Raw genomic sequence first — 71686 nt, 5'->3', positions numbered from 1 at the left:
TCCATGTTTCTAAAAATTATGTTAGTTACAAATAACATCAACAGGCTAATTGATAATATTTTGAAAACTGTAAAATCACCATTTCCCAAGTAATTGCAAAGGTGACCTCCTGTACATAATAATGTATATTTTCATAAACAATCAATTTTGTCCCACTTTACATATCACATATTTATAAAATTCAAAATATAGATACTGATAAAATTAATGGTTGTGGAAAACTCTAGATAGATGACCTAAAATTCTCTCATTCATGACTATTTAAATGGAATTTCTTTCTCTTGGAAAGAGTCCTTCTATTTTTGTACCGAGTGGCCAGGATTCAGAAAGATTATTTTAATTCTTCTGTAGATTTTCTTCTGGGATCTTTCATTACATGCCTCTTGTGTTCTTGAATTCTGAACCAGAAATTTATGGAAATCAGGAATTTTTTTAATTCAATTCTTCCATCTTAACTCTTGGATTTAATCAATCAATGTATCTCTTTCAGTTGAATCATTTTCTGAAGAACATCCAATTTCACAATCCTGCTGAAGATTAAGTGGTTTTGTATGATGAAAGGAAATTGGAGCCAGAGTTTGATCTTGTGAATAATTTCAATTTTCCAGAAGGTCTTGAACATAGTAGGAAAGTAGGAAAGTTTTCTACATATACCAGACAAGGCCATAAACTATCTTTATCTGAAGATATGGTAGAGAGGGCCATGGGAAGTACGGAGGTGTGTTGGATATATTTGCAATGATTTTCAGAGTATATAATTAAGCAAAATTCATCCTTAAATACTGTACCTGGTTGCATGCTAGCGACTTACTCCTATAATATCAGCTACTTAGCTGGCTGAAGAATGAATATCATGTTTCCAAATCAGTCTTAACAGGAAAGCCGGTGAGATGTATCAACAATTACCCATGACTTAAGTGCACAGTGGAGCTATGGGTCAATCATTAGGGTAAGTCATAAAGAACAAATATCAGATACACAGCCTAGGCTCTCAGTTCAAGTCATTATCTGCCCCCCCACCCACGTATGTACTATGTAATCTATGTACTTACTAACAACCAAGTATTGTACCTTAAAATATTTCCAATTTAAGAAATTGTAGGGCTGGGAATATGGCCTAGTGGCAAGAGTGCTTGCCTCATATACATGAGGCCCTGGGTTCGATTCCTCAGCACCACATATACAGAAAATGGCCAGAAGTGGCGCTGTGGCTCAAGTGGCAGAGTGCTAGCCTTGAGCAAAAAGAAGCCAGGGACAGTGCTCAGGCCCTGAGTTAACGGCCTGGGACTGGCCAAAGGAAAAAATAAAAAAGAAAGAAATTGTAGAGATGGACTATTTCATGGGAACAGAAACATTTAATTGGGCTGGGAACTTATGGCACATTATTGTAATTCTATCTTCTCTGTCCTCTGTCAGCCGTCTATTTAGATTACAGGTCTGATTAACAGGGTAGAAAAGCTTGTGAGACCCTTATCTCAACTAATATGGCTCAAGTGGAGATTTGCCTCAAGTGGTAGAATACTAAGCTTGAGCAAAAAACAAATTCTCAAAGGCAGGTAACAGTCAGAGTTTACACCACCCTACCTACGACATTGTAACTACTCTGGCATATCACCTTGACAACAAATTTACATTAAAAACGGTACCACTGTGTTTCTGGATGTATATTGAGAATATTATCATAAAATATACATCATTTTTTTTGTCTGTCATGGGGCTTGAACTCTGGACCTGGGTGCTTTCCTTGAGCTCTTCAGCTCAAGGGGAGAGCTCTACAACTTGAACCATAGCTCCACTTCTGATTTTTCTATTGGTTAATTGGAAATATGTGTCTCAATGCCTTTCCTGCCTGAGCTGGCTTTGAACTGCAATCCTCAGATCTCAGCTTCCTGAGTAACTTGTCTTACAGCCGAAAGTTATTGGTACCTACGTAAATTGTATTTTAGTTAACAAGTTCTATGCTTTGACAAAGTATCAGCAATTGTTTTATGAGTTTTAAAAGTTTATTTTGATCCATCTTGTGGAAGTATTATTCAATTGTTAATTGCCTGCTATTTAGGCAACTATGGTGAGAGGAATCAGTGAAGGAGCATGAGCTTTAAAAACAAGATTCTCAGCACATGGCCACTGGATGAATAAGAAGAAGATATGATAATTTTTGAGTTCAAATAACCCTGAAAAAGGGACACTTGTGCATTATATTGCAGCATACTTTGAATGCTTCAAAGATGACTTTCCACCTTAATCCTCATCACTCACAAATGATTAGGCAATAACAAATGATAACATGAATTCAAGACAACCCATAGGGCTGGCCAGTATGAGTTACTTCCATACCATTGTTTTTCACAATTTTCAATATTTCAACAGGATAGATAGAACTCAAAGTTATAGAACATATGCCTTTTGTGGTATGAGGTGGAATCTATAACAACATTCCATTAAATGACCAGATTTATGTGAATAAAATACTATGCTGAATAAACTTGTTCTTTACAATAGTGAAATTTTTAGTGTGTCAGGTAAAATCAGAAGGGTTTCTGAGACATCTGATTTTCCTCAGCCACCTCATTCTGTCTGCAGTGAGAACTGTCATCCTGGATTCAGGAAATCCCCTAGGGAAGGAAAGGCTACCTGTTGTTTTGGTTGCACTCCTTGTTCAGAAAATGACATGGCTAATGAGACAGGTAAGTGCATGACTTAGGGAGAAAATTCATACTCTCTCTTACTGTCAGCCAATCCAGTTAATGCAAAGGTCGCGTATTAGGATTGCAGCTTCAAAGTTTTCTTCATTCACTTAGTAATCTAATTGTGACCAGGATAATACTGCTCCTTGAAAAATAAATCATAGGGTGTGAATTGCATGTATCTTTCATTTTTTCCACATTGTTCTATGCTTGTTGATTCAAGTAATCATTAATGTAAGTTTAATATTTGTGATATTAAGAAGAAAGCTGTTGGGGCTGGGGATATAGCCTAGTGGCAAGAGTGCCTGCCTCGGATACACGAGCCCCTAGGTTCGATTCCCCAGCACCACATATACAGAAAACAGCCAGAAGCGGCGCTGTGGCTCAAGTGGCAGAGGGCTAGCCTTGAGCAAAAAAGAAGCCAGGGACAGTGCTCAGGCCCTGAGTCCAAGGCCCAGGACTGGCAAAAAAAAAAAAAAAAAAAAAAAGAAGGAAAGCTGTTTAAAGATGTCATCTCCATTTTGCAAAATTAATTTAAAAAAAAAACAGAGATCTTGCATAACTTTATTTCTTATTTTCCAAAAATGTTCTTGCAACAGAGCAAGTACTGTGGGTTGAGTTCTGTGTAAGAAGCAGGAACAAGTTTTGTCCATAGCATAAGTTCAGGTTTTCAAAAAGTGATTTTATTTTTCAATTGGCAAACCATTTACAAGTAAATAGGAATGACAAATGTAACAACTGCAAGGAAAGGCTACATGGATCTCATTTCTTGCACTCAAAAATTTAGAGCGTTGCAAGCTTACTAAGCACAATTTTGCTTGAGTGGTTTGACTAGTGCACACAAGTCAAGAATGACTATGGCAGCATGAAATGGTATAGAATATTTTTATTGGGATATTAGAAAGGGCAGTAAATAACATGTCTGACTGTCACTGGCTAAAAAGAGAACATTAGAATGTCAGGATATGATGACAACATAAACTAATACTGAAAAAGTCTTGTGATAGTTATGTTTTTGAAAATAAGCATTGATAGGGTGGAATTATCTCCATGTATGGTTTTCCTAATTTCATTTTCAGTACTGAAAAGTGTCTAAGGTTATTTGACTTCCTTACCATACATGGAGCAGTGTGCGCAGTGCCCAGATAATCAGTATGTGAACATGCAGGGAAACCAATGCCTCCAAAGAGATGCAAGGTTCCTAGCTTATGAAGAGCCCTTGGGGATGGTCTTGGCCTCTATGGTCCTTTTTTATTTGTACTCACAGCAGTTGTTCTTGGAGTCTTTGTGAAACATCTTTGTGAGCACCCATATTGTCAAGCCAATAGCCAGGCTCTCAGCTACATCCTGCTCATTTCCCTCATCGTCTGTTTTCCCTGTCCTTTGCTTGACGTCCCATAACAGTCACCTGCATTCTGAAAGGAACCACATTTGGAGTTGCATTCACTGTAGCTGTTTCTTCTATCTTGGCCAAAACAGTAACTGTGGTTCTGGCCTTCAAGGTCAATTTCCAAGGGAGAAGGATGAAGTGACTGCTGGTGTCAGGGGCTCCTAACTTCATCATTCCCATCTGGACTTGGATCCAGAGGACACTCTGTGTACTCTGACTAGGGACTTTACTTCCCTTCACTGACAAAGATTTACACTCAGAATATGGAAACATCCTCATCCTGTGAACAAGGGCTCCCTCATTGCTTTCTACTGTGTCTTGGGGTACCAGGTCTTCCTAGCCCTTCCCAGCTTCACTGTGTCTTTCCTAGCCAGGAACCTGCCTAACACCTTCAATGAAGCCAAGTTCCTGACATTCAGCATGCTGGTGTTCTGTAGTGTGTGGCTCACCTTCCTACCTGCCTATCACAGTACCAAGGAGAAGGTCATAGTGGCTGTTGAGATCTTCTCCACCTTAGCTTGCAGTGCAGGGTTCTTGGGATGCATCTTTGCCCCCAAGTGCTATATCATTTTGTTGAGACCAGATAGAAATGTTCTGCACAGAATTAGGGACAAAATACACACTGAGAGAAATAGTTCTTCTTAACATAAAACTTACATATACAATCAAATCTATACAAGGTTGAGACAATCTGCATTCCTTTCTCCCATAAGATATTACTTTATTTTGTTGGAATCAATTCAATGAACAAGTGACACTTATTTCTCTAGTAATGGTACAATCACAAGTTGTATCAGAGCCATTTAATTTTAAATTTCATTCTATGTATTTTTGGTTCAGTCCATGTAGTCTCTGTGTATGCATTCATTTCTACCAGTATTTTCACTGATACTCATTTTCAAATTGTGCTTACGAATCACTTCCTTAAAATTTCTTTTTTATTGCCAGTCTTGTGTCCTTAACCTAAAACCAAGTACTGTCCCTGTGGGTTATTTTTTTCTCAAGAATAGACCTTTATCCCTTGAGGCACAGCTCTACTTTTGCCTCTCTGGTGGTTAAATGGAAGTAAGGTTCTCTTTACATTCCTTCCCAGATTGGCTTTAAACCAAAATCACCAGACCTTGGCTTCCTGTATGGCTGGATTTGCGGGTATTCTTCTAAATTTTAAAGTATATTATCATCCTTCCTGTACATTTCCTTACTTCTCAATTACAATTTATTTATATTTTCCTCTTTAAAATGTTCCATGTTTTCATATTCCCAATTGAGTGTATTTTGCTTAATAGTTGTATTTCTATACACATATCAGCGACTTTCTACATTCTTTAATCTGTTCCGTTGGATCAGCCTCCCTCATCATCTCTGATTCCATTCCCACCCCACTCTTTCCTTTCAGTCCTTTTCTTCTTCCTCCTCCCTCTTTGCTTCCCTTATATCAATTTGGAATTTCAAGAATAAATATTATATGCCACAAAAAATATCCAATTATATATCACAAGCTATTGGCTTTATGAAGCAGTAGATGAGGAAAGTAAAGATTCATGTTAGGTGGCTTGCCTCTGGTGGATATACCTTTCAACTTATTCCTGCTCAATCTCTTTAAAAATATTATATATAAAAATTATTTACATTTTATCTGTCTATGAATTTTTTCCTTGTGTGTTATCAATTGATGTTACATCTGTTGATAACAAGTAAATACTGTATTTCTAATATTTTAATTGTACAAGAGGTGCATTATTTCGAAGTGTAGCTGTGGCTCAAGTGGTAGAGCACTAGCCTGAAGCTGAAATTCTCAGGGACTGCACCCTGGCACAAAGTTTAAGTCCCACGACTGACAAAAAACAACCAAAAGAGATGCATTGTTCATGATTTAACAGCCTGGATTATGTTAAATACAGTGCTTAAGAAATACATGACTACAACCATAAAGAAGAAATCTTAAGAGAATATCAGAACTTCAAAAAAGAAGTACAGGGGCTGGGGATATAGCCTAGTGGCAAGAGTGCCTGCCTCGGATACACGAGGCCCTAGGTTCGATTCCCCAGCACCACATATACAGAAAATGGCCAGAAGCGGCGCTGTGGCTCAAGTGGCAGAGTGCTAGCCTTGAGCGGGAAGAAGCCAGGGACAGTGCTCAGGCCCTGAGTCCAAGGCCCAGGACTGGCCAAAAAAAAAAAAAAAAAAGTACAGACAAAAATAGACACGACAATTACCTTGTTACAAGGTAAAACTAATGGTTTGTAAACCAAAACAGATAACATGGACAGTTCCATTTGATCAATGCAGACCACAGTGGAAGCCATGGGTAACAGAATGATGAGATGGAACATAGAACATCAGGAGATAAAGATAAAATAGAGAAGATGGGGGCTGGGGATATAGCCTAGTGGCAAGAGTGCCTGCCTCGGATACACGAGGCCCTAGGTTCGATTCCCCAGCACCACATATACAGAAAACGGCCAGAAGCGGTGCTGTGGCTCAAGTGGCAGAGTGCTAGCCTTGAGCGGGAAGAAGCCAGGGACAGTGCTCAGGCCCTGAGTCCAAGGCCCAGGACTGGCCAAAAAAAAAAAAAATAGAGAAGATGGAAAAGAAAGTAATAGAAAAGGAAAAATCACTCCACATGTGCCAAAGAAAAGTCCAAGAAGCTACAGACAAACCCAAGAAATATAACCTACATATAATTAGAATTGATGAGGGGTAGGAATTCCAGAATAGAAGAATGCATCACTTACTTAATAAAATTGTAGCAGAAAACTTACCCAATCTGAAAAGAGAAATTATCACCAACATAACAGAAGCATTCAGAACACCTGGTGGACAAGGTCCTAGAAGAAAAACCTCCAGACACAGCAAAATAAAAACATTAAACCAGAGTAGTAAAGAGCTACTTTTAAATGCAACAAAGTGAAAGAATGAGCTATACTACAATGGAAAGAAGATCATAATCACTGTGTACCTTTCCACACAAATCATCAATGCAAGAAAAGCCTGGAAAGAACTATCCAAGTCCTGAAAAAGAATAACAGCCAAGTCAGACCAATATACTCAGCGAAGCTAGAATTTACATTTGTTGGAGAACCCAAAACTTTCCATAGCAAAGAAAAATTAAGAGAATAAATGAAAAAGAAGCCAGCCCTGCAATAATATTAAGAGGAGGACCACCACTAGAGGAAAACAATCAACAAGGGATCACACCAGATAAAAGTCACTAAGGGATCAATTTAGTAAGCAGACATAAAAGAAAGAAGGGAAGAAAAAAGAGGAGAAGAAGAAAGGGAAAAGAATTAGAGGTAATATAGTGTACCTCTTTATAATAGCTATAAACATTAATGGGCTCAATTCTCTGATCAAAATTAAAAGAACCTGAGTGGATCAGAAAATAGGACCCATCAATCTGCTGTCTTCAAGAGACTCCTTTTATAGCCAAAGAGAGACAAATTTTGAGCAAAGGGATGAAAAAAAGTCTTCCAAGTAAATGCACCCAGCAAAAAAGCAGTGAAAGCCATTTTGATCTCAGAGAAGCATGATTTCTCAATAAAATCAATTCAAAAAGACAAAAAAAGGCACATCATATAAATGCATGGAAAAATACAAGAAGTAATTATCACAATCATCCATTTATACTCATCAAATAATGAAGGACCTAAATACTTAATACAAATACTATCAGGACTATAAAGCAAGATAGACACAAATATAAAAGTAATGGTAGAATTCAATATGCCACTATCACCAAATGACAGGTCAACCAAACAGAGGGTAAGCAAAGAAGTCCAGTTTCTACATGATTCCATAACCCAAATGGAACTAACAGAAATACAGAGTATTTCACCCAACAACAACCCAATACAAATTCTTCCCAGATACCCACGGAACATTCTCCAAAATAGATCATATCATAGTTCACACCAAGAACTAAAGCAAATACAACATAATTGACATAATTCCTTGTGAATATTGTATCTGATCACAGTGGAATCAAACTGGTTCTTAACTACAAAACATACAGCAGACATTATTCAAATACCTGGCGGCTGAACAGCACACTACTGAACAAGACCTGGGTCACAGAACAAATTAAAGAAGAAATTAGAGAGTTCCTACAATTCAACAAAATGAAAATATATCACAAAGGAACCTCTGGGACACAGCAAAAGCAGTACTGAGGGGCAAGTTCATAGCCCTAAATGCACACATCAAGGAAACAGAAGCAGCTCAAGACAATAACTTCATAATGCACCTAAAACTGTTAGAAAAACAGGAAAAAAATTAAACCTAAAGCTATGAAAGAGAGAGAGAGAGAGAGAGAGATAACAAAGTTTAGGGCAGAAATAAATAACATAGAAATTAAAAGGCCTGTACATAAAATTAATGAAATAAAAAGCTGGTTTTTGAAGAGTAAAATTCACAGACCTCTAGCAAGATTAATGAAAAGAAAAAGAGAAGAAACTCAAATCAATAAGATTAGAGATGCCACAGGTTAAATCACAACAAACAACTAGGACATCAAAAGGATCATAAGGAAGTATTTTCCAAACCTATACTCACTGAAGAAGGAAAACTTAGCAGAAATGGATGCATTTCTTGAGAAATACAAATTACCCAAACTTAACCAAGAAGATATAAATAAACTAAATAACCAATAACATACAAAGAGATAGAGGAAGCAATCAAAGGCTTCCAATAAGGAAAATCCCAGGCTCTGATGGGTTCACCACGAAATTCTGCAAGACATTTAAGAAGAATTACTACTCATGCTCCTCAAGATCTTTTGTGAAATTTAAGCAGAGGTAGTTGTACCAAACTCAGTCTATGAAACCAATATCATACTCATCCCTAAACCAGGCAACGATCCAACAAAGAAAAAAAATACAGACCAATCTCTAATGAGATACAAATATACAAAGATACACAGATACAAAACTCTTCAATAAAAAATTAGCCAACAAAATCTAGAAAAAAAAATAAAAAATCATACACGATAACCAAATAGGCTTCGTTCCACAGACGCAAGGATGGTTTAACATACAGAAAATCTATAAATATAATAATCACATCAATAGAGCCAAGGTCAAGAACCACATGATTATCTCAGTTAATGCTGAAAAAACGTTTGGCAGAATACATTACCCATTCCTTTTAAAGCTCTGGAGAAAATAGAAATAAAAGAAACATTCTTTCAAACAATAAAGGCCATGTATGACAGACCAACAGCTAAAATTATACTAAATGGGCAAAGATAAAACCATTTCCCTAAGATCAGGAACAAGACAATGATACCCAGTTTCTCCATTGCTCTTCATCATAGTTCTGGAATCCTTAGCCAGAGCAGTAAGGCAAGAAAAAGGCATTAAAGTATCCACATAGGGAAAGAAGAAATGAAGCTATATCTATTTGCAGATGACATGATCTTATACTTGAATGGCCCCCAAAAGTCAACTCCAAAACTCCTAGAACTAAAAAACAATGCAGAAAATTAGCAGGATACAAAATTAAGCCCCCCCACACACAAAAAAATTAACCCACTAGCCTTTCTGTATGCTAACAGCATACAAGGGAAATCAGGAGGACAACTCTATTTGCAGTAACCTCAAGAAGAATAAAATATCTAAGAATTAATCTAACCAAAGATGTAAAGGACCTATTCAATGAAAACAAACGAAATTTAAAGGGAGAAATCAATAAATACGCCAGGAAATGTAAAGACATTCCCTGCTCACGGATAGGCAGAATCAATATTGTAAAAATGGCCATATTGCCAAAAATTATATACAAATTCAGCGCAATCCCCACCAAAATCCCAATGACATCCTTCACTGATTTATAGAAAGCAATCCAAAATTCATATGGAGCAACAGAAGACCCAGAATAGCCAAAGCAGTTCTAAGCAAAAGGAGCAATGCAGATGATATAACAATCCCAGATTCTAAGTGCAACTACAGAGCCATAATAACAGAAACGGCTTGGTATTGACAAAAATAGACCTGAAGACCAATGGAATAGATTGGAAGACAGAAATAAAACCACAGTCAACTGATTTTTGACAAAGAAGCCAAAAACCTACAATGGAAAAAACATAGCCTCTTTAACTGTTGGTGCTGGAAGAATGGGGCAGCCATATGCAGAAAACTGAAAGTGGACCCAACCTTGTCACCGAGCACTAAGATCAACTCAAAATGGATTAAAGACCTCAAAGTTATACCTGAAACTCTGAAAATACTACAAGACAGAGTAGAAGAAAAGCTAGAACTTATAGGCACGGACAGGAACTTCCTGAACAGAGTCCAGGGGCACAACAGATTGGAGAGGGACTCAACAAATAGGACTATAGTAAAATAAAATTTTCTGCACATATAAATACATTGCTACTAAACTAGAAAGAGAGCCAAACAACTGGGAAAGGATATTTACCAGCAAGGCAACAGACAAAGGCCTAATAGCCATCATCTACAGAAAGCGAAAGAAACTAACCTCTCCAAAACCTTACAATCCAATCAGTAAATGGGCAAAGGAACTAAATAGACACTTCACAGAAGAAGAAATAAGAATGGCAAAGAAACACATGATGAAATGCTCAACATCCCTGGAATAAAGAAATGCAAATAAAACAACCCTGTGATATCACCTTACCCCAGTAAGAATGGCCTATATTCTGAATTCAGACAACAGCCAACGCTGTTGGATATGTGGGAAAAGAGGAACCCTAGTACACTGATGATGGGAATGCAAACTAGTACAACCACTATGAAAAGCAGTCTGGAGGTTCCTCAACAAAACAAACCTAGACATACCCTAAGACCAAGCCATACCACTCCTAGGTATCTATCCTGAACAACAGGATATGACAAGGACACCTGCACCTTCCTGTTCCTTGCTGCACTATTCACAATAGCCAGGATATGGAAACAACCCAGATGTCCCACTACACATGAATGGTTTAAAAAAATGTGGTACCTATGTACAATGGAATTTTACCCTGCCATTAGAATAGACAAAATAATATCATTTTCTGGAGAGTGGATGGAACTACAACAAATCATGCTGAGTGAGACAAGCCAAGTACAGAGAGCAAATGGCATATTGGTTTCCCTGATGTGCGGATGTTATAATGAAACTTCAAAGATATAGAACAAAGTAAACAGGTCTCAAGATATCAAAACACAGTAAAAAGCAAAGAGGACACAGAAGGAGTGGAAAGTGTATGAGAATAGTAACAATAATTACAACAATAATAACATAGCATAGGTGAGCATCATTACATTGGATGTTGGGGTCCTTCGCCCTCAGCACTCTCCTGGCCAGTGGGAGAGGCAGGGAAGCGCACCCAGACTGATGCGAGCCAAGAAAAGGTGAAGAGTCGACAGACTGCCCACACCCAGCCACCCTTTCACCGGAGGACAATCAGACAGAGTATCAAGCATGGTCTCACTTTATTGGGCGGAGTCACACTCTTAAAAGGGTCAGAGAGCGGCAGGAAGGGGAGGGGTGTAACACACCTAGTTAGGGACTATGAGGGGCGGCCTGAACTCTCCGTCAAGGGTGGAGGGCCGAGGGACCAATACTAAGAGGCGGCCTAATTCTACATCACAGCCCACAGGACCGCCTCTGGGTTCACCTCCAGGTGCCATCTTGGCCACATGTGGTCCCAAGCCTGGGAGGCGGGACCAGCTTAGAACCGCCTTTCTGGTTCTTCATAATCACCCCACGTGACCCTGAGGCGGGGACACGCAGGCGCGGGCGTGCCCCACAATTGGACACATAAGAAAAGGAACTAAGCAACTGAGGAGTAGCATTAAGAAGGAAGGAATGAGTGAAGGAGGGAAGGGATAGTGCTAAACAAAAGAAACATACTATACATATCATCTGAAATGGAGAAAGTTATTGTATTGTTAAAGATCATAGACTCCATAAGCTATGTAGAGTAGAATGACAATTTTCATCATTTTGAATGTTAAAATGTATACTGTGAAATGTATGTAATAACTTAAACCCAATAAAAATTGAAAAAAAAGGAATACATGACTATATAAGACAATTGATCACATAATGGCATACCATAATACTCTTTCCTATGGTTCAATGCACACTTTTTTCTTCTGAAATATGCATTCCTTACTAAATGTTCATTATTATCTTTACATACTTTTATACTGGTTTCCAATTGAACATGTCAATTTATGAGTACAATTACATTTCCTTTCTCCTTCATGAGGGATTATATGCTAACAATGCATGTGTATTGCTTTACTTTTAAATTAGAATTATTGGCCCAAGTAATATCCCATATCATGTTCATGTTCCTTTCCAAAGGCATACTGCTTAGCCACTATTTCTAAATTGTTAGTATTTTTTTTTCATAGGATGGCCTAAATATTTGTTTCTATTAAAGTTCATAGTTTATCTTTCTTCTTAATTTTAGTAACTTCATCAATAAAAATGGATTACTGTTGATAAGTAAAACACTATGTACCCATTTAGAAGCAAGCAATTAACACTAGTCACAACATAAATTCCCAACTATCCATTGTGTAGAAGTGAAAGTGCATTTTGTCCATTTGGAAGGAGAGCAAGTTATCAAGTCTGAGTAAGAAAATTGAGATAAGTGAGGATTCTTAAGACATCTTGTCAATGTTGTGCAAATATTATAGTCAATTGTAGAGGTGACATTCTGGAGTTGAAATTGTTTACAATAAGACAAAGAAAAGCTGACATACAAAGGATTAGTACCCACTTCAATGAGTCATAAGGTAAGCAAGGCACTCAAACTTGTAGCAAGTAACCCAGAGTAGTACATATCCCCAAACTCTAGATTTGACTACAGTTTTGAACAACTTGCATAAATAAAACTAAAATTACCTTGGCTTTCTGTATGGAATAGTTTTCCTTTTTTATCTTTTAATTTCCTACTGGTGGTTTATGCTCAAGTTTGTGTCAATCTAGCAGTCAAACTGTAGTCGGACAAAGGTGACGGTAAATGAAGTTTTTCTTTAAAACTGGGGACACTTCATTTATTGTAAGGTAACTCTATCATAAGAAACAGAGAAGCCACATTTGAGAGGTCGAATTGGGAGTCAATATTGGAAAGGTGGCAACTTCAGATAAGCTTTTGTCACAATGAACTGCAGCCCCTTGACTACATTTAACACAGCAAGAAAATGGAGTAAAGAAAGGAGTAAAACTTAGAAAGAGCAGAAAAACAATTCCAACAAACCAAGTCAGTTCCAACAGAGACCTAAAATTGAATTCCATGGTTACTAGGGAGTTCCTGGAGTCAGGAGACACAGGGCATGAGGCATGGCATAAGGTCACCTGAGGTACTCTGAGTATAAATGGGGTCAAGTCATTGGGCAATGTCACAGGGAACTTGAGAGTTTCTGTCCACCAGTCCTTGAATGAAGCCTGGAAGAAATCTCATGAGGCAGAGCTGTAACTTACTAAGAATAGACCACAAATACTTGTAAGAGTTATTCCTCTAAAACTGCACACTTTTTCCTTCTGTTTTTGGACTAGATCAAACCCAGAATGGCTATCCTTTGAGAGGGAACCTAGAGTGTGTGTGCAGGGGCGGGAGGGGGTCCCCTGGAACCCAGCCTTCACCTTTGCAGTCTTGCTGGCACATGACAAAATGTTGTGTCATGAAACTAAGACTGATTTTGACTCACGAGGAGTAGCCTGGTGCATACATAAGAGTCCAAAAAGGACATAGAGTATGGTCTAAATGTATGTAGGCAGGGGTCCAGAAGGACATAGACAGAGAGACCAAAAGGAAGTAGAGGGGGGCTACAAGGACATAGATTCAAATTCTTGATTCATACATCCCTGGAATGAGAACAGACTGGCCAAAAAGACATAAGGGGTCCCTCTGGCATTGTCAGACAAACAGAGGACCAGTAGCTGGGAGTCACTCACCAGACATAGAGACATGGCGTGGCAGATGTGTAGCCAGCAATAGTAAAAGCAAGATGTCTGAAATGAGGTCCTTCAGCTTTTGGCAGTTTGTTCCAAGGAGGAGCAGTCACGGAGGTGAATTAATCCTCAGAACAGAAGAGAGAGTAGAGTGACTCCTGGCTCTGCCCCCTCCTAGGTTTTGGTGCCAGATGTAAGGTTTGCCAGAAAGGAAACCCACCACGTGTTTCAGGAAGAAAGGAGTTTATTGGAGGAGAGCAAGCTGTCAGCCAGCACATGATGTAGGTGTAGGGAGAAAGATGGGAAGAACGAAAAGGAGAGAAAAAGAGCAAGAGAGAGTAAGATAGAAAAGGAAAAAGAGAAAATGGAAAGGGAGGTGACTCATGTTGAGCAGGATTACGTAAGGAAATGCAGAAGGGTTGGCCAGGTGGATTGAATGTGACCCAAGAGAAGGGGGATGTAACTGTTTCCTGATGTGTCAGCTAGGAAATGTAGGTACTGGGCAAAGACTTGAAGAGGTGGGGGCATCTGCATGGAGCCCCCCTGCTGGTGGATCTTACACCCTTTAACACACCCTTTCTGATACTTTTCTTAATTTTTAAACATATTCAAGGAATTCTTGACTGCATTCTCCTCCCTTATCCCTTCATTCTTCTACCCCTTTCTCCTCAGTCATACCTCATACCCATTGGAAGTACCCATTTCCTGGTGCTTACTTTGTTGGGCTTTGTCTTATAAACAAATTATACTGTTTCAGCTCTCTATAGAGTCAATTATACTTCAGTTAATTTATTTGTAACCACTTGCATACCACCCAACATATTTACTTATAGATTTGTAGGGTATAGTTAACAAGCTAAATAGAAAACCAATAATGGCCGAATATGCTTACCAGCTATATGTTAGACAAGGGGTTAATACTCAGAATGTTAGTTCTTTCTGGGAGAACAGCCTCTTCCCCTTCCTCGTTTTAATTTTGAAAGTCATACTTTATAGTTTGAAATGTGGCACAAGATATCATAGCAAAGTGTTATAAATACCAAATAATATCCTCAGATCATATCATAATTGTGGGAGTAAAAGTTGCTTAGCTATTTAATATACTATGATCTCCCGTTGTTTCCCCCTTATCTGGACTTTCATTGAATACCAAATCAGTTTCACCTTTTTAACATTGCTAAATACATCCTCTTCTCTTTATCTTCAGTGTCCTCAGTTTAGGCACTTGCCATTCTCTCCTGGGTGGTAGAAATTCTCTTATAGCCTATGTCAAGCTTCTTGAATTCTAGTTACTCAGACTAGAAACAAACAAACAAACAAAAAGCAACAACTCACAAGATGGTGGCCCATCACCTACATGAAAAGGTTTAAGTTCTGAAAATATAGCATGCAGATTCTGTAACTCCAGAGGATTTTCAGAGCTACCTAAAAGCTTTTGGAAATGAAGACTCTCTGAGAGCCTAGCTCAAGCCCATTTAATCCTAACTTGCAGTTTCACAAGGTCCCAAGATGATTTGTGTGTATGGTCGAGTTTGAGAAGCACTTGTGTGTCAAAGGACTCTTAGGAACTGGCTTCAGCCATTTCGTTTTCTCTTCTGGGTATTGTGGGTTTCTGAAATATCAAACATACTTTAGAGGTAGCGTCTGTCTTTCTGTCCCTTCTTCTAGCAAATGTCATCTTGTTCTTTAAAGACCTCTCTCGGGAGCAATTTATTTTTATGAAGTTTTCCTTGTCAATTCCTAGGGAGTAAATCCTGCCATTCTATGATGACTTTCATTGTATGTGGAGAGCTCCAGTGCTGAAATTGCTTGTTTACCTGTTGCTCAAATCCCCCCATCAGACTCCAAGTGCTTGAAAGGGTGGGTGTATTTTTCTCATTCAAGTTTTAACTAGCTGCTTAGCTTCAGAGATCATGTTCAGGGCTGGATAGCTGTAGACAGTGGGTGTATTTCTCATCTCAGTATTTCTGGTTTTGTTTAACATGGTTGGTCACTGGACCCTCAATTACTACTCAGCATTTGACTCCTCTCCTCTAAGGTGCATGTAAATTCTGCTTCCACTTCTGAGATGGTCATGCCGAATGGAGATTTTAAACTATGCTAGTTAATTTTTTCATTAAAAACTAGCGAGTATTCATAGTTTTCCTATATAATAGCTGAAGTGCTACAAATCAAAGAAAGGATGGACAAATGAGACTGCATCAAACTGCAGAGCTTCTGCAGGGCAAAGGACATAGCTCACAAGATAAACAGAAAGCCCACAGATTGAAAAAAGATCTTCCCCTTCCTCTTCACCTGTCTAAAACCAGTAATCACCTGACTGTGAGTCCAGCAAAGGATTCTAGGCTCTGAGGTTTCTTTGAAATGTGCTGAGGTCATTTACTGATCCACCCTGGTCACACCTTCCTTGAAAAAGTGATAGGTTTCCCAGGCTTGAGATCACATCCCTGTGGTCCTGCTGCCTGCCTTTCCCTATATAATACAGCTCAACAAGAGTCCCCTCCTTAGTTTTCTCATTATCCTTCCTTGTGTTGCTTCACACTTCCATCTTCTGCTGGTTGATAGTTTGCTTCCCTCCCGCCCCCCCCCCCCCAATAAGCTCTTTTCTGCCTGAAGCATGTGGTTTCTTCCTTTTGCAAAACTTTGTGCAGAATATACTTAAGCCAAAGAAAAGTTTACTGTCAAAACTAAAACCCTCAAAGACATGACAACCCAATTAATAAATGGGATAATGACATAGAGACTTCTCAATAGAATAAGTAAAAATGAACAACAGACACATGAAGAAATGCTTACTATCTCTAAGCATAAAGGAAATGTAAATCAAAACAACACTGAGGTTCCACCTCTTCCCAGTTACAATGGATATTATCAACAAGACTAACAATAATAAATGTTTGTAAGGGTTCAGTCAAAAGGGACTGGAATACACTGCTAGTGGGGAATGTAAACTTTTTCAGCCACTCTGGAAAGCAGTATGGAGATTCCTCAAAGACTAAGCAGAGATTCTTCCCTATGACTCAACGTCCCACTCCTGGAAATTTACCCAATAGAACATAAACCGAGATATATTAAGGCCATAAGCACAACAATGTTCATCATAGCACTATTCACCACACCAACATATGGGAACAGAAACCCCTCAGTGGATGAATTGATTAAAAATTGAGGAATATATACACAATGAAATTTAATCATCCATCAGAAAGAATGAAATTGCACCATGGGTAAGGAAATGGAAAGACTTTAGAAAATTGCACGAAGTAAAGTAAGCCAGGACCAGAGAAACACAGATCGTATGCTTTCCCTCATTTGTGATAGGTAGAAAGTGAATATAAATCTGTAGGTCAACACAGCCTTTTGCAACAGACATGGTTCAATCTACTTTGAAGAAATGGATTCATTCCTCACACAAAAAAAATTATTATCAAAATTCCCTTGACTAATGTTGACAGCTAAAATATTTCATTGAATTGAATTCATAATTTAGCTCTCTTCTCTCTAGATTTGGGACAAGATCAGACAATTATCTAGCCCAGTAAAAATAAATGTTGGGTAATGTACCAACCATTTTTTAAAAGACCTCACCCCCTCAAAAATTTACACATCTTCAGAAGAGATTCCAGAAGACTGAGAAAAGCTTTTTAGTAGCTCAAAAGTTGCTGTCATCATTTTAGTCACTTTTTTAGGGAAATGGAGGAGAAAGGAAAAAGAATATGCCAGGCTTGATGATCAACAGGCAAAAACTGTTTATTGAAGACCAACTAGGGGCACAGACCTTCCCACAGGATTTTAGGTTGTGCAAGGGGGTGAATTTGGGACCAGGCTTATATGGGGACTGATCAATAGCAGAGGTTATTGAAAGCCCACTAGGTTTAGGTGGCTTTTCCTTGGGCCAACATTGGATTGTTTACAGCTGACCTTGGGTGATCTGCCCTGCCTGCATACCAAAGCAAGTTCACATATACCTGAAGTTTTGCCTGGTGTCTGTATGTTCCTGTGAAAATAGGGTGGGCATCAATCCTTCAATTTGTTTCAAATTGCATTATCTGTTGCAAATGAATTTTGGCTTGGTTCCCAAAATCATGACACATCAAAGAATGTTCCTCCAGCATTTCTGCCTGAACCATGGCTTGGTAATTACCAAATAATCAAGTAATCGGATTGATGTTTTAAACAAACACTTGGTTTCTTACATAAGTTTGGAGTCTGCACCCTAGATTTAAATGAATTCTCTCGGGTAAGTTACCACTTGCTTTTGAAAAGCATAAATGTTAGCACATTCCCAGCACTTGAGGATTAATGAAGCAATCGAGGTTCTATTATTAAATACATCTGTGTTTTGGACCCTACCGTCACAAATCAAATAATTGTATCTCTAAGTCCTTCTAAAATCTGCAATCATGTCTACTCAGGATGCTGAGATATGAAAGTTATCGTTCTATACCAGCTCAGGCAGGAAAATCTGTAAGAATCTTACTTCCAGTTAAGCAGCAAGACGCCAGAAGTGGAGCTATGGCTCAATTAGAAGAGTGTCAAACATAAGCGAAACAAACTGACATTTCCCCAGTCCCTGATTTCAAGCACCAGAACTAGTACGTCCACACAAAAATTTATAAATAAGCGCTTAACATTACTATGTCTCACAAAGCCTCACAAAGTTGATTTTAAGTATCAAAATACATAATCCATTGTATGAAAGTAAGTTTCCTTCCTTCCTCTGTGTGTGTGTGTGTGTGTGTGTGTGTGTGTGTGTGTGTAAGGATTGTTAATAGCACATTAACAATTAAGAGCCAGTGAATAGCCCCATACTGGTGGCTTGTGATATAACTGTAGTTACTTAGAAGGTAAAGATTGGGAGGATTAAATTTCAAGAACTCTGAGGAAAACATTCATGAGAACCCATCATGACCAATAACTGGAGATGCCTGACATCTCAGCTATGTGGGAGGCTGAAATGGGTAGTATCATTGTTCCAGACAAGCCAAAAAAAAGTTCCATGATACCTTCCTCTCAACAGAAAAAGCCAGGTGCCAGGTACAAGCATACTATGATGTCAATTATATTGGAACTCTAAATAGGTGGATAACAGTCCAGCATGCCTAGGCAAAAATTAAGATACTATCTTTAAAATAACCAGAACAAAGCAAGGCTCCTTCCTCTAGTATAAAGATAAGATGCCAGAACTTTAATGGACATACTCCAGATCTTGAATGGACATACTCAGGTACCAGAAGAATTTTTCCATCTAATGAAAGTAGGCTTCAGCCTTCCATATAGGATATACATAGAGGCCACTTGGAGTTGATTGCATGTGTACAGGTAACATTTATCAATAAATCCTCTGATAGTTCCTATGTGCTACTAAGAACTTAAAAACTAAGTGATAAAATCTTATATAATGTAATGGATATACAAGTATAATAGATGAGCAGTGACCTCATTAGAATGTTTTTTCTTGCTCTCCTATATTAAAGTACATATGCTCTTCAGTCCTTCATTTATAATGGGAAGAATATTCTACTACCCATTGTATGATCATTGGTAAGTATATTGTAATGTGCATCCACCACTGCAACCTTCTACATAGTATGTGCACTGCCCTGAAGTAGCTCTGTCCTTCAGGACCATTGAGGTCTCTGCATAGAATTTGAGTCTAATATATTTTGACAAGTAGAAAACAAAGACTAGGTTTTAATATTTATTTACTGTTATGATAGAAAAGAAATTCACCTATTAACAAATTTTCTCAAACCAGTATCATAAAAATATCTTGATCTATGGTAGCATGTTTAGTAAAAATTACTTCTGTGAGTGTGAGAGAGTTCAGAATGCAAATGTGCCATGCCTAAATCAATATCTAAAACAACTCTATGTTTTCTACTTGTAAAAATTTATTAGACCCAAATGCTATTCAGAAACTTCAATAAGCAGCATCATTACTTATAAGGCAATAGTAAATGAGAATATGTGTTGAGAGCTGTTCCCATGGGATTCTTATTTCCTGGACCAACCAGCAATGTTCTGTGGCTGTTGTGGACACTGAGTTTGTTAATAGACAGGTGGGGTGTGTGGATGATGCCTTCCTTAATAACTTTGTTAGTCATCTCACTTAAAAAGATTTTTTTTTCTGTCCATTTCACTGTGCACCTCACATGGCATCCTCTGATGTAATCCAGTTGCATCATCCCAAATGGCTTTCATGCAAATAATTTCTTAACACAGAAGTTGGACCAAATATAATCAAAGATAACTTCTTCCCTAGGCTCTTATTATTTGTGGTCTTGGAAAATATCACAGCACCTGAGATGCAGAAAGAAAATCTGTAAACATGTTTTCCAACTGGTCTTTTTCTCCTGAATTCAGTCTCAGATTCAGAGCCCCACATTTCCTTGGACATCACAAGAAGTTTTGATGAAATGTGAGCTACAGTGTACCTCTATACTAATAAAACGTCACATACACATATCCCAAGATATATGACTATATACATATGTATATGAATATATGTATGTATATATGTATATGTATATATGTATGTACATATATATATGAAACTTTGGGCCAATTTCAGCCAGGATTTCAGTTGGAAGATGCTTCAGGGATGTGTCCTTTGACTTTCACATTCTTTCTTCTCCAACTTTCCCTCCCTGTCAGGTCTTTGGATAGCTCTAGCTGCTTTTCTGCAATGAAGCAGAGAGCACACAAGGATGGAGATGTGATGATTACTGGGTTTTTTCCTCTCTATAATTGGGGAATAGATCATAGTAACAGCAATACTTATGGGCATAAATTGAACAAACTGTAAGTATATTGTCAATTTATTTCCATTTACTGTTTTGGTCTCAGGATAGGCAATGGATGATGGAACTCTGTGAATACACATGTATGTTCTCTGGAGCTCTACCCTAACCACCCATTCCTATAGGACCAGAAATAACTCACTTTTATTTTATTTTACATCTTTTCTTGAGTAATTTTCTACCTGTTAGTGGGAACGGACTTCGGTTTCCTCCTATGTAGCTTTCTTCCCAGTGCTGTAAGATCTTCATTTTACTCCAGCATTCCTGTATCTTCTTCCCAGCTGTCACTGCAGAGGATGAAGTGATCTTATTTCAACCTGAGTGAATGGCATCAGTTCCATCCTAAAAGAATACATTTCATTACCCACAGGCCAGTGGACTGAAAACTTTTCTTTGGAAACACATATATTAGAGCACACCTAAAAAAATTCTTTGGCTCATAACTGTAATCCTAACTACTCAGGACACTTATATATGATGATCTAGGTTTGCAGCCATCCTGAGCCCTTACAGCCAAAGGTGGAATTAGAGCTCTGTCTTAAGTGCCAGAGTGCTGTCCTTGAGCAAAATACCTCAAGAAGAGTGTGCAGGCTGTGATTTCGAGCCCTAGGACACACACACATTCTCTCTCTCTCTCTCTCTCTCTCTCTCTCTCTCTCTCTCTCTCTCTCTTTCTCTCGGTATATCTGTCCTTCTGTCTGTCTGTCTCTCTTACTGTAAGCCATTAATTACTGTTTAAAACTAAAGGGACTGGGAGTGTGGCTTAGTGGCAGAGTACTTACCTTGCATGCATGAAGTCTTGGGTTCGATTCTCCAGCACGACATAAATAGAAAAAGCCAGAAGTGGTGCTGAGGCTGAAGAGGTAGAGTGCTAGCCATGAGCAGAAAGAAGCCAGGGATAGTGCTCAGGACCTGAGTCTAAGCCCCAGGACTGGCAACAAAAACAACACCAAAACCCACAATAAACATTGTGTCAATATTTCATGTCAGATATACTTTACCATAAAAAATGGGACTGGAGCAGTTGGAGCTTGACTCACTTGGTCTAAATGGCTCTCTGGCTTTGCCTAATGAAGCTTTGGGGAATCTCAAGTTCTTTGCTCTTTTATTTTTTTTTTAATTTTATTGGAAGGATGGACGATGGGAGAGAACAATTGCTAGAGTGTGAAAGACAGCCGTGAGCAATAATGCGTCCTTTAGGTCCTTGTCTGTAGGAATTTAGTTATGTAAGGGTCTACCTATCAAAGAGGAGAAGGAGGGAATCTCACAATCATTCATTCATTTTCTTATTTATTTACCTACTGCTTATCCGTTTTCTACTTATTTTTAAAATATTTTTATTGTCTTTAGGTGTGTAAAGAGGGTACACTTCAACATGTGAGTTGAGGAATGTTATAGTATCTATCTGTGTCACCTCTCCCAACCCCACCCATCATCTCAGTTTTCCTAGTTTCATGAGATAGATATTGAATATTACGAATGCATTCCTTCCTTGCTCTCTTCATTGGTATTCCCCCTTCCTTTAACCTCCCCTCCACACACCTATCAAGTTCCACCTTCTTCCTTCCTTTCTTTTCTTCCTTCTCTCTCTCCTTCCTTGCTCTTTTTTCCATTTCTTTATTTAATTTCTTCCTTCCTTCTTTCCTTCCTTCCTTCCTTCCTTCCTTCCTTCCTTCCTTCCTTCCTTCCTTCCTTCCTTCCTTCCTTTCTTGTGCCAGTACTGCAACTTGGATTTAGGGCCCCAAACTCTCTCTCTTTTCACTATAGTCTACGCTCTACCACTTGAGCCACAGCTCCATTTCCAACTTTTTTCTCATTAATGGGAGAATCTCACAGATTTCCTGCCTGGGCTGGCTTTGCACTTTCATTCTCAGATTTCCACCTCCTGAGTAGGATTACAGGAGTGAGCCATTAGCACTTGGCTCAATGTCATGTTTGTTGAGTGCCTACTATAATGGTGAAAAAATTTCCTGTGTCTCTTCTCTGGGTTTCCTAGATATCACATGTAATGTTTAGACATAGAATTTCCCAGATTTGTGCTCTCGACACACCATGAATAATTTGAAAAGAGGCTACAGATTTTCCTCCGTGTAAACACTCACTATTCAATTGGATAATCAACTTATTACAGGTTTACCCCACTCCCCCAAGTCCTATGATCCTTCAGTAGTGGCACAAAGGGGCTTCAATTTGATACAGCCATTCATGAGTACAATGCATCTCCATCAATGCAGCCCCTTCCATTATTCTTCCTTTTTCCTCCCAAACACACCCACCCCCTGGAGTTACCTGGTTTCATGGTTATGCTCGCGCATTGAATCTTCTGACTGGATTTGCCCACCCTTCCTCTCTCCACATACCTGTGAGAAGACACTCTGGGATTTGCCTGCCAGGCTGGCTTTGATCTGTGATCCTCAGATCTCAGCTGCCTGTGTAGCTAGGATTACAAGTGTGAGTCACTGGTGCCTGACTGTATCTTTCAAACTTTTATTGAGAGCTCAAGGGATGAAAAAAGAAGAATGAAACATGTTGGCATTCAGAAACCTTTCTACCTCATTCTGTCCCACTGAGTTACCTTAAAAGCAAAAGGGAGCCGGGCGCTGGTGCTCATGTCTGTAATCCTAACTACTCAAGAGGTGGGGGAGGGGGACAAATATAACATCACTTATGACTATCAGCAATGCTATGAAGGCAGTACACAATAGGCACGTGAGCGGAAGTGCATCTCTATTCATCACCAACAGGAAATCTCTTTCTAATTTACAAACGGCTTACAGGTGACTTACACTTATTCCCAGTCTTGATAGTGACGTGCTGATAATGTCCTTCACTGTATCTGAGTTTCTTGCTATTACTGTTATTGGCTAGAAAGACATGTGAGAAAAAAATGTTAAGAATGCAAATAGTATCATTATATAGTCATTTCCAAATTAGTTTCCTTATCTCCAAAGCACAATTTGTTTCTTAGTATTTAAAGGCAACTCCTGTGAATAGCACAAACCTTGAGTAGAACTGTGTCTTCATTTCTTTGTATAACATGAAGCCAGGAGAATGCATTTCAGACACATGAAAAAAGCCCACAGAAGTCAAAGCTGAATAAAAATCAGAGAATATGGAGGACAAAAGGCACAGGAATACAATGAAAATAATGAGAGAAAAAAATGTTCACAAAGCTGAAAATTCAGTGACAATGTCTTCCAAGAGGCAAGGTCAAATAAGGACATTTTCAGGGAAGACCTGCTTGTGGCCCATGAGCATTGATGTGGAGACTTTCCATGGGCTGAACATCAATCCATAGGTAGACACTTGGCTCTTCAGTAGTAATCACGCTCCTCTTCAGCCTTCATGTAAGGAAATTTGGACTTCACTGAAGGCCATTTAAAAATGCAGAGCTGGGGACTGGGGATACGGCCTAGTGGCAAGAGTGCTTGCCTTGTATACATGAGGCCCTGGGTTCAATTCCCCAGCACCACTTATACAGAAAACGGCCAGAAGTGGCGCTGTGGCTCAAGTGGCAGAGTGCTAGCCTTGAGCAAAAAGAAGCCAGGGACAGTGCTCAGGCCCTGAGTCCAAGCCCCAGGCCAAAAAAAAATGCATAGCTGACCAAACAGATGTATCTCTCAGCCCTGTCAGTACTGGAGGGAGTCATGCAGAGAGAAGTCTGCACTTTTCACACCAGACCTGTCCACTCTCTTCTCCCTGCAGCCATGAGTCAGGCTCATGAAATGGCTCAGATCATTTGCAAGACACTCACTACCAGCCATAGGGAACGAACAATACTATTTTGTGTTATGTAGAGCACCCCTGAAGACCAAAGTACCATTTTATGATGTGTTTTGTTCATCACTGTGAACTCCTTATTACTCTACTACAATGTACGTAACTCATTGTGGCAAGTATCAGTTGATATTCTTGAAGGCATTACAAGCAATGGGGTGAACGTATCCTGACTCATGGAATTCAGGTGAACTGAGGCCTGATGTTAACAGGAGTGGGACGTGATAATTTAGCATAATTTCTAAAGCAATATTTGAACATGAAGCTTTCTGTTCTGACTCAAGAACACTTTGGGGGACAATTGAGAAAATCTAAGTGTTTGGAAAATATGAAACGGCATGGAGTTTGGCTGATTCAGGCAATACTGGACTAGCGTGTATGAGTCCCGGGTTCAATTCCTACCATCATGCGCACACTCTCTCTCTCTCTCTCTCTCTCTCACACACACACACACACACACCACAGAGAATACATATATGTATATATATATATAATGATTATGTGTATATTCATGGATACCTTAAATGTATATTATGTGTATATAAACATTTGTATATTTTATGTGTACATACATAGAAATATGTATGTAAACATGCATGTTATGTTTTCTGTATATATGAATAGCCACCCATATTTCTGTATAATTATATAGGCTTATGCACATTCTATTAATGTAACATGTATATGAATATATGTACACATATATGTTACACATAGATACATACATACACAGAGTAAAATTAAGTTTAGTAGGAAAGAGTTAGTATAGGTATAAAAGAATACCATTTTTTTCAGAAGTATATAAATTTCAGCATGAAGGACTATGATATTTGGTAAAGACTCTCAAAAATATGTATGCTGTCATGCATGCTGACACTTCTAGAAAAAGTAAAAAAAAAAACAATTATATGAAAAATTCTAAGTAAGAATCTTTGGGGGAAAGATTCTGATTTTCTGTTTAATATTTGGTACCTTTCCTTTCCTTTTTAATTTCACAAAAAATGTATGAAATTAATGATAACCACTCCACATATAAATAACAAGAACTTGAAAAAGTAGTTTAATTCCAGGAAGAGTACCTCCCTGAATGATAGAAATGACCTTCTGTATGGCAAAACTGTGACAAATTGTATATATTTAATATTAAAATTTGCTTGTTTATATTTGTTAGCTAAAATCAGTGGATAAAGTTTCATATTGTCTAGTACACAGTTTTATAAATGAAAGACATAAATGTATGAATGATAATACATTATTTAAATTGTCTTTCTTTCATTTTTGATGTAGTTCTTATTGGGGGCTTGAACTCAATGTCCTAGACTCCATCCTTGAGTTCTTTTTGCTCAAGGCTAGAGGTCTAACTTTGAGACATAGCTCCACTTCTGGATTTGGGGATCTTCATTGTCTATAAGAATCTCAAAGGGACTTTTCTGCCCTGCCCAGTTGGTCTTCCTTTCTTATGTTAAAAACATATGCAAACACAACTCACTTAGTTAAGTTGTGTACCTTATGGAGCTTGAACCCAAAGCCAGGGTCTGTATCTGAGGATTTTCATTCAAGTCTAGCACTCTACAACGTGAGCCACAGCTCCAATTTCAGCTTTTTTTGCTGGTCATTTAGAGGTAAGCATTTCAAGGTCTTTCCTCCCTGGCTGGCTTTCAACTACAGTGATCAGATCTCAACTCTAGTGTAGCCATGATTCCAGGCCTGAGCCAGCTGGGAGCAACAGGTCTTGCATTTTCAAGAAAGTTTCTCAATTTACACTAAAGTGATTTAAAAATACAAAATACCCTTGGGAGATTCAGCATGAAGGCTGGAAAGGGATTTTGAAATAAAGGGAGCTATTCTACAAAGAGAAGGACACAGAATTGTTCCAAAATAGATAACTGTTAATAGCATATAGTAATTGCACTAAGTCACATTGCTATCACATTTACCTTCATAAATAACACCTAAGTGGAATTGAGCTCATCCCTCAATTTCTTTCTTTCCTCCTATCATTGTTCTTAAAATGTTTCCTTCCATTTGATAATTTTTAAACTCTCTCCCCCTTCCAGCCTGAGCAAGTAACTAGAAATGTCCTCTCTGCTGTAAAAACCACTTACAAGTCAACTGTTCTTGTCCTCCTTGGTGAAAATCTGGAGTGGAATGCGATCGTCCAGGTCTTCCTCTTTTGCCAGGCTGGTATACCTGAGCCATTCAATAAGAGCTAGTAACTGAGTTTTCACATCAGTCTTTATAGTTAATATGTTTTCGATCTATATTTTGTTGTTGACAACACTCATGGATCAGTCATGCATTTGAATAGATGAAATAACATTGGAGGAAAGTAGGATAGGATTGAGAAGCGAGCAGAGAGTCCAGCACAGTGACATTTAGGAAGGAATCAGAGCCAGTGTTTCAAGAGTGACTATCTAGAGGGGAGGGCCAACACTTTCATAGACAACCGAAAGCAAGATGTGCTGGGAGCATGCAGCATGAGAACATAGATTGCGCCAAACCTGGGACTTTCCCCAGAGTCTGTGCACGGTTTCTAAACTTATGTGCGTCGGACTATGGCTGTACTACAGGAGCCCCAGCTCCACTTCTGAATCTTCTGGGGGTTTATTGGACATCAGTGTCTCTTGGACTATCCTGCTCAGACTGCCTTCAAACTGCAATCCTCAGCTTCCTGAAAAAGATGGATTGCAGGATGGAGCCTCTAGTGCCTGTTGACCTAGATATATAATTTCAGAGAATGTTAATTTATCATTTAAAGTGAAGGAAAATTTAGAGATTATAATCAAAGTATCACAAAATACAGAATGAATGTTAATTAGAATTGCAGCCAGGATAAATAACAACCATAATAACTAAGTGAGCATATTTTAAGGATATTTATTGGCTTTCAAATCTCCATTCACAAAGTGAAATATTAATACCTGAGCAAGAAAGAACACCATTTTTCCTTTTGTTGGGTAGAATGCAAATTAAAATGATTGACAATATTTAGTGACATTTCATAGACATGATGTTAAGAAATCATGAAAGGTGAAAATACTGTCAATCCATTGGTATCCATGTGAACACAGACAAAATCAACCCTAGTGTTAACTGGGGCGTTGATGGACTGTAGCCTGTATGGTGATTTACTGTGATGTTAAGTAGACTACTGTAGAAGAGGAGTGGATTTGATTAGAATCACTGCCACTTGTGATGGAAGCCCCCTCAGCATGGGCCAGTCTCACACTCGCCCTACATTCAGTTCCCCGTGATAATACCAACAAAGCTGGATGTGCTATTCAAACATTTAAAGAAATATAGTCATCCAGATTAAAGCACACAGAAGAAACACGTTCTTTAAATAGAATATCCCCCCCCCTTTTTTTTTGCAAGTCCTGGGCCTTGGACTCAGGGCCTGAGCACTGTCCCTGGCTTCTTTTTTCTCAAGGCTAGCACTCTGCCACTTGAGCCACAACACCACTTCTGGCCATTTTCTATATATGTGGTGCTGGGGAATCAAACCCAGAGCTTCATATATACAAGGCAAGCACTCTTTCCACTAGGCCATATTCCCAGCCCTAAATAGCATATTCTTTATCCAGAAATACATAGGAAAATTTGCAATTAAACAACAGGAAACATGAGAAAAACTAGAATGTTTCACTTTTTTAAAGCATTTTCTGAAGTGTACGATGGTGTCTCATATCCTAGAAAATTTGTTTTACATTAGCATGAACAATGATCAAGATTACTGTACGTCATGGTAGTGTGAGCTGGAATAGCTAAGTGATGAATTCAGAATCACTCCTTTGCTATTTCACTGCAGGTTCAGAGGCCAGCCATAAGACTTACCTGAAGGTGGCCTTGACATTCTCCATGGGCAGCCCAAAAGAAGGGACTTTATGGAATAATCACCACCCTTCTTATTGTCCCCACATTCAGCCATCCATAGGGCATGCAGTGGGATAGCATTCTTAATCTTAAAGCACTTCTTGTACCTAAAAAGAGCAACAAACACCATACCTCTTAATTTACATCCACAATGTGTTAAGAACTAGTCTCCCAAACTACTCCCTTGCTTTTTTTTTGGTGGGGGACTGGGGTTTTTGTTTGTTGTTTTTTGTTGTCAGTCATGGGACATGAACTATGGGCCTAGTCTGTTTCTGAGCTTCTTTGGTCATAGATAGCCACTTGAGCCACTGACCCACTTCCAACATTTTCTGTGTATGTGGTACTGAGGAATTGACCCCAGGGCTTCATTCATGCTAGGTGAGCACTCGCCCCCTAAGTGACATTCTCAGCTCCAACTAGTCTCTTAGTTTTTTTCTTTTTCTTTTTTTTTTTTATCATTTTGAACTTTGGACAGGAGTGCATTGATCTGTCACATTCTCAGTCGTGTTGTTCTATCTGTGTTGGAGTCAGGGCCTCTCTGTGTAATGCAGCCTGATCCGAACTCTGGTTCCTATATCAAAGTCTGCACGCTGTGGCTACAGGAAGGACAGCATGCCTGGTGGTGTTCTTCATTCTTGACCATATTCTCAACAGTAACACCACTTCAGGGACATGTGGGAAACAAACAAAGATCCAATCCTTTGCAAACAAAATTGAAAAAGAACCTGTGGCCTTAAAGCCAGGGCTATGTAAATGCTATTTGCTAGTGAAATGCATTTTGTGCTGAACAGGAGTGTGCAGTGCACACCTACTTGGTATTAGACACAAGCAGTAAATCAATGAACAGGAAGAGGTACTTCTTCTTCTTCTTGCATCCTTCCTGTATCTGAACTGGGCCATAGATGAGCAGGATTCTGCCAGGGTCCCCTGGGGACAGGGATCTGTCCCAATGATCGTCCTTCTTAGGAAGATGGCTTTCCTGCTGCACAGAAAACACCACACATGGTCAGTGTTCAAACATAGGAGAGAGCTTCATGCCAGACTTTAATGGTGCACAATGCTACCATTTTCAACCTTGACTTCATAAATAACATCCAATGGACTTTGTAGTATGGGTGGAAAAGCAAGTAGAAAGCTAGGTCAGTTTGAATATGGATGCAGGACAGATATGCAAACAGAGCCCTGGACCTTTTCCACTTTGGGAGATGGGCAAAAGGAGGCCAGAAGCTGAATCTACTGTTAGAGGAGAGGAGGAGATGGGCTGGTGAGAGAGTGGTGAGCCAGGGGAAATCAAAGAGCAAGGAGAAGCAATGATTATGGAAACTGACCACTCTTTTGTTTGGTATTGAACATAGAAGTTATTGGTAAAGTTGAAAAAAATCTTTGTTATGGTATGAATTTCTGTGAAAAGATCATTCCAATTTGATTTTCTTAAATCATTATAAGTGACAAATGTCCATTCTACAAATGTCCTTCACATCTAATTTACATCAATATTCAAATTTGTAGAGAAAGAGAAGAGAAAAACATCAAATAATACTTAAAACACCAACAAAGTCCTGAAATACCAAGTTTTACAGTTATTTACTGTGATGTGTAAGGTGCACTATGATTCTACAGGTAATAATAAATTTATGGGAATCTTTTAAAAATCTTGTTGGCTCAGGTATTTCCGGAGACAACACAAATTATCATCCATGAAGACAAGCTCATGTCTCTAAAGAATTCTTTCTTTAGCTGAACTGTACTACACTGTAAAAATCACTGAAGCTAATTTTTAATGCAAAGATAACCTTACAAATTGTTTGTTTACTGGGGCTTGACTGCTGGGCATGGGAGATTGTCCCTGAGCTTCCTTTTCTTAAGCACTCTCATGGTTGAGCCACAGCACCACTTCTGGCGTTTTGTGAGTTGTTTATTGGAGATAAGAGTATCATGGACTCATGGTTCTCAGATTTAGCCTCCTGTGTAGCTAGGATTACAGGTGTGAGTCATTGGTGCCCGGTTCTCCTACTACATTCTATCTCTAAACACTGTCGCCATTGAAATTAATCAGGCAGAGACAAGTCTGTGAATTCCTATGTAAAGACTATCCAGACTCCTCTCCTAAGTAAGTAAGGATCTTGATAATCCCTGCTTATTCTTAAAACCACTTACAGAATCATCCTTCTGGAAATCATTGGCAGAGGGCCGCAATGGAATATTCTTCTGAAGTTCTCTTTTTGAGTGTTGATATAGCTGAAAATTTCAACAATAATGAAAAAGAGCACAAAGAATGAGGCAGTAGTTTGAAAATATAGACTATCGTTTGAAAACAAAATATGAGATTCAGAACACAAGAGATAGCTTGAGGAAATTAGATTTGGGAAGCATGCCTATTGTAAAAAACATTGCTTTGAGCAACACACACACACACACACACACACACACACACACACACACACACACACACAGAGCCAGCCTTGGATCTTGATCCTTGGACCTGAACATTTACCCTGAGCTCTTTAGCTCAGGGCTAACACGCTCTTACTTGATCCAGATTCCCACTTTCAACTTATTGGAAAATCATTTCATGACTGGGCTTGTTTGGAACCACAATCCTCAGTTCTCAACCTCCTGAACAGCCAGGATGACAGTGACTGTAATCCTACATATTTACTTAGAAAATATTCCCTTAAATCCACTCTGCTTAGGTTAAGAAGAACTTAGGGTTTATAACCAAAATGTCTTACAAAATAAAAAATGCATTTTATTTCTAAAAGAAGCCACGATAAATAATTTCTATTACAAATAAGAAGAGTAGATTGGGAACATTGCTTTTCAGGGACTTTTATTTACTCACTAGCAAATTAAAATATTAAGTATGAACAGCTGGGAATTACCTTTGAAGTAAAGAGCACCATTTTTCCTTTAGCTGTGAAGAACTGCAATTGAAAATGAGAGACAATATTATAGTATATTTCACATTCATGCTATGATTTTTAAGTCTGTCCTTAGAGATAAAAAGATTGTTGGTCCATTAGTGTCAATGTGAGTATGGGTGGAATTAGAACCTGCTCATAACTGGGGTTTGATAGACTCTGGCTCTGACCAGTGATCTTACTGTGATGTGAATTAGCCTTTAGTGTGGAAGACACATTGGATTGACGTGGAAAAACTCATTTTCTACTGTGTGCTGCAAGCCACCTCAGCATAGGCAAGCTCACACCTGCACTGCCTTCAGTGTCCACAGTGATCGCACCAGACAGAGCAAGGTGTGCTGTTCAAATACAAAAATAGCATTATATACACTCAATCGTATGAAGAAACATCGATGGGATATTTTCAATTCAGTAAGCAAGGATAAAAATTGGCAATAAAAATGAAAACATGGGAAAATTGCTGTGTTTCATTTCCTTATAAAAATTTCAGAACTGTAATATGCTGTGTTATTTCCTGGGAAACATCCTGTTCATTGTTATGATCAATAATCAACACCATACCAAGTCTTTAATGATGAGTGGTAAGACAGCTAAGTTACTCCCAATCAGTATCTCTTTTGCTATTTCACTGTATGATTAATTTCTCCAATGTTTACATTTCATATCTAAGATTTTCTACCTTGCACGTTTTAAAAATCTGGTAATTGATACATACGTAAAATCACCATGAATAAGAGTGTAATATTTGAATGTTTGTGATATTTGTGTTTGTCATCATCACCTAGTATTGTTATATTCTCCTTCTTTAAAAAGATTAGAAAGAAACATGGTGGTTGGCTGGGGCCGCACCACAAGCATGACTATATGAAGGAAGAGGATGGTTTTCCTGAAGATGAGGCGACTGAATTGGAAAAAAAATCTTAAGTTTTGTGAAAGAACTGGATACCTTTCCAAAGGTTCCCGAAAGCTATGTAGAGACCTCAGCCAGTGGGGGCACAGGTTTACTGCATCTATTAAACACTTGGATGCAAATGTTTAGAGTGGTGCCTGGTACAGATATATTTGTTAAAGTATTCTTCAAAGACAATTGGTGACATTTCATAGTATTTCTTCTCATGTGATGAATGAGTGCAGAGTTCCAGAGAGAATTGACATTTTGTTGGATACAATGTGCAATGTTTCTCTGATAGCATTTACTACTATGGATTTACTAACAATAATGGAATTCTCAGTATATCAAGATACATGGATGAAGTATGAATATGAAGTAGACAAACATTTTTCTAGTAAATTGAGAATCAATATAGATATTACTGTTGCCATGAAGTGCCATTATGTTGGAGCAGATGTATTGGATTTAACAGAAACAATGGTTGCTTCTGCAGATGGTCTTATTCATGAACTAGTAATATTTGAACTTTCACCACAGCAAAAAGAGTGGCAGAGGATGCTACAGCTGATTCAGAGCAGGCTACAAGAACATTCTCTTCAGGTTGTGATATTCAAAAGTGCTTCCAAAAGCTCATCCACTGCACTTCCACCCAGGGAAGACGACTTGTCGCAGTCTTCAATACGAGGCCATCTCAACGTTAATAAAGTAGCAGGGACTTTTCACATAACTGTGGGCAAGGCAATTCCACATCCTCGAGGGTACGCGCACTTGGCAGCACTGGTCAACCTACAACTTTTCTCACAGAATAGATCACCTGTCTTTTGGAGAGGTTGTTCCAGTAATCATTAATCCTCTGGATGGAACTGAAAAAATTGCTGTAGATCACAACCAGATGTTCCAATATTTTATTACAGTTGTGCCAACAAAATGCCACATACAAAATTTCAGCAGAAACACATCAGTTTTCTGTCACAGACAGGGAGTGTATCATCAACCATGCTGCGGGCAGCCATGGAGTTTCTGGAATCTTCATAACATACGATCTCAGCTCTCTCATGTTGACTGTCACTGAGGAGCATATGCCACTCTGGCAGTTTTTTGTAAGACTGCGGTATTGTTGGAGGAATCTTCTCAACAACAGGCATGTTACATGGAATTGGAAAATTTATAGTGGAGATCGTTTGCTGTCGTTTCAGACTTGGATCCTGTAAAGCTGTCTATATTGTTCCCTTTGAGGATGGCCACACAGACAACCACATACCTCTTTTAGAAAATAATACTCATTAGCACCTCCTGAGGGGAAGGAGAAAAAACATTTTTTTGCCTGAGACCTAAATACCTTTTTTTAATAATCAAATATTGTGCAATATATTCAAAGAAAAGTATGAATGAGAAACTGGGAACATACTTTTTTTTTTAAAGGAACCAAAAAACCCCAATGTAAATCCTGTTGATATTGTGTCTGTCACAAGTGTCCTAGAAGAGACAATGCCACGAATCGGTGACGGCACTGGCCGGATGCTGGCGCCAAGATGAGCTTCTACTTCTCTCACACCTGGGGACTCTCCATCAAGAAAACCGCAGCTGAGGAAAAGGCTTTTTTAAGTGAAAATGTCACCTGCTTCTGTTTTTACAAACTTGATGTAAGAATAAAAGGTGTAAAACAAAAAAAAAATGATTGGAAATCAAGGTATGTACATATTATTCCTCACAATCTGGCATATATTTTCTTTAGTCATGCATTAAGCTTTTACAACTATTACCTGGGCATTGTAAACCAAATCACTTTAAACATTAATATTTGAATTTTTGTGTGGAGGCAGTGTGTGTGTGTGTGTGTGTGTGTGTGTGTGTGTGTGTGTGTGTGTATGAGAACACCATGAGTGGAATCAGTGGGCACTTAGCCATCCTATATTTATCATCTTATTAAACAACAGACTTTATTCTATGTCTGCTTGTTTTTCTTTTTTATTTCCATAAATAACAGCTCTTCTCCTTTCCAATGCTGTGCTGTCCTGAAAAGTGTTTCGCCAGGATAGTGAAGCCCACCTTAGACTTCCCCTAACTTGCCTATATATACACACACAATACCTGTTTACTGAGGCCATGTTGCAGAAATGTAATAAAAACCATCTACCACACAACAAGGAGGCTGGACAGTGCAATAGCTTTAAAACTAATGGAGCTTAAAATGATCTAATAGCCACATTTTAAGTTTTCCCTAAAGAGTAGTTTTGGGGGAATGTCTACTCTTCTCTCTATGAGTTGCATCAGCTTCCTTTAATTTGCATCCAGAGTACCCACAGAGCAATAAGAACCCAGAACATTCCATGAAATCTGCCACGGACAAGTCCTGCAGAGACGGACACACATATGTCCACCTTCCCAATCATTTTTGATAATTTTTTCCAAGATGCATTCATCAGAGAATTAACAAATAGACAATGTGAGAACTATTTGTCTTGTTTGTCTCAATCTTCTGAGGACATGTGAGGTCTCTGAAGAGAGGAAAGGTGAACTGCATGCTCAACATGTACCCAATGAATACACAGGTGGAAGTGAGGGGTGTGGTTTTGAGACCATGGATGATACACATTACACCACTTTGTGAATCCATGTGTTTCAACCTGTCTGGGGCCATTCTCCATCTTCATGCAGGCTTAGAGATGTGCGCTGGAAAATTAACCTGTACTTTATCAGTAAAACCCATTTTAGAGCAATTCAAGCCCTTTGCTGTTTGCTGACCTAGTTATATTTACAGAAGTAAAATCTATCTCCACAGGGAATTGTTGGGAGTGTGAAATAAAATTGCCAAGCACACTTGCAGGGTTCACTAATACTTGCTGACTAATTTCAATTACTGTGATGCAGTACATAGGTAACACCTGGCCTCCCCAGACTGAGCATCCACCCTCCCCCAAGAAGGTTTTCTAATCTTACTGAAAACCACTGGTACAGGCAGTGCAATACTGACCCATTTGAACATGGTGGAGTGTGTGCATAGAAGATCATTATGAAGGTCAAAGTTGAGGGAGGAGCCAAGAAAGCAATCATATCAGAACATTTTTGTTTTATAGTAAATTCTAGATAAAATTGCATCATACTTTCCATCTTTTCAGGAAATTTTGCATGTAGCTTTGTGGATCCACAACTACCTGATATCTGTTAGTCTTACCAGAAAGTGACTGAATTTCTCCTGGGGCCAGCTCAAGACAAAGGACTTTCTGGAATTCCCATTCCCATTTCCCACTTTCTCCCCACATTCGGCCACAGACAGGATATGCAGTGGAATGAAATGCTTTATCCTAAAGCATATCTTATATCTGCAAAAAGAAACTCCATGACTCTTACTTTGTTATCTTTTTTGTCAGAGTCATAGGGTTTGTACTGAGCGCCTGGGAGCTGTCTCTGAGCTTTGTTTCTCAAGGCTAGACCTCTATCACCTGGGACAGAGCTCTACTGCCAGCTTTTTGGAGGGGAATTAAAGGTAAGTTGTATGGACTTCTTGCACAGCCTGGATTTGACTGACATTCCTCCGGTCACAGCCTCCTGAGTAGTTGGGATTACAGGTGTGAGAATACTGCCTTAGGCTTTTTAGTTTGTTACCTACCGATTAGGAAGGTTGGCTCAGGTTAACTGAACACATTACTCTCTAATCACTCTAATTATTTTGTCATATTTAACTCAGATAAAGCCAATCACCGTTATTATTATGCTTGTTTTATTTGCTTTTGGAGACAGGGCCTTTGTATGTAGTCTAGCCTAGTTTCTTCTTCTGGATCTTTCCTGCCTCAGACACTCTATGCTGGGACTACAGGGATGGGCCAGCAGACCACGGGGTCTTCTTCACTCCTGACAATGCTCTCTGCAGGAGCCAATACAGGAGCTGCATGTGTACTTAGAAAAAACAGGAGATCTAAAACCATGCAGAAACAAATGGAAGAGCACATTGTGGTGGGCAGGAGAGTGTGTGGTCCACAAGCACTTGGTATTAGACACTAGCATCACATCAGTGAACAGGAAGAGGTGCCACTTCCTCCTCATCCAGCCTGTTCTCATGTGCACTGGGCTGTGGATGAGCATGGCTCTGCTACTTACCTCTGGGCACACAAGTCTGTGAAGATGGGCATCTTCCTCAGGAAGAAGTCTCTCCTGCTGCGCACAACACCACACACAGGCTCTACCATGGTGTAGTTTTGTGCCCAGTGTAATGGGGACACAGTTCCACACATGGTACTCCCAATGTCAGCCTGACTCTATCACTCACACCCAGGGGACTTGGTTATTTGATTTTTTAACAGAAGCAGAAAAGCTGTGGAGGTCAGATATAGGAACAGAGTCCTGGACCTTTTCTTCTCTAAGAGATGGGGAAAGAACAATGCCAGAAGCTAATGTACCTGTTAGAGGAAAAGAGAAGAATCTGGTAAGGGAGATGAAATGATAGAGCAAGGCTGAGGAGATGGCCACCACAAAGTGACCAAATGTCATTGGTCAACTTGAGAAAAGCATTTTTATAGCATGCCATGAATATTCTTAAAGAAGCAATTCCAAATTGCTTTTAATCGTGACACAACTGAACCTCCTTGAAATGTTATTCCCATTTTATTTATATCAGTATTCTGTTTTGGGGAAGCGAACAGATGAGAAGGAACACTGAGCAGGACATGATGCCCCTAGAGGAAGCACTTAGGTTTGCTGGCTGCACTGTGGTCCTCTGGGCAGCACTGTGGCTCTGTTGGGTATGGTGATGGCACTGAACAGTGTGGAAAGCTTTGCTCGCTGCTCAGGCACTGGCAAAGCCTCCTCCACACTCGACCATGGACCCTCTCTCTGTCTTCTCTGACAATGTGAAGACAACAGTCTTCACCTCAGCCCTGTACAGTGTGAACAGGGGTCACTTTTCATGAACAGGGCTGAAGGTCAGAGGCAGTTCGCAAAGGTCAGGAGAAAGGAGACAGAACCCTGGCCAGGGCCACCCCTAGGAGGAACCTCAAAGCAGGTGTTTTCCAGACTACCTGGTGCAGGGCAGCCACGCATGGAGGGTGTGCTTGTCACAGTGAACATTTGTCTTCATCTGTTTCAAGGCTCTGGATAGCAGACATGGCTGCAGCTCCAACAAAGACCACAGTCAACTGCCTGGAGTCTGAGCACTGGGAATTCCTCTGTGATGTCACGATTCTGGGGCTCATCCCCCAACTGCCAGGATGACACAGCCTCTGCCTTCCTGAGTGGCTCCTGGCAGATATAATATAATCTCTTTGAGATGGTTATCTGTTTGCCTTTGTGAGAAAGAGTTCACATACTACACACATTTTCCATTACACTTCAACAGCCTTAGACTTGCTACAATGCATCATAACCCATTCTATGGGCTAAAATTTCTATGCTATTCAAATGCAGGGGCCTGGATATTTAATAAAGAAAAGATGTTTAGTTCATAATCAGGAAGGATGAAAGTCCTAACTCATATCATTGTGAAAATGGTCCTGTGGTCAAGGCCCTGGACTGGGTCATATCTCAGTTATCCGGAGCACTGTGGAGAGAGCCTATGCTGAGGCAGGATGATGGGGACATTGGCCAGCGCAGAAGTTCTGCTTTCAGTACAGTCCTCTCAGGAGAACTAAGGGGCTCTCCAGAGATTTCCTCATTCAGAGAGCACTCCCCAGTCATGAGGATCTTCCCAGGGCTTCCTGTTCCTGCAGACCCCAACGTTTCTCCACAATTTGCTCTGGTGCACGGCTTTCATCTGGAATCCTCTCCTGCTAAACCAAGCCAGAGCAAAGCAGAAGAACATTCATGCAGACACAGCGGCCCCAGGGTGAATGTAATGCAGACACCTGGGGTATATGCCCCCGGTAGCCATGCCCACTGCCTCCCCAAGCCTCTCACCAACCCAGGCCTAGGTAGTGCTCATCTGGTCTCCAACTCTGTGATCCTTTCTCCTGGAAACTTTTGCATGACCTAGACCATCCAAAAGAACTTATTTTTACTTTTACCTTTAATTTTCATCAGTGCATATTCATCCTTATTACTGCAGGAAATTATAAGCTCACTTCTATAAATCACTTTAGTAATAACCTTTAGTACATTTTCTTTTTCTTTGTTCCATCCTTCGAGCCTGTCTTCCTATTTTCTTAGAGTTCTCTCTCTCTGTCTCTTTCTCTCTGTGTCTCTTTGTGTGTAGGGGTGTGGAGGTGGGGTGTATTTTTCTTCTTTCCTAACTTGCTTTCTCTATTGTTTGCAAGTCGTTTAATTTGAACTCATGGCCAGGATGATTTTTCTGACCTTCTTTGCTCAAGGCTAGCAATCTCACCACCTGAGCAAAAACTACTTCCATCTTTTTGGTACTTTATTAGAGTTCAGAGTCTCCTGAACTTCAATCTATGATCCTCAAAAATCTTACATTTGTGTAGCTACGATTATGTACATAAGATACTGTCACCCAGCTAATTTTTCATTAGCTTTTTCAGAAAGTGACCTGATTCTGGATTCATTCCTATATTCATATAATGCACTTTGGTCATATATTTTCTCTGTTATTCTAAGTACCCTTCACCTCATTTGCCTGTGTTCCCTTATCCTATTTTCTTCCATGCAGACAATTTTCTTCTAGGATCCATGACAGTATGTTTGTCATCGTGCCCATTGTAGGACTTTGGTTGGCCTCTACTTTGGCTTCTTGCAAATGAAGCTGCTCTCACCATCTTCCTCCACTCAGTCAGGCACTGTCATCCCCACGTGACAGGCCTTGGTTGGTGCTCAGCATCCCAGGCTGTTATGCTTCTTGAAGGGTTTCAGTGCTGGAGAAGCTCTCTGACCCACAGAGTCATGGATTCAGTCACCAGGTCTCAAGACAAAAAAAGAAGCACACAGCACAACCTAGCTGGAATGGACAAGTCAAAGCAAGCAGACGAGCTGCCCAATTCCTGGAGAAGTGAGGAGAAGACAGAAATCCAAGTAGGGTTGTATTTCAGATTTCATTAAAGCCTTTCAAAACCAATCCTGAGCCACACTGGGACTGTAATCTCCAGAAGCTTCTCTGTTTTCACTTTTGTTTCATTGTAGGCTTATTGTCCAACTGAACAGAAATGACTGGGATATTTCACACATGCATAGAGCCTCCCAGGGACCAAATATCACCTTCCTTTGTGGACACCCACCTTTCCCCCATATCTTTCATACAAAAGCCAGTATTTTAGCTTCCACACATGGAAGAATGGCTGTGTTTGTTATTTTGTATGGTACCTGTCCCTTCACATACTGTGCTCTAGTGCTGTCTTCCTTACTGCAAATGACACAGTTTCATTCTACCTAATTCCCAGGAATGGTTTGGGTATGTTTGCATGGTACTCGAAACTTAGTCTCATGAATTAAATCAAATGAATAGATGAGGTGAGTAGGGCTTGGAAGAAAAAGAAGCAAAGATACTTAAAATTTTCCAGGTGAACTATGGAGCTACTTGGTGGGATGTGGAAGTAGAACAGAGTTCTAGTTGACGGGAATGCAGAAAGAAGATGGTTTCACAATGAATGCCCGCAATGTAAGTCTCTGAATACAGAAGGTGGCATGGATTTGGCCTGGATGGTCACCTGGTGAACACCTATTGTCCTACTGGCTGGAGGAGGTTCCTGGAATTGATTTCCTTCCTCTTCTCCATATTTCTCAATCCATGGGTAGTGACATGAAGAGGGGTGCATTGGGAACCTTGCCTGGAGATGTGAGCATGCCTGAGTTTCTTCTCATGTGGGTCCGTGGGGAGACATGTACAAGAAAACAGAAAGAGAGAGGGAAAGGGAGAGAGAGAGAGAGAGAGAGAGAGAGAGAGGGAGGAAAACTATGTATTGTCTTGTTTTTGGTCTTGCTAATCCTGGGGTTTGAACTCTGGACCTGGGTATTGTCCCTGATCTTCTTTAGCTCAAGGCTATTGCTTTACCCCTTGACTCACACTGTCACTTTTGGTTTTTGGATTATTTAATGTCTCTGGCACTTTTCAGCCTGGGCTGGCTTTGAACTATGATCCTCAGATCTCAGCCTCCCAAGTAGCTAGGATTAAAAGCATGTGAAACTGTCTTTTCTAAAAAAAAAAAAAGTACTTGAAAAATTTAGGCTTCCTGCCCAGCTGAATACCACTAAAGTCTGACAAGTAACATTTTTGGAATAAAAATGTATATAAACATGTACAAATGTAGACATGTCCATAGGTAGATGGCAGATACGGAATTATATCTCAGTAAATATGAAATAATAATTTAAAGTCAGCATTGAGTGCTAACTTATTTATTTATCTTTTTGTGTGCGTGCTAGTTCTGAAACTAGAATTCAGGGTGTGGTGCTGTCCTTGAACTTCGCTTGCTAAAGACTAGCATTTGATTGCTTAAGCCATAGTTGCATTTCTAGCTTTTGGGGTGTGAATTGTAGATTTGTCTCCAATTCCTGCACAGGCTTGCTAAGATCTGTGATGCTCAGATCTCAACCTCCTGAATCTGTAGGATTACAGGCAGGAGCCACCAGTTCCTGACTTGACAGCCAATTTTCTAAAAGAATTAAACTATGAAAGTTTTCTTTCTTGAATGAAATGGATAACCATACCAAAGACTGTGATTTTGAATTTAGAAATGTTTATTTTTGTTTTGTGCCAGTCCTGGGCTTGAACTCAGGGCCTGAGTCCTGTCCCTGGTGTCTTTTCAGCATTCTACCACTTGAGCCACAGTGCCACTTCTCACTTTTTTAAAATTTTTACTTCTGGCTTTTTCTATACATGTGGTGCTGAGGAATCAAATCCAGGGCTTCCTGTATATGAGGTGAGCACTTTACCACTAGGCCATATTCCCAGCCAGAAATGTTTCTTTTTTATTACATGACTAAATATAACTGATTGCAGTATGTGCAATGTTACTGCCAGTTTGGTAATGATAATTATCAGAGTTTATCAGCCTTTTCTTTTTCTACAACTAGACGATTGGGCCCTATCCCAGCTTGAGGGTCCCAAGGATTTTTCTGTACTATTTTGTAATTGTTGATAAGCTATTTAAGAGAAATATGGATGCCCTGTGTCATTGCTTACTGCTCATAATCCTGGCTAGTCAGAGAAAAGACCTGAGGAACATGAATGGAAGGCAGGCCGGTCAGCAAGGGCCATGACACTGGCTACCTCTAGTTGAAAAAAATGTTGAGTTGAGTTGTGTTGCATAAAATGGGTAATACTTGCAGAGAAGCCAAACATATTTCATAGTGAGGTTAGTGGAGTAGACCTTTGATATGCAATCATAAGAGTTCTTCCTGCAGGAATATCTACTCATGCACAGAATTCAGAGTTTCATTCTGCGCTGGTTATTTTTATTTATTTTTCTGATAAGGCCACCCAACATCTAAAGGCTGAGGATGCACTTATTTACCTAAAGGAAATACTTAGCTTCCTCACTTTTTGAAAGTACATCCACACTTCCTGTTATATTTGTTTGTTGGCACACTAGCTTTGGGGGACCAATTTTCCCAGAAATGAACCCGCAGAACTATGCCTAATCTTTGATAAAGGCGCCAAAAATATAGGATGGAAGAAAGATAGCCTCTTTAACAAACGGTACTTGCAAAACTGGTTCAATGCCTGTAACATATTAAAACTAGATCCTATGTATCACCCTGCACCAAAATCAATTCCAAATGGATCAAAGACCTTGAAATTAAAATAGATACCCTGAAAACACTATAAGAAGGAGTAGAAGAAACACTTGGGCTCCTTGGCACAAGATGAAACTTCCTTAACAAAGGCCCAGAAACACAACAAAGAAAAGAAATGTTCAATGCAAGACCCATTAATATCCCAACACCATTTTTTGATGAAATAGAGGAAGCAATCCAGAAATTCATATGGAATAATAAAACCTAGAATAGCAAAAACACTCCTAAGCAGAAAGAACAGTGCTGGAGGAATTACAATACCCAACTTCAAGCTGTATTATAAAGCTATAGTAATAAAAACAGCTTGGTATTGGCACCGGAACAGGCCTGAAGACCAATGGAACAGAATTGAAGACCCGGGAATGAACCCACAGAACTACGCCTACTTAATCTTTGATAAAGGGGCTAAGACATTAGTTTGGAAGAAAGATAGCCTCTTTAACAAAGTGTGCTGGAAAAACTGGCTCAACACATGCAACAAACTAAAACTAGATCCATATATATCACCCTGCACCAAAATCAATTCCAAATGGATTAAAGACCTCGAAATCAAAACAGACACCCTGAAAACACTAAAGGATGAAGTAGGAGAAACACTTGGGCTCCTTGGCGCAGGACGGAACTTCCTGAACAAAGACCCAGAAAGGCTACAAATCAAAGAAAGGTTGGACAAATGGGAATGCATCAAACTGCAGAGCTTCTGTACGGCAAAGGACATAGTTTTCAGATAAGCAGAAAGCCCACAGATTGGGACAAGATCTTTGCCGGACGTTCAACAGACAAAGGCCTCATATCTAAAATATATGCAGAACTCAAAAAATTACCTTCCTCCAAAACAAAACCGCAAAGAACTAATAGCCCACTCATCAAGTGGGCTAAAGACCTACAAAGAGACTTCTCTGATGAGGAAATGAGAATGGCTAAGAGACATATGAAAAAGTGCTCTACATCACTGGCCATAAAAGAAATGCAAATCAAAACAACATTGAGATTCCATCTCACCCCAGTAAGAATGTCATATATCAAGAAAACTAACAACAACAGTTGTTGGAGGGGATGTGGCCAAAAGGGAACCCTACTTCATTGTTGGTGGGAATGTAAACTGGTTCAGCCACTCTGGCAAGCAGTATGGAGATTCCTCAGAAGGCTAAATGTAGAACTCCCCTATGACCCAGCAACCCCACTTTTGGGTATTTATCCAAAAAACTACAAACAAAATGACAGTAGAGCCACCAGCACAACAATGTTCATTGCAGCGCAATTTGTCATAGCGAGAATCTGGAACTAACCCAGATGCCCCTCCGTAGACGAATGGATCAGGAAAATGTGGTACATATACACAATGGAATTTTATGCCTCTATCAGAAAGAATGACATTGCCCTATTTGTAAGGAAATGGAAGGACTTGGAAAAAATTATACTAAGTGAAGTGAGCCAGACCCAAAGAAACATGGACTCTATGGTCTCCCTTATTGGGAATAATTAGCACAGGTTTAGGCAAGTCACAACAGAGGATAACAAGAGCCCAATAGCTAAACCCTTATGATCACATAAGATGATGCTAAGTGAAATGAACTCCATTATATGAAAATGATTGTTATATCAGAGTTGTAACTACTTTCAACATCCCATGTGTATCTGTAGTTTCTACTATTGACGATGTTCGTGTATCACCTTCTTGTGATTGTATCTACACTATATCTGTAATCTTATTTGAGTGTATGGTAAACAGTGTGTACTGGTATTAGAATTAGGAAATTCAAAGGGAATATGAAAATTGAGAGACAAAGGGTAAAATACGAGAAACAACAACAAAAGCAATACTTGCAAAACTGGTGTAAGTGAACTGAACAACTCAGGGGGGGAAAGGGGGAGGGGGGAGGGGCGTATGAGGGACAAGGTAACAAACAGTACAAGAAATGTATCCAATGCCTAAAGTATGAAAATGTAACCTCTCTGTACATCAGTTTTATAATAAAAACCTAAAAAAAAAAAAGAAAACAAATGACGCTGAGACATACAAGCTGCATGAATGATGTGTGAATGCATATGCAAATATGCAAATAAATGTGTGAATAGCACAATATGCAAATAAAGCATTTATAAGTCCCATTCATAATTATAGATAATAAATAAAATAATTATGGATAATAAGGCCCATATGTAATGATATAATGAGCAAGACTAATGAAACGGCAAGTCATAAATAATTCAATTTTCTTTTGATAAGATCTTGGGCTGCAGTTGTAGCTCAGTAGTAGAGTGCTGGCTTATAAAGGTATAAAGTTATGGGCTCAATTCAATTCCCTAAGACTAGAAGGAAGAGGAAAAAGAAACTTCTAACCAAGCGCCAGTGTCTCACACCTATGATCCTTAGCTAATCAGTAGGCTGAGATCTGAAGCTCCTAGTTTCAAGCCATCCTGGACAGGAAAGTCCCAGAGATTTTTTTCTTTTGGTCTGGACTTGAACTGAAGGTCCTGTGTGCTGTCCCTGAGCTCTTGTGCTCAAGGATAGCGTTCTACCACTTGAGCCACAGCTCTACTTCTGGCTTTTAGTGGTTCACTGGCTCTGAACCATGATCCTCAGATCTCAGTCTCCTGAGTAGCTAGGATTATAGGCAAGAGGCACCAGCGCCCAACTCCTGAAAGATTCTTAGGTCCAATTAACGAGCCAAATGCCAGAAGTGGAGGCGTGGTTCAACTGGCAGAGCACCAAGCCTTGAGTGAAGGAAAAAAACTGAGGGACAGCATCCATGCCCTGAGTTCAAGTCCTGTACTGTCATGTGTGCACACATACCAAAAAAACCAACTGTAACTTCTTACCTGGAAAATTAACTCAAATACAGAAAACTACAGAAAATGAATCTATAGAGAGACACTCTACCGTCAGCCCCCGCCATCCAAGGAGCCCTCCCCTAGTCTATCTCCACAACTCTTTCTGCTCCCCCGAAACAGTCACCCAGCTGGCTCTCCCTTTTTCTGCGTTCCCCGGATACCCCACCATCTCACTCCATCCGCGTCACCCAACGGGCCAAGGTTTGGGGTCCACAGCGGAGCACCCGCGTTTCTTCTCCCCACCCGCCACCCCATTTCACCCAGGTCCGGGAACGCGTGGGCCTCGACCCCAGACCACTGGGAGCAGAGTTTGAGGAGAAAGGCCGAGATCCAGGCCTTAACAGCGAGGTGGGTGTTTCCCGATCCCTGAGGCGGCTGAGGGAGACACCACTCCGGGAAACCAACCTTTAGAAGGCACCCGGGTGCTTCACCGGCCCCTGGGCGAGAAAGAATCCAGTGAATCCACTTCAGGGCTCCCGGAGGCTCTGCCTCCTCCTGGGGGCGGGTCCACTGATCCGGCCTAGGGAGGGGGAGAAACCAGCCCGAAGGCGCGGACATGGACAAGCGCGAGCCGACCTCTCATGCCTCACTCCCCTGTGTTTGGGATTGCCTGGTCCGTTTCCAAGGCAGAGCCAGATACGCGAGAAGACGAGTGATGCTCATTAGCTGAGCAGTTTCTGTTTGTATTGGCTGGTGCTCGGAAGTGTCCTGCCAAGAAGGCCCGCCCCTACACGCCCCAGCCCTTCACACTACTGATGGGCGGGAAGAATGAAGGGGAAGCTTGTAGACTCAGCCCCGCCTCCTCATCCATGGCAGCAAGCAGAAGGTTGGAAAGGTGTGGCTCCAATTCCGACTTTTTGGTGATTATTTGGCGGCAAGGCTCACAGTTTCCTGCTGGGGCGGGCTGTGAACCGTGGCCTCCTGAGTAGCTGGGATGACAGCAGACACGAAGTGTTGGCACTTCAGTAACTTTTATTTTAATAAGTCATTATTATTATTATTATTATTATTATTATTATTTATTTTGCAGTACTGGAGATCAAATCCAGTGTTACGATTGCTAGGCAGTATATTCTACCATTGATCTGCAGTCCTCAGCCCTAACATGTCTTCAAGCTCATCAAGGCATTAAACATTAGATATTTGCCATTTTTCTACTTTTATTACTTATTTTAGTTTTATTTTTGTATCAGATCTGGGGCTTAAACTCATGACCTGCACGCTGTCACTTATGTTTGTCATTCAATGTTAGTGCGCCACTGTCGGCTTTTTTTTTCCAGTGCTGGGACTTGGACTCAGGGCCTGGGCTCTGTCCCTGAGCTTCTTTTGCTCAAGACTAGCATGCTACCACTTGAGCCATCCAGCTTTTCTTGTTTATGTGGTGCTCAGGAATCGAACCCAGGGCTTCATGCATGCTAGGCAAGCACTCTGCCACTAAGCCACGTTCCCAGCCCACTGCTTTTTTTTTGTATGCAATTAATGGCTAGTAAGTCTGCCAGACTTTCCTGTCCTGGACTGGCTTTGAACTCAAATCCTCAGATCTCTGCCTGAGTGGCTTGGATGATAGGAATGAGCCAGGAGTGGCCCAACTGTTGTTGCAACTTTTATAACGGTTGATTCCAGTGAATACTGGGTATTATGGTAGAATTTTATTATAGCACAAAATAATTAGGTAATTATCCTAGCACGCATGCATGCACGGACACACACACACACACACACACACACACACACACACACATTGCTTTTCTTCAGGAAATTTATGATATCTTACACAATATAGGCCAAACTTTTAAGTAATGCATTAAAGTCTATTCCTAGCTTATTGGGACTATTCCATTAAGCTATTTTTGCACTACTTGCAGACAGTTCTTAATTTCAGTTTTTAAATTTTTGTAATAAGGAAGGAAGGAAAATAACCTACACTTGCCTGTGTTTGTACTTGTATGAAATCTTTTTTCCTTTTCTTTCTTTTCTGGTGCCAGTAATGTAACTTGAACTTACAGCCTCACCTGTTGGAGAATTAAAGTCTCCAACCAGTGGAAAAATTTGGCCCCGGCACGGTTACTCCGATGCCTCATTAGCACACTAATAGGCCCTTGGGAAAACATTCCCAGTAAGGAGTTTCTGGTGTTTGTGGGCCAAAGGTAGCCACCAGTTGTTGTGAGAATCTCCTTTTTCCCCCTACTTAGCAAGTCTCCTAGAGGAGACTTGCCTGGAGACTTGCTTGGAGACTTGCTTGACCAGCTGCCTTTAATGTTAGATTATCACAATAAACAGAAAAGTCTCCTCATTGTTATTTTCACAAGTACTTGAGAAGTCAAGATTGAGATAGTAGCTAGTAGATAATTATAGTTCTACCTAGGTTGTATACAATTCCTTGCTTTGATATCAACAATCTTTGTAGTCACTACCTCCTGTAATTAGAAAGGCATTGTATCAAGTTCCTGCCCTCACAATAGGAAATTTCCTCCACTTCTGTATTTGAGACAAATGTCATGCTGTATTGATCTTTTACCCTGTAATTGTAAAATTGGTTTCTATCCCTATATAAACCCTGGCCCTCTTGGAATAAAGTATGCATTGGTTCACTCGCCTTGCATCCCCCGTGTCCTGATTTCGACTGCAGTTACCCAGGTTCAACATCTGGCGCCCGAACAGGGACCTGACAATTGATCCACAGGAGATTGCGGAACTGCCGAGCTCTCGAGTGAGGTGAGAGATATTTTTAATTCACAGGAGACAAGGGATCTGTGTGTAATTCACAGGAGACAAGGGATCTGTGTGGTGAGCTCCTATTCTTAAAAAATTACGGGGTTATGGGACAAGCTAAACCAACTCCATTTTCTAATTTTATCCACCATGTATTGAAACGGGACGGAGCTATGGTCTCGTGTTCACAAAGAGATGAGTGTGTACAGGTAGTGGAGTATAATGTATGGTTCCCAGAGGGAGATACTTTAGATTTAGAAGTCTGGGAACGAGTAGAGAATAATATGGAAAATGAATATCGGTGTGGAGACAAGGTTCCAGTTACATTTTGGTCTGTTTGGGCATTAATACATACAGCCGTGAGCATGATGTCTCCTGATGCTATCATAACATCAGCTGCTGAGCCAGAGGCTGACGTGGAAAAAGCTATGAAGGCTTATAATTTGTCCGGGGAGGTAAAAACTCAAATTGGGCAGGAGCTAAAAGACATGGCAACACCTGAACTATCGCCTGTCAGTTTTGTTAAAGAAAAATTAACATCAAATAAGCCTTCAGCCTCTACCTATGCTCCTTCAGAGAATGATGCTAATTTAGGCAGCTCAGCAGTGCAGTCAAAGTGCTACAGATGCTCTTTCGATCTGCCAGGGGCAGTCAGGAAGGTAAAAGTAAAGACCAAATAATTGCGGCCGCGGAGCCCACTTTTACTTTAATTAATCTAAGTCCTATGGTTCTGCTTCTCTCTCTTGCTATCAAACTTTTCCTGTCATTGAACCCCCTCCAACCAGAGGTGTGACACAGCCCCGTCATTATCAAGATATTGATCAGATTCACTCAATTTAGGACAGCTGTAATACAGGGCCGTCTCATGGCTCCCTTCCAGTGAAGGAGGCTTCCCCATCATCTTTTCTTTACAACCAGGCACTAGCAGGGGAGCTGACACTCCCTGTTTTAGTCCATCAGCCTGGAATTGGGGAAGGACTAGTGATTTTTCTTTTACTTCTCAAGAGAATTTTTACTGCAATTACACTTTTAATTTGCGCCTGCGCTACATGTTTTATGTGTCTTTGTCCTTGTTTGATTAGTTGTGTTTCGTGTGGAGTGCTAAATTGGGAAAAAGTCCTCTAGTGGGCGGCCTCGGCAGGTTGATTGCCAGGGGATGGAAATCTCCACTGGGGAGGATCCCCCTGAAAATTTTCAGGGCCCTATGGACTTTCCATCACTCTGGCTGGCAGCTTGTGGACGCTGGACATGCCATCCAAGGCGTAAAAGCCTCTGTTTCTATGTTCTGTTTTGTCTTGACTAGTTTTGTCTTTGAGATTGGTACCAGTTTTAAACATAAACTTTTGTTTCCCTTATTTCTGTTGTCCATTTACATGTCTATGGGCAAAACATTTACTAGGTACTGTGTCTCCTTCTGCAAGAAGGCAAAAAAAGTGCAGGCTGCTAAGAGCTGAGTTCAAACAGCCGGCTAGGCTAATCTTAGCCTGAGAGTAAACACTAAGAGTCAAGTGCTAGGTGGACTCAGTAATACTCCAGGGGACCCCAACCCAGTTATCTTCAGCTAAAAATTAAATAGTATGCTAAGATACTTTGCTAAAACTAATAGGCCCTAGTGAATAAGACTAAACAATGTTAAAATCATTCATTAAAGGTTTTGTTTTAAGTTTTGGTCATTACAAGAGTAAGATTGGAAAATATACCTTTTGCCACTAAAAAATGTACGGCTGATAGTTGTTTGGACTGCTTTTAAGTTCTGTTTACATTAATACCTACATATGTGAATGTATGTATGTATGTGTGTGTGCGCGCGCACAAATGTATGTGGGTGTGAATGTGTTCAAGATTAAAAAGGTATGATGTAAAAATAGGTTAGTTTAACTTTAAACTTCAAAAGATCATCAAATTTGGGCATTACCAAAAGCTTTAAAGGATTATTTATTTTAAAAGGAACTATAGTTAAAAATTCTTTAATTCATGGTTAAAAATAAATAAATAAATAAATAAATAAATAAGAACTTAGCATGGGCCCTTGAACCTATCCTCAGTAGTGAGGGGTAAACTGACAAAAGTACAGTTTAGCCGATCCACGTGATGGGACAGCCATAGGGTGGCGTCCATTCATAGTGGGAGAGGGCAAGCTGGCTCCAAGGCAGTTCATCAAGCTCTAAGGAGTAGGATGGAGATAGGCCCATTCTATAGGACAGGCCAATGGAGGCCTTTCTTTTATTTCTTTTGTTTTCAGGTATAAACATTGGAAACCTCAGGGTAAAATGTATGATTTGACTGATACTTCTAAAACTGCCCCTTAGGATGGATTAAAATTGGAATATCTTAAAGGAGAGTTAAAAGTTTATTTACCTGATATAACTCGATTTCTGTACAGGTTTGCAATTTGGATGTATTAAAAAGGCAAATATGCTAACTCTGAAATCTCATGGTTATAATTCTGGGGCACACTGCTAAGTGTACTCTTGTTACAATTGTTTTGGGTATCACTTTAATGAATCAGGTACTAAATTTTTTAAGTGTAAACTGTACTGTAACAGTAAGATTAACTATCTTAAGTCACATATAATCAGGTAAATATTTTAAAGTATATAAACTAATGGGGGATAGAAGTACACAACTTTCATTAACTCTCTGTATATAGGAAAATGCTGGGGGATAGAAGTACACAACTTTCATTAACTCTCTGTATATAGGAAAATGGCTCTTTTAAAGCAGACAACCAGGAGGCAATGTGCCCCCTGGGCTTCAGTTTTTCTATGCAAATACAGGCTGAGGTAAAGGTGTGAAAGCCTCTACTTTAAAAGGTTTTAGAATGCCTTTCTAGATAAAAAATTTGGAAGTAAAAAACAAGCAGCATGAAGCAATGGGTGATACCTAGGCTCCAGATTTCTTTTAATACAACCAGGCTTGGTAAAAAACTTGAGATCAAAAATGTATTCTGAGATATAAAATTTAAAATGTTTATTTTAAGTTGGATATAGGAAAACGATGGCTATCAAGATGATTATTTAATTACTACTCCAGTTTGTTTTACAGGTTTTCAATAAAATGATTTATTATTTGCTGCACCTGATAAAAATATTGTATCAAAATTGTTACAAATTTTGCCTTTAGACTTTCAACAGTATAATTTAATAATTGCCCCTGATAAAATTCATTTAAACAGAAGAACCATTTAAGTATCTGGGATATTTAGTTAGAAGACAAGTAATTACCCCCCAATTAATAAAAATTCGTACTAAAAAATTTAAAACTCTTAATAATTTTCAAAAGTTACTAGGGACATCAATTGGCTTTGCCCTTCCTTAGGAATTCCCAGAATTCCTAACCTATTTTCCATTCTTCAAGGAGATTCGGATTTATGTAGCCCTCAAAAATTAATTGACACGTCAGGAACTGCTCCTAATAAAATTTGACAAATGGATGTAACACACATCCCTGAATTTGGCCGCTTACAATATGTGCATGTATCCATTGATACACATTCTTCTTTTATTTGGGCAACACCTCTACCAGGGGAAAAAGGGACTCATGTCATTCAACATTTACTAGAAACATTCGCAGTCATGGGGATTCCTTCTCAAATAAAACTGACAATGCACCAGCTTATTCCAGTAAACAAGTACGAAAATTTTTAGAATTTCATAACATTTTTCATGTTACAGGAATTGAATACAATCCTCAAGGTCAAGGTATAGTAAAAAGAGCTCATTATACATTAAAAACACAAATTAAAAAACTAAAGAAGGGGAGTATGGATAGTACTGAGGGATATGCAACTTCTATGAAAAGTATTCATAAAACAGCCCGAGCTGTCATTGCAGAAGCATTATTTGTCCTTAACTTTTTAAATTTGTCTCAAGGAGATGTTTTAGCAAGAGCTGAGCGACACTTCCTAGCTCCGCCTATGCAAAACAAACCGCAGCCAGTTTGGAATAGATTGGGGGTTGGGCTAGATTGGGCCCCGGGGAGTTAACCCAGGGGCGAGGGTATGCTTATGTTTCTACAGAAGACAGCCCATCTTTCTAGCACCTGCTCCAGTGGATCCAGCAACAAACACCCCTCTGTCCATCAAGGGGGTGAGACATTCTCATTCAAGTGATAAGGCCATTCAAATGGACAGGTGTGCACTGGTAACCTGTAGAGGCTACATCAGAGGTAATGTATTGGGCCTATATTTCTAACCCTCCTTTATTACGTCCATATTTATGGACAAAAGCCCCTGTCTCTGTTTTTACATCTATTCCTAATTTACTCTCTCCCCCTATGGGTCTGGCATTCCAGTCTTTCCTATGGAAGAGGAAAGATCATTTAACTTCTCTTATTCTCAGTTCTCTAAAGCTATCTGTCAAGGCCGTTCCCCATGTTACCCTTTTAGATATCAATATTGGATTCAGCATGGAGGTTCATATAACTCCAGTAGAACTCGGCTGATTAGACTGTCTTCCTGGTCTGTTGGATCTCATACCTATAAATTAGATAATTATCCTATTCCTGCTGGCCTACCTAAATGTGACAATTTTACTTATCTGAACCTGAACTTTACTGAAAGAGATTGGGAAAGTTGTCGAGGAATTTTTCCAACTATTTGGAATACATCCCAGCATACTTGGTATGATTGGGGACCTTTTGGTGTGTAGTTGAAAAACTGCACTGAATATAACTCATCTATGAACATGTCCAATGCCATGTCTGCTAAACAGCTTTTAGGGTGGTTTGGAGCAGGCTTTGGTGACCCCCGGCCTGCTCTCGCCCATGGAGACAAACTATTTCCTCCACAACGTCATCTCTGGAAATTAGCAGCTTCTCTGGCTCCTGTATTGCTGGCCAATGGGACTTACTCAGGATCTACAAGATCCTCGGCCTCCTACAACTTCACAGTTGTAAAGACCTATAATATCTCTGCTTGTGTTCATTTTCCACAAGTACTGATGGTCGGCCCCATAAACATAACTAAGAATGCCATTATCTGCATAAATTGTAAATTGTATACTTGCTTGAATAACAATGTCACCTTTAATTTTAGTCAAGATAGGATCATGATTTTAACCCAGCGCAACTCCCTTTGGGTTCCTGTTCGTATGCATCGTCCCTGGGCTGGAGGACCTGTACAAGGATTAGTAATGCAGTTTTTCAAGCGGCTTCTGAAGAGGAGTCGTCGTGCCATTGGACTGATTATTGCAGGACTCGTTGGACTGATTGCCATTGCTACAACTGCAGCAGTATCCGGAGCCGCATTGCGACAATCTGTACAAACTCATGACTTTATGGTGCAGTGGCACCAGGACTCCCACAATCTGTGGCAACACCAGCTGGAAGTAAATGCCCACCTTCAAGATGAGATAGAAGCTGTCAAAGGAGGAGTGTTTTGGCTTGGACAGAAATATCTGGCTTTACAGCAACGATTGTTTTTGACTTGCGATTGGAATTCTAGTCATGTCTGTGTAACACCTTATAAATATAATGCCTCTGAATGTGAATGGAATGATATACAAATGCTTATAGATGGAGCCCTACTAAATGGTACGTTAAGTGAACAAAGCTTGTACAGGGAGGTTTTTGAAGCTTTTCAAAAGGAATTGCGAGATGCCTCCTCTATTGATGATATAGCCCAAGGACTAGCTCAGACCTTAGAAGGACTAGACCCTAGGGGGTGGTGGCAAAGTATTACCCATAGTGTTGGAAGTGCCTCTATTGCCTTGATACTTATGTTAAGTGTCTTTTTCTTAGGATATTGTTCCATCATAGCTATAATGAAGCGTTTCACTAGGAATAATTCCTCTGATGTTTTACTAACTGCCCTTAAACTTTCTAGAGAAGCGGCTGTGGAAAATTAATAAAAAAGGGGGAATTGTTGGAGAATTAAAGTCTCCAACCAGTGGAAAAATTTGGCCCCGGCACGGTTACTCCGATGCCTCATTAGCACACTAATAGGCCCTTGGGAAAACATTCCCAGTAAGGAGTTTCTGGTGTTTGTGGGCCAAAGGTAGCCACCAGTTGTTGTGAGAATCTCCTTTTTCCCCCTACTTAGCAAGTCTCCTCTAGGAGACTTGCCTGGAGACTTGCTTGGAGACTTGCTTGACCAGCTGCCTTTAATGTTAGATTATCACAATAAACAGAAAAGTCTCCTCATTGTTATTTTCACAAGTACTTGAGAAGTCAAGATTGAGATAGTAGCTAGTAGATAATTATAGTTCTACCTAGGTTGTATACAATTCCTTGCTTTGATATCAACAATCTTTGTAGTCACTACCTCCTGTAATTAGAAAGGCATTGTATCAAGTTCCTGCCCTCACAATAGGAAATTTCCTCCAATTCTGTATTTGAGACAAATGTCATGCTGTATTGATCTTTTACCCTGTAATTGTAAAATTGGTTTCTATCCCTATATAAACCCTGGCCCTCTTGGAATAAAGTATGCATTGGTTCACTCGCCTTGCATCCCCCGTGTCCTGATTTCGACTGCAGTTACCCAGGTTCAACACTCACCCTCACACTTGACTTTTTTCTGCTCAAGGTTGGCACTCTACCACTTAAGCCATGCCTCAACTTTTGGCTTTTTGTAGTTTAATTGGAGATAAAAAGTCTATCAGATATCTACCTGGATAACTTAAAACTGGTTCCTCAGATCTCAGCCACCAGAGTCACTAGGGTTATAGGCATGAGCCACCAGCACTTGGCTTAAATTATTTTTAATTAGCATGTACAATGAGGTGAATGATGGTTCTATCCCATTAAACTGTCTCAAACATTCTCTCTCTCAAACCCTCTCTCTCTTTCTCACTCTCTCTCTCTCTCTCACACACACACACTCACACAACGCGGGGCCTCTTCCTTGGTAAGCTAGCACTTTACCAGCTTCAGCCCTTTTTGCTTTATTTATTTCTCAGAGTCACATGTTTGGACTGAAAGCAATTCCCTTACCTATAAAAACTGTGTAGCCAGGGTTACAGGTGCATACCACCATACCCGGCCACCATATTTCTCTGTGATTAAAGCACTCAAGATCCTTTTACCTAACTTTTGAAATACACAGGATGTTATGGTTAGCGCTAGTCATCTTACTATGCAATAAAAAAAATGGGAAATTTTAATACTTGATCTGGTCTCTCTTCAAGGAATATCGGTGGTGTCAACTTTACAACCCATACGTGGCTGAGATCATGGAGTAAATTTTGCCTTGGGTGCCTGCCCACTGCTCCAGGAGGAATTGTACTTGAACAGCATTCATTAGCAGATGGTACCCAGGAGGCAGGTGCAGGAGCAGGCATCCAATCAACGTGGCTAAAGGATACCTGGAAATCTCAGGCAGGCTGCACAGAGCCTCTGGGTTGGTTCTGGAGACTGATTCATGTGCACCCCACCCCTAGGCTGTCCAATGAGCTTGAATGTCAGTCACTTGGCTGTTTCCTAGAGACATCATGTTAACACTTGCAGGACACTGGCCAGGGCAGTAGCCTTCCTTGGGAGGCACCCTTCCCATTTGGCTGCAGCTCGGCTGATCTGGTCCATCAGTCTTGGCCAGTTTAATTCTCCCTCCAGGCCTCTTGACTCAGTTCTTGGAGTCACATCAAACAGTAGGTCCTAGGATCTGTATACAAAGACACAAAGTTTGGCTGACCCAGAGCAGGTCAGTTTCCCATTCCAGTAGCCAGACACATTCTGTATCCTTAGTCCTGAGAAAGACGGACGATGTTTGATGGACTTCTTTTGGCATCTGATCCAGCTTCAGCCACAACTTTGAATTTACTGTGAAATGGGGGAAAGGACAGATGTGAATGTGTCTGTGAACAAGAGGTAGCTTTCTGTCTGCCCAGGCTACAGAGGAAAGTAGTTGTGATTTGGCCCATGTCCTCATGGAGAGAAAAGCAATCTTAAGACCTACATAAACTGGCCCCAGTGGCCAACCACACCTGTCATCCTAGGTATTCTAGAGGCTGAGGTCTGGACAAGGATGGTGGTTCAAAGACAGCCCCAGGCAGGAAAGTCCATGAGACTCTAATCTCCAATGAACCACCACTAAAGTTAGAAATGGAGTTGTGGCTCAAAGCAGTAGAGCAATATTATTGAGTGCAAAAGCTCAAGGTCAGCACCCAGGCCCCTAAGTTCAAGCTTTATGACCAGCACAGAAAGTAATAAGGAAAATAAAAAATATAAAACAGTTGAATGGCTAGAGGTGCTAACTCATCAGCTGAACATCTGCCCAGCATGTGTGGTTCTGAGTTCAAAACTCAGTACTGTGGGTGGGAGGTGCGGAAGTAGGCATACTAGAAATGTAAATATTCAAAGCTAAGCAGTTCCAATATCTTTAGACACTGAGTAATGAGGTGTTCAAGCTGGGCACACTCATCTTTATGATAGCACCCGCTTCCTGATAAAGGGCTCCTGTCCCAAGGACATTTTGTACCCATCTAACCACAGCCTCTGACCAGGCAAAAATCTCCTCCTCAAATGGGCCTCCCTGCCAGGCACTTGATGGCTCCCACTTGTCATCCAAGCTACTCAGGAGGCTGAGATCTGGAGGATCGTGTTTCAAGTCCATCTGGAGGAAGAAAAGTTGGTAAGACTCATCTCCGGCAATCCACCTGAAAACCTGATGTGCTGTGGCTCAAGTTGTAGAGTGCAAGCCTTGCGCAAAAGAGCTCAGGGACAGTGTCCAGGCCCTAAGTTCAAGTGCCATGACTGACAAAAAAGTGTAGGGTGGTGGTGATTTCCTAAAGAAGATAATCCCTTTCAATGTCCTGGGACTCACTCCTGTAATGGGCATTGTCTGGGCTGGCCACAGGATTTAAGCGGGTCTCATGTAAAACTTTATTTTTGATGCTAGTCCTGGGAGTTGAAATCAGGGTCTGGGTGCTATCTATGAGCTCATTTCTTCCCCCCTTCAAGGCCAGCACTTACTACATCGAGCCACAGCTCCACTTATAGATTTTTTTTTTGTTTTTCGGTGGTTTATTGGGGATAAGGAGCCTCAAGGGCTTTCTTGTCAATCCTGGCTTTGAACCATGATACTCAGATCTCAGCCTCTTGCAAAGCTAGGATAACAGGTGTGAGCCATCAGCACCCAGCTCTGTATCCCCTTCCTTTAAGATTGTCTTTTGTGTGTGCCATTTGATCAGCAAAAGGATATGATTTTTGTTTTTGTTTGTTGTTTCACAAGAATAAAATCAACTGTATTTGCCTGTCACATTCCTTTATTTAAGTCAGCTGCTTCACTGCCGAGTTCTTTTCTTCTCCAAGGGGGCTGCTTTTTGCTGGCTGATTTCCTCCCTCAATCCCAGAAAAAGAAAGAAAATGGAGTCTACTCATCTTTGGTCCAAGGCTTATTTGGCTATGTGTGATCAATGTAGGAACAGGGAGGAAATTTGCCACAGTGTGCCATGTGAGAGGGCTAAGTTTTGCTTGGTTTTCATTGTCTTCATAGTGTAAGAACAGCTTGCCCTGCCTCTCCACACCTCTTATCCTGCTTACACTTGACATTAGGGCTCAAAATTCATTCTACCTCATGCTTGTGATCCTAGCCACTCAGGAGGCTGAGATCTGAAGGTCACAATTCAATGTCAGCCTGGACAAAAACGTTTGTGAGAACCTTGTCTCCAATGAGCCACCAGGAAACTAGAAGTGGAACTGTGGCTCAAAGTGGTAGTTCTAGCCTTGAGTGGAAGAGCTCATGGAAAGCATTGAGGCTGAGTTCAATCCCAAAATGAACCAAAAACAAAAACACACCACAAAACTCTAGGCAAGATTTTTGGTTCACTCACATTAGGGGAAAAAATAAGACAATAATAAAGCTCTGAACTGGGTGTCAGTGGCTCAAACCTGTCATCCAAGCTCCCCAGAATGCTAAGGTCTGAGTGTGGTTCAAAGCAAGATGATGCACAAAACTCTGCCCTTATCTCTTATCTCCCAGGAACCAGCTAATAGGCCAAGAAGTGGAGCTGTGGTTCAACTGGTAAAGCACCAGCCTTGAGGGAAAACCCTAAAAGAGAATGACCAGCCTCTGGGTTCAAACCCCAGTTCTGGCACATGTATGCACACACACACACACACACACACACACACACACACACAAAATTCTGGGATGTAAAAGCAGTTTGTCTGATGGACAGGTGTGGGGGAGGAGGGGACAGACCATGAGACAGAAAGGAAGAAAGGGGGTTGGGGATGTGGCTTAGTGGTAGAGTGCTTGCCTACCATGCACGGAGCCCTGGGTTTGATTTCTCAGTACCTCTTACACTGAAAATGCCAGAAGTAGCACTGTGGCTCAAGTGGTAGAGAGCTGGCCTTAAGCAAAAGAAGCTCAGGGACAGTGCCGAGTCTGAGAGTTCAAGCCCCAGGACTGGCAATATTTAATTAATTAATTAACTTAATTAAATTACAGTCATAAAGTCATTTTAGGAGAAATGAAGTCACTAGGTAGACTAGTGAAATTGAGATGTGGTAAGCTTACAGCCAATATAGGAGATATTCATTCATGTACTTACTTCACTTAATAAAGGAACAATATCAGTTGGGGGAAAATGAGATAAGATAACTTGGGGCTAGGAATATGGCCTAGTGGAAAAGTGCTCTCTTCGTGTACATGAAGCCCTGGGTTTTATTCCTCAGCAACACATATATAGAAAAAGCTAGAAGTGGCGTTGTGGCTCAAGCAGTAGAGTGCTAGCCAGGGACAGTGGTTAGACCCTGAGTTCAAGCCCCAGCACTGGCAAAAAAAAACAAACCACAAAACAAACAAACAGAAAGATAACTTGATAAAGAAGTGACATCTTTGCTTGAAAGAAAGACAACAGAATGCATTCCTTCCTTCCAGGAGGATGCATTTATCATCCCCCCGACCCCTGCCCGGGAATTACTATTTGTCTGACAAAATGCATGACTTCCTGAAGGGGGAGGAGGGGAACCTGGGCCTGAGCCTTCCTTATCTCAGTTCTAAGGGTATGTTTTATGGCAGGCTGCAGAGTGTCCTTGCCTGGAAATCATTGCCCGCAAAGTGTCTCTATCTCTGAGAGAGAGGGAGAGAGAGAACAACAATTCTTCAGTTGGAAGGAAGGATAGATAATACCTGAGTATCACAGGTGGGTTAGAGTGGCAGAGCCTGGGGCTCAGGCATGCCAAGCACCCCATTCTGTCAAAAACAAAAATGAGGGGGTGGGGAATAACTCAGAAGAAAGGCACCTGCCTGGAAAATGCAAGCCCCAGAGTTCTATCTTCAGCTCTGGAAAAAGAACAAAACAAACAAAAATGATAACAAAAAAATTATACATATACATATGAAGTTCACTCATTCATTTGGCAAAAGAATAAAGTTATAGCAGGGGGAGCACAGCAACAGCCTTCTGTGAAGTGAATCCACCTAGTTGACATGCTTGCTGGCCAGATCTGAGCTCCTGAGACAGAGTGTGGAAAGAAATCTCCAGACTCCACATCCCCATGGCTCACAAGGCACAACATAGATCAGAACCCACAGCCAGACCCCACCTGGAACACCCAGAATGACACCAGCACCACTAGACACCTAGGCTTAGTTCTATCTTCCTACCTTCCCATCTGCCTGCCTGCCTGCTTGCCTGCCTGTCTGCCTGCTTCTATAAAGCCTACAAAATGTAACTTTAATTTTGGTGCTAAGTTATATAACCGAGGCTTAAATGATTTTCTGAAAGGCGCTGAGCTGCCCCACTTCCTGTCTAGGCCCTGCCTGAAGGTACCATGGAAGAGCAATGGCCTTGCCTTCCAAGAAGGTCCCTGCCAAAGTTCTGTATTTACTTTTCTCTTATTTATTGTCAAAGTGATGTACAAAGGGGTTACAGTTTCATACATTAGACACTGGATACATTTACCATACTGTTTGTTACCTCCTCCCTCATTCCCTGCTCTCCCCTCCCCATTTCCCTCTCCCCCATGAGTTGTTCAATTGGTTTACACCAAACAGCTTTTCAAGCATTGCTTTTGTAGTCATTTGTCTTTTTATCCTGTGTCTCTCGATTTTGGTATTCCCTTTCACTTTCCTAGTTCTAATACCAGTATATACAGTTTCCAATGTACTCAGATAAGATACAATGATAGTGCAGGTACAACCACAGGAAGGGGAAGCAAGAGGATCATCAACAATAGAAGCTACGGTTTCACATGGCATGTTGAAAGTAATTACAACAGTGATAAATCACTCATTTCCATAACATGGAGTTCATTTCATTTAGCATTATCTTATGCATTCATAGGGCCATAGCTATCAGGCTCTTGTGATCCTCTGCTGTGACTAGCCTAAACCTGTGCTCATTATTCCTTATGAGGGAGACCATAGAGTCCTTGATCCTTTGGGTCTGGCTCATTTCACTTAGTATAATTTTTTCCAAGTCTTTCCATTTCCTTACAAATGGGGGAATGTCATTCTTTCTCATAGAGGCATAAAATTCCATTGTGTATATGTACGACATTTTCCTGATCCATTTGTCTACTGAGGGGCATCTGGGTTGGTTCCATATTTTAGCTATGACAAATTGTGCTGTGATGAATATTGTTGTGCTGGTGGCATTAGTGTGTTCTTGTTTGTGGTCTTTTGGGTAGATGCCCAAAAGTTGGGCTACTGGGTCATAGTGGAGCTCTATGTTTAGCCTTCTGAGGAATCCCCATACCGCTTGCCAGAGTGGCTGAACCAGTTTACATTCCCTCCAATAATGAAGACCAAGGCTGAAATCAGGAAAGCAACTCCTTTTGTAATAGCCTCAAAAAACATAAAATACTTAGGAATAACCTTAACCAAAGAAGTAAAAGACCTCTATGATGAGAATTTTAAAAACATGAAAAACGAAATTAAGGCAGAACTATGGAAATGGAAAAACCTCCATGTTCTTGGATTGGGAAGATTAATATAGTCAAAATGGTAATTTTGCAAAAGGCTATCTACAAATTCAATGCAATACCCATTAATCTCCCAACAACGTTTTTTTAATGAAATAGAGGAATCAATCCAGAAATTCTTATGGAACAATAAAAGACCCAGAATAGCAAAAAGAATCCTAAGCAGAAAGAACAGTGCTGGAGGAATTACAATACCAAACTTCAAACTGTATTACAAAGCTGTATTAAGAAAAACAGCTTGGTATTGGACCGGAACAGGTCTGAAGACCAATGGAACAGGATTGAAGACCCAGAAAAGAACCCACAGAACTATGCCCACTTAATCTTTGATAAATGAGATAAAAATAATAGGATGGAAGAAAGAATATAACTTGATAAACATGGCTTGGCTTTAGTTGGCTTTAGTCTCTCTAGCTGCGTCCCAAGCTAGAATTCCCAGGGGTTGGTAGACTTCTGGACTTGCAATAAAGATCAGATAATGGCATTCATATCTCTTCTCACATTCTGGAAAGAATATCAAGAAAGCAATGTCCATCCATCCCAATAAAGGACATGCGGTAGAAAATGATGATAAACTATGAACTGTTTTGCAACATGGGGCTTACTACTACAAGATCATTTTAGTGACAAGGCAATTCTGAGTCTTCCCAGGATAGCTCTTACGTAAATGTTCACTTTATATGTCAATAAAAACACAGTTTAAAGGAAGAGCAGGGGATATAGTTGAAATATGTGCTATTACTAAATGCCTTCACAAGCTTGCTACTTGGATATTTTTTTTTTTGGCCAGTCCTGAGGTTTGGACTCAGGGCCTGAGCACTGTCCCTGGCTTCTTTTTGCTCAAGGCTAGCACTCTGCCACTTCAGCCACAGAGCCACTTCTGGCCATTTTCTGCATATGTGGTGCAGGGAAATTGAACCCAGGGCCTCATGTATACAAGGCAAGCACTCTTGCCACTAGGCCATATCCCCAGCCTGCTATTTGGATTTTTTAATTAAAGTTTTTCCATTCATGAAAACTAAGCAGTGAAGACTCTTTCAAAAGTCAATATTGACTGTTCTGAGAAAATTTGCCTCTCTGGGTGTATAAATAGATTAGCTGTCATCTAAGTATGGGAGTTATCAAGGACAATAGATCCTTAGCCATGTGCATCGGGAAGGATTTTTGTTCTTTTTCTTTTAAATTAATCTTTTTGTTGTTGTTTTTGTTTTCCTTTGGTGCCAGTCCTGGAGCTTGAACTTAGAGCCTGGGTGTCCCTGAGCTTATTTGCTTAAGACTAACACTCTATCACTTGAGCCACAGCTCCAAATCTGGTTTTTTTGGTGGTTAAATGGAGATAAAAGTCCCAAAGACTCTCTTTCCCGGGCTGGCTTCCAACTGTGATCCTCCTGTCTCAGCCTCTTGAGTATCTATGATTGTACATGTAAGCCACTGGCACTGGGCTTATTTTAAGTTCAACTATTGGCTAACATGATCTTGGAATTAAAAGCTTGCCTGGACTTAGGAAAACTCCAGGTAGCAGTACAGAACACCATGCTGTGCTATCTCTTGTTGGCACAATCCTCTCATGGAATAAATGGAAAGAAAACAGATAGAAAAAGCCCAATTCACTAATTAAAAAATTAATACAAAACTGACTCTGCCCTTCAGTTGAATATCATATCGTTGTTTTTGATTGTTTCCTTTAGTAACAGGCAATACAGGATAGCTTGATGGCGAGAACAAGGTCTCTGAAGTCAAAGAAATATGGGCTCAAATTCCAGTTCCATAAGCCATGACCCCTATGACTTTAAATCAACAATTTATTCCTCTGAGAAGTTATTTGCTCATTTGTAACAGAGAATAGTTCACACAACTCTAGTATTGTAAGGATTAACTGTGGGACACATTATGTGAAAAGAAAATTTTCCACTTCTACTTGAGTTAATAATGGTCTTAGAGATTCCTTATTTTTACAACAGTTCTACAAAATAGTGCAGGCTGAATCACCTATAAATATGTTAATCTAGTAGCTTGGGATTACAGTCTATGGGGTTCTTTAGGTATAGGATCATGTCATCTGCGAAGAGAGAAAGTTTACCTTCATCTTTTCCTATATGGATCCAATTTATGTTTTTTCTTGCCTAATTGCTATGGCTAGTAATTCTAGTACTATGTGGAAGAAGGAGGGGAGAGAGCAGACATCCCTTTCTGGCTCCTGATTTTAAAGGGAATGGCTTTAGTGTTTTACAATTAAGAATTATGCTTGCTGTTTGTCATAGACTGCCTTTATTATATTCAGGAGTGTTCCCTGGAATCCCAATTCTTCCAGGGCTTTTATCATAAATGGGTGCTGGATTTAATAGAATTCCTTTTATGCATCTAGAAATATAGCCATGTGATTCTTTACCTTGCTCCAGTTGATATGGTGGATTACATTAGTTGACTGTGCATATTGAACCAACTTTGCATCCGTGGGATGAATGCAGTTTGATCATGCTGTATGATTTTTTTTTAAGCTGATCAAACTTTGGCAATGTAGCAGGATATAAAATAAACCCTCAAAAATCACAGCATTTCTATATGCTAATGAACTAAATACCGAGGCTGAAATCAGGAAAGCAACTCCTTTTGCAATAGCCTCAAAAAACATAAAATACTTAGGAATAACCTTAACCAAAGCAGTAAAAGACCTCTATGATAAGAACTTTAAAAACATGAAAAACAAAATTAAGACAGAACTAAGGAAATGGAAAAACCTCCCATGCTCCTGGATTGGGAGGATTAATATAATCAAAATGCCAGTATGCCAAAGGCTATCTACAAATTCAATGCCATACCCTTTAAAATCCCCAAACAATTTTTTAATGAAATAGAGGAAGCAATCCAGAAATTCATATGGAACAATAAAAGACCCAGAAGAGCAAAAACAATCCTAAGCAGAAAGAACAGTGCTGGAGGAATTACAATACTGAACTTCAAACTGTAATATAAAGCTGTAGTAAGAAAAACAGCTTGGTTTTGGCACCGGAACAGGCCTGAAGACCAATGGAACAGGATTGAAGACCCAGAAAAGAACCCACAGAAATATGCCTACTTAATCTTTGATAAAGGAGCTAAAAAAATAGTATGTAAGAAAGATAGCCTCTTTAACAAATGGTGCTGGCACAAGTGGTTCAACAACTGTAACAAACTAAAACTAGATCCTTTTATAACACCCTGCACAAAAATCAATTCCAAATTGATCAAAGACCTCAAAATTAAAAAAAAAAATACCCTAAAAACACTAAAAGAATGAGTAGAAGAAACACTTGGGCTCCTTGGCACAGGACAGAACTTCCTTAACAAAGAACCAGAAATGCTACAAATCAAAGAAAGGATGGACAAATGGGACTGCATCAAACTTCAGAGTATCTTCAGGGCAAAGGACATAGCTTGCAAGACAAAAAGAAAGCCCACAGACTGGGAAAAGATCTTTATCGGCCATACATCAGACAAATACCTCATATCTAAAATATATGCTTAACTAAATTATTTAAATTCCTCCGAAACAGTACAATAAATGTATCCAATGCCTAACATATGAAACTGTAACCTCTCTGTACATCACTTTGACAATAAATAAGAAAAAAAAAACCCTCAAAGAACCAACAGCACCCTCAACAAGTGGACTAAAGCCTTAAAAAGAGACTTCTCTTATGTGGAAATGAGAATCGCCAAGAGACACATGAAAAAGTGCTCTACCTCACTGGCAATAAAAGAAATGAAAATCAAAATAACATTGAGATTGCACCTCACCCCAGTAAGAATGTCCCCTATCAAGAAATTTAACAATAACAGATGTTGGAGGGGATGTGGCCAAAAGGGAACCTTACTTCATTGTTGGTGGGAATGTAAACTGGTTCAGCCACTCTGGAAAGTGGTATTGGGATTCCTCAGAAGGCTAAACATAGAGATCCTCTATGAGCCAGAAGCTCCACTATTGGGCACCTACCCAATAGACCACAAACAAGAACACACTAAAGCCACCAGCACAACAATGTTCATAGCAGCATAATTTGTCATTGTTAAATACTGAACCAACCCAGATGCCCCTCAGTAGACAAATGCATCAGGAAAATATGGTGCATAGACACAGTGGAATTTTATGCCTCTATCAGAAAGAATGACATTGCCCCATTCATAAGGAAAGGGAAGGACTTGGAAAAAGTTACACTAAGTGAAGTGAGCCAGACCCAAAGAAACGTGGACTCTATGGTCTCCCTCCTAGGGAATAATTAGCACAGGTTTAGGCTAGTCACAGGAGAGGATCACAAGAGCCTAATAGCTATGCCCTTATGAATGAATAAGATAAGGCTAAGTGAAATGAACCCCATGTTATGGAAATGAATGTTATATCACTGTTGTAATTACTTTCCACATGCCATGTGAAACTGTAGCTTCTATTGCTGATGATCCTCTTATATCCCCTTCCTGTGGTTGTACCAGCAGTATCACTGTATCTTATCTGAGTACATTGGAAATTGAATCTACTGGTATTAGAACTGGGAAAGTGAGAGGAAATATCAAAATCGAGAGACAAAGGATAAAAAGAAAAATGACTACAAAAGCCATACTTGCAAAGCTGTTTGGCGTAAACCAACTGAAAAACTCATGGGGGGAGAAGGAAAGGTGGAGGGGGGTGGAGGGAATGAGGGAGCAGGTAACAGTACAAGAAATGTACCCAAGGCCTAACGTATGAAACTCTAACCTCTCTGTACATCACTTTTACAATAAATAAGAAAAAAAAAAGAAAATGTTGCATAACTTTATATCCTACTCCCCAATAATGTTCTTTCAACAGAGCAAGTGCTGTGGGTTGATTTCTGTGGAAGAAGCCGGCACACTTTTTTTTCATAGCATAAGATTAGCCCTTCAAAAATTGATTTGATTTTCAATTCACCAGCCCCTTCCAGGTAAGTAGGTGAGACAAATATAACAATGGCAAGGAAGGGTTACAGGGCTCCGATTTATTTTGCACAGAGACATTTAGAGAGGTGCAAGCTTACTATGCACAATTTTGGATGAGTGGTTTCACTAGTGCAGACAAGGTAAGAAAATTATGGCAGCATGACATGGTATAGAAAAATTGCATTGGGATATTAGAAAGGGCAATAAATAAGATGTGTGATATTCACTGTTGGTAAAAAATGTGAGAATGTGTGTTAGGATAACATTAAGATATAAAATAATACTGAACAAGTCTGGTAATATTTACTTTTATGATAAATATTGATAGGATGGAATGATTTCTATGTATACTTTTGTTATTTCCCTTGAAGTACTGAAAAGGGCCTAATGGTTATTTGAGTTCCTCAGCAGACATGGAGCAGTGTGTGAAGTGCCTATATCATGTATTCCAACACACAGAGAAGCCAATGCCTCCAAAGAGCTACAAGTTTCTTGATTATGGAGAGACCCTGGGGATGCCCTTGGACTGCATGGCTCTTTATCAACACTCACAGCAGTTGTTCTTTGAGTCTTTGTGAAACATCAGAGCAACCGTATTGTCAAGGCTAATAACCAGGCACTCAGCTAGATCTTGTTCATCTCCCTCATCTTCTGTCTTCTCTGTCCCTTTCCCTTTATTGGCCATCCTAACACAGTCTGCTGCATTCTGTATGAAACCACATTTGGAGTTGCATTCACTGTATCTTGGCCAAAACAGTTACCATGGTTCTGGCCTTCAAGATCACTTTCCCAGGGAGAAGGATGAGATGACCGCTGGTGTCAGGGGCTCCTAACTTGATCATGCCCATCTGTACTCTGATCCAGGTGACTGTGTACTCTGACTAGGGACTTCACCTCCCTTCATTGACACAGATACACACTTAGAACATGGTCAAATAATCATTCTTTGTAACAAGGGCTCCCTCATTGCTTTCTACTGTGTCTTGTGATACCTGGTTTTCCTGTTCCTGGCCAACTTCACTGTGGCTTTCCTGGCTAGGAACCTGACTGACACCTTCAAGGAATCCAAGGTCCTGACTTTTAGCATGCTGGTGTTCTGCAGTGTCTGGCTCACTTTCCTGCCTGCCGACCCCAGTGCCAAAAGGAAGCTAATGGTGGCTGTGGAGGTCTTCTCCATCTTGGCTTCCAGTACAGGGCTCCTGGGCTTCATCTTTGCCCCCAAGTGCTACATCATCTTGTTGAGGCCAGATAGAAAATGTTCTGCACAACTTTAGGGACAAAATGAACACTGAGAGAAATTAAACATGAAACTTAGATGTACAATTAAATATATGCAAGGTTGAGACTAAATTTGCATTCCATTTTGTTCCATCTGATGTTAGTTTGTATGGTTAGCATCAATTCAATGCCTAAGTGACACTCATTTCTCTAGTAATGGTACAATCACAAGTTACAATCAGAACAATGTAACTCTGAAATTCATTCTATGTATTTTGTTTCTTTCTTTTTAATCTGCACTTATAAATCATTTCCACTAGACTATTTCACTGTTACTCATTTTCCAATTGTGGTTTCTAAATCACTTCCCTAAAATTTCTTCTTTATTTTGAGTCCTGGGTCATGAATTTAAAGCATGGGTACTGCCCATGTTGTTTTATGCTCAAGGCTAGTGCTTTAATCCTTGGGACACAGCTCCACTTTGGCTTCTCTGATGCTTAAGTGGGAATAAGGTTCTCTTTTTTTATTTTAAAGAACAACTTATTTATTGAACTCAGGGCCTGGGAACTGTCCCTCAAGTTGGTGCCCATGGCCTCTCATTGGCAGGAGGCATAGTGCCTACCTGCCCTGGAGGATACTGCAATTGAGCAAGCTCTCCCTGCCTTCCTTAGGTCAGGGGCAAGGTCTGGGTGGGGTGGGGTGGGTGTGGCTCTGCTGGGTTCCTCTCCTTCATCTCTTCAGTTCTGATGCGGCTCTGGAGGAGGAGGCAGTGGCAGAAGTGGTAGCAGCAATGCGGTGGTGGCGGCCGATTCCCGCGACCCCAGAAGAGATTTCCCTGGAAAGAAAATAGAAGTGACTACCGGATGGTAGTCACATGAAGAAATGTTCTACATCTCTGGCTATAAAACAAATGCCAATCAAAACTACATTGATAAAGAGGCTATCTTTCTTCCAAACTATTGTTTTGGCCCCTTTATCAAAGATTAAGTAGGCGTAGTTCTGTGGGTTCATTCCCGGGTCTTCAATTCTGTTCCATTGGTCTTCAGGCCTGTTCTGTTGCCAATACCAAGATGTTTTTATTACTATAGCTTAATAATACAGCTTGAAGTTGGGTATTGTAATTCCTCCAGCACTGTTCTTTCTGCTTAGGATTGTTTTTGCTATTCTAGGTCTTTTATTGTTCCATATGAATTTCTGGATTGCTTCCTCTATTTCATTAAAAAAGGGTGTTGGGATATTAATGGGTATTGCATTGAATTTGTAGATAGCCTTTGGCAATATTGCCATTTTGATTATATTAATCCTCCCAATCCAGGAGCATGGGAGGTTTTTCCATTTCCTTAGTTCTGACTTAATTTCGTTTTTCAAGGTTTTTTGTTTTTTTTTTGGCCAGTCCTGGGCCTTGGACTCAGGGCCTGAGCACTGTCCCTGGCTTCTTCCCGCTCAAGGCTAGCACTCTGCCACTTGAGCCACAGTGCCGCTTCTGGCCGTTTTCTGCATATGTGGTGCTGGGGAATCGAACCTAGGGCCTCGTGTATCCGAGGCAGGCACTCTTGCCACTAGGCTATATCCCCAGCCCAGTTTTTCAAGGTTTTAAAGTTCTACTCAAAGAGGTCTTTCACTTCTTTGGTTAAGGTTATTTCTAGGTATTTTATGTTTGTGGGGGCTATTGCAAAGGGAGTTGCTTTCCTGATATCAGCCTCGGTCTTCGGGTTGTTAGCATAGAGAAAGTCCGTTGATTTTTGAAGGTTTATTTTATATCCTGCAACTTTGCCAAAGATTTAGATCAGCTCTAGTAGCTTGGAGGTAGAGTCTATGGGATTGATTCTTTAGGTATAGGATCATGTCATCTGCAAAGAGAGAAAGATTAACTTCATCTTTACCTACTTGGATCCCCTTTATATTTTCATCTTGCAATCTGGCTAGGAATTCTAGTACTATGTTGAAGAACAGGGGAGAGAGTGGACATCCCTGCCTTGTTCCTGATTGTAAAGGGAATGGCTTTAGTTTTTCACCAGTTAGAGTTATGCTTGCTATTGGTTTGTAATAAACTGCCTTGATTATATTCAGGAATGTTCCCTGGAATCCCACTTTTCCCAGGGCTTTTAGCATAAATGGGCGCTGGATTTTATCAAACGCTTTTTCCGCATCCAGAGATAAAACCATGTGGTTCTTTAGCTTGCTCCGGTTGATGTGGTGGATTACATTAATTGATTTGCGTATATTAAACCAACTTTGCGTCCCTGGATGAATCCAGTTTGATCGTGGTGTATGATTTTTTTGATGACCTGTTGAAGTCGATTGGCCAGAATTTTGTTGAGAATTTTTGTGTCTGTGTTCATCAGGGAGATTGGTCTATAGTCCTCTTTCAGTGATGAATCCCTGCCTGGTTTTGGGATGAGGGTTATACTGGCTTCATAGAATGAGTCTGGAAGTGAACGTTCTCTTTCAATTTCATTGAAGAGTTTGAGAAATATTGCTGTGAGTTCTGTTTTGAAGGCCTTGTAGAATTCTGCTGTGAATCCATGTGAACCTGGGCTTTTCTTGGATGGGAGATCATTTATTGCCGTTTGTAATTCAATACTGGATATGGGTCTGTTTAGAAGGTTTAAATCTTCATGGTTCAGTTTGGGGATATGAATTTTTTCTAGGAAATCATCCATTTCTTCCAAGTTCTCGAATTTGTTGGCATAAACGTTTGCAAAATAGTCCCTTATTGTGTTCTGAATTTTGGTTATTTCTGTGGTGATGTTACCTGTTTTATCTCTTATCTTGTTTGTTTGAGTGCGTGCTGCCTTTGTTTTTTGTCAGGTTTGCCAGGGGTCTGTCTATCTTGTTGATTTTTTCAAAGAACCAACACTTTGTTTTGTTGATTCTTTGAATGGTTTTTTTCGTCTCTAATTGATTTAATTCTGATTTGATTTTAATTATTTCCTTCCGTCTATTGATTTGGAGTTTGGCTTGTTGTTCTCTGTCAAGGAAATTAAGGTGCTTCCTTAAATTATTGAGTTGCTGTTTCTCCAGTTTGTTGATGTATACACTCAGAGATATAAATTTTCCTCTGAGTACTGCCTTTGCTGTGTCCCAAAGGAGCTGGTACTTTGTGTCCTCAACTGGGTTAAATTCCATTAACATTTGAATTTCCGTTTTAATTTCTTCAATGAACCTCTGATGGTTCAGCAGTGTGTTGTTTAGTCTCCTTGAATTGTAGCAATTTCTCTGGTGGCTGTTTGAGTTGAGCTCTAATTTTATTCCATTGTGGTCTGAAAGAATGCAGGGAATGGTTTTGATACTTCTGAATTTGTACAGATTTTCTTTGTGCCCTAAGATGTGATCTATTTTGGAGAATGTTCCATGTGCTGCTGAAAAGAATGTGTATTCTGTCCTTGCTGGGTGGAATATTCTGTAGATGTCGATTAAGTCTAGTTGGTCTATGCAATTGTTTAGTTCTGTGGGTTTTTTGTTCAGTTTTTGGAGTGTTGATCTATCCAGAGATGATAGTGGAGTGTTAAAATCCCCAACTATTTATGTGTTTGGGTCTATGAGTATTTTTAGAGTCAGTAGTGTTTGGTTGATGAAGTTGGGTGCTCCTGCATTTGGTGTGTAGATATTTGGGATGGTTATATCTTCCTGTAGGAGAAATCCCTTTACTAGTATGTAGTAACCTTCTTTGTCTCTTTTTATCATTTTTAATTTGAAGTCAATTTTGTCTGATACTAGGATTGCAACTGCAGCCTGCTTATGGGGGCCATTTGCTTGATAGATTTGTTTCCAGCCTTACACTTTTGGAAGATGTTTACTTTTGCTGGATAGATGTGTCTCTTGGAGGCAGCAGAAAGATGGATCTTGATTTTTGAATCAAGAGTTTGAATTTATGAATTGAATTTATGAGCCTATGTCGTTTGATTGGAGAATTAAGTCCATTAATGTTGAGAGTTATGATTGAGAGATGATCGTTTGTTCCTTTCATTATCACTATCTTGTTTAAAGCTGTGTCTTCCCATTTCTTGATCTGATCTTTACTAATTAGGGTTCATTTCTCTATCTGTATTGGGATCTTGATTATTACCCCTGTATAGTACAACTTTGAAGACTTTCTGTAAAGCTGGTTTGGTGGAGATATATTGTTTCAGTTATTCCTTACTGTGGAAGACTTTTATTTGACCTTCGGCTATGAATGAGATTTTGGCTGGGTACAGAATTCTTGGTTGATAGTTATTTTTACTTAGTGTTTGGTGTACTTTATTCCTGGCTCTCCTTGCTTTCATGGTCTCTGCTGAGAAGTCTGGGGTAAATTTGATTGCTTTTCCTTTATATGTGATTCTTTTCTTTGCCCTAACAGCTTTGAGTATTTTTTCCTTGCACTCTACTGAACCTGTTTTGATCACAATGTGTCAGTGGGATAACCTATTCTGGTCTGGTAGCCTCTGTAACAAATTGTGCTGGAAAAACTGGCTCAACACATGCAACAAACTAAAATGAGATCCTTATATATCACCCTGCACCAAAATATATTCCAAATGGATTAAAGACCTCGAAATCAAAACAGACACCCTGAAAACACTAAAGGAAGGAGTAGGAGAAACACTTGGGCTCCTTAGCGCAAGGACAGAACTTACTTAACAAAGACCCGGAAATGCTACAAATCAAAGAAAGGTTGGACAAATGGGATTGCATCAAACTTCAGAGCTTCTGCACGGCAAAGGACATAGCTTGCAAGATAAACAGAAAGCCCACAGACTGGGAGAAGATCTTTACCAGCCATTTAATGGACAAAGACCTCATATCTAAAATATATGCAGAACTAAAAAAATTACCTTCCTCCAAAACAAAACCGCAAAGAAACAATAGCCCCCTCATCAAGTGGGCTAAAGACTTAAAAAGAGACTTCTCAGATGAGGAAATGAGAATGGCCAAGAGACATATGAAAAAGTGCTCTACATCACTGGCCATAAAAGAAATGCAAATCAAAACAACATTGAGATTCCATCTCACCCCAGTAAGAATGTCATACATCAAGAAAACTAACAATAACAATTGTTGTAGGGGATGTGGCCAAAAGGGAACCCTACCTCATTGCTGGTGGGAATGTAAACTAGTTCAGCCACTCTGGCAAGCAGTATGGAGATTCCTCAGAAGGCTAAATGTAGAACTCCCCTATGACCCAGCAGCCCCACTTTTGGGTATCTATC

The 71686-nt window shown here is 40.1% G+C and overlaps 1 pseudogene; it reads left to right on the top strand.

The window, feature by feature from the left end:
- Window positions 1-32252: 32252 nt before the first annotated feature.
- LOC125367133 lies at window positions 32253-33665 on the top strand (annotated as a pseudogene).
- The last annotated feature ends 38021 nt before the right edge of the window (window positions 33666-71686 follow it).

This window comes from Perognathus longimembris, chromosome 18, assembly GCF_023159225.1.
Source record: "Perognathus longimembris pacificus isolate PPM17 chromosome 18, ASM2315922v1, whole genome shotgun sequence".
NCBI lineage: Eukaryota > Metazoa > Chordata > Mammalia > Rodentia > Heteromyidae > Perognathus > Perognathus longimembris.
This window is presented reverse-complemented; position numbering and strand designations above follow the sequence as displayed.